This window comes from Amphibalanus amphitrite, unplaced genomic scaffold (genome assembly GCF_019059575.1).
Source record: "Amphibalanus amphitrite isolate SeventyFive unplaced genomic scaffold, NRLGWU_Aamphi_draft 000511F_arrow, whole genome shotgun sequence".
Classification (NCBI taxonomy): Eukaryota; Metazoa; Arthropoda; class Thecostraca; order Balanomorpha; family Balanidae; genus Amphibalanus; species Amphibalanus amphitrite.
The window spans coordinates 127,187-199,275 of NW_024882005.1; the positions used below are offsets into that span (position 1 = coordinate 127,187).

General features: G+C 47.9%; 2 protein-coding genes across 2 annotated transcripts; both read left to right on the plus strand.

Moving 5' to 3' along the window:
- The first annotated feature begins 17,705 nt into the window (after window positions 1–17,705).
- On the plus strand, window positions 17,706–19,963 carry LOC122393000 (coagulation factor X-like). Its single transcript, XM_043388459.1, has one exon. The coding sequence runs from the start codon at window positions 17,748–17,750 to the stop codon at window positions 19,575–19,577; it is 1,830 nt and encodes a 609-aa protein (XP_043244394.1). The 5' UTR covers window positions 17,706–17,747; the 3' UTR covers window positions 19,578–19,963.
- Window positions 19,964–34,203: 14,240 nt separating this feature from the next.
- On the plus strand, window positions 34,204–36,572 carry LOC122393001 (venom serine protease 34-like). Its single transcript, XM_043388460.1, has one exon. The coding sequence runs from the start codon at window positions 34,259–34,261 to the stop codon at window positions 35,951–35,953; it is 1,695 nt and encodes a 564-aa protein (XP_043244395.1). The 5' UTR covers window positions 34,204–34,258; the 3' UTR covers window positions 35,954–36,572.
- The last annotated feature ends 35,517 nt before the right edge of the window (window positions 36,573–72,089 follow it).

Here is a 72,089-nt window from a genome sequence, read left to right on the forward strand (position 1 = left end):
CCCGGCATAGTAAGCTCTTTTTCATTTTGATTACATACCATACGTGCTGTATAAAATGTTGATATCCTGTTAGCTAGCTAAGTTCATTGGCCGTGTTTTCCCAAAAATTCGGTTTCGTGGAATAAGTATAAGGTTTTCTTTGGAGCGCTCTTGCGAGGAACATTATGAATATTAGAGAGAGAAAATATATGAAAAATTGACCTCTCCTCGACATTTGAAATTATTTGAATAGCCAAATATTACTGTACCTATTGATATTTCGACCAACAGGTCTTCTTCAGAATAAGACAGTGTACACAAGTGTACGAGAATACAATCATTGATGCAGCAGACTTATTCCCGCGGTTTTCAAATTCAAAAATTAGCGCGGTTTATCTCGCGCTCATAAAACTGTGGTACAACCTTTTTAACAACTTCTTGTACCACTGGTTGTACCACTGTTTTATGAGCGCGAGATAAACCGCGCTAATTTTTGAATTTGAAAACCGCGGGAATAAGTCTGCTGCATCAATTATTGTATTCTCGTACACTTGTGTATCACTGTCTTATTCTGAAGAAGACCTGTTGGTCGAAATATCAATACAGTAATATTTGGCTATTCAAATAATTTTAAATGTCGAGGAGAGGTCAATTTTTCATATATTTTATCTCTCTAATAAGTATAAGGTTGAGAAAATCGAGTTTTAAAAAAGTGTTGATTTTTCTGGGGTAAGCCCGGCATAGGGGTAACGCCGGCCACCTACCCAGCGCTTTACAACGAGTTGATGAAACCATTATGTGTCTTCAAAATACTAACGGAAAGTGAAATACTAAGGTACTGATTAGCTCTGGACATCTTAGAGTTTATGTCACTACTGGTATTTTAGCTAGCGTCTACCACATATACAGTACAGGTCGATGAAAATCGTGATGCAAAATTGACAAAAATGTGTATTTCAAAATTCCTTAAAATTTATTTTTCTTTTTGCCTTAATGCATCATATTGCATATCATTCGACTCGGCTGATGAAGAAGAACACAACGACACCATTTTTGAAGCTCTAACTTCATTGTCTGTCGCGTTATCTGCAAAAACGTAGTTTGACCCTAGTTGACCTTAAGTGACATGACTGGCTTTGTCTATGATAACATGTTTATTTTCGAAATTTATCTTTGATCTAGGTGTAAACCAAACCTGCTCAGTACCTATTATCTCATGGAAAACAGTGGTTTAGTGGCATTGCTCTCGGTTGGGGGTAAGCTTGGCCACTCGCCCGGGGTTACCCCAATGTGCTAATTTTTATTTTAGAACTGCGATGTTCGAAAAAAATGTCATACTTAAGCCAGCCTGCCTCGTCACCCCTCACTACAAACACTTAAACGGTCCTTAACTCCTTACATAACATTCGTACAAATATTAGTACTGTATGGTATAACATTAACAGTGCAACATATCTCACTTTTTAGCTAAAAACCCTTAAAATATCATTTCTGCTCCATAACTTTAACAATATGCAATTTTTGTTAGCCTTAACTTTTTTACTGGCGTTACCTTAGCTGCCACACTGAAAGGACAAACAGTTGAGCATTTTATTGTGAATAATTTAGCCAGAAACGGGGTGGCCGGGCTTCCCCCGCGCCCGGGCTTCCCCCGGCTTCCACTATTATCCAGAGTCAAGTAAGAGTAGTCCTTTTCCGTTTTCAGCTTAAGCCACTAACAGGCAACCATGGTGAATCAACTCCCGTTCTCAACTTTGTAAACGGACTTTCGGCATGGTTTTTGCTGGAGAGCTTCAGCAGCTCATCTGCAAGCAGTTGGGATTGAGCAAAGCGCAATTATATCAGCTAACGAAGCGAGAGAGAGCAAGAGATACCTAAACCTGATTGACAAGGCTTGGGCTCGGCCAAAAAGGGCCATGCACCAGTTGTCAAACAGGTGGTTGCTTGTCATAGACAACAAACGTCACCGATCTAGCTAAAAACTAGTTAAGCAATAGATCAGGACATAGACCTCTGTACAGAGGTCTATGATCAGGATTATCTACAAAACATCAGCCTACCTTGCACCACTATCTTCGACAAAATTTTGGAAGTTGGGGTCCTTCGCCAGAAAAATATGCGAAAACTACGGGAAAAGCAGCGCAAATCACTACAATTCATCCCAAAAACATATCATATACAACAAAACAGTATATTGAAGCACACTTTGTGGTCTAACGAAGGTATTATGTCATTCGAACCGCCCGAAAAAGGCGTGTGTGGACGTCAGATGACTACAACGCCCCAACAGCAGAGACGGCCAGGCACCCGTCGAAAATCATATTGTGAGACATTTTGAGCCACCGTGCACTCATTGGGCTTGATATGATGGCCCAAAGACAACCGTTAGCACAGAGTACTACTGCGGTAATACTCTACCAGTACAAAAACTGGATGCCGTGAACCAAGTGGCCATGAACGGGTTTGTTTTGGAAACCAAATCTGTTGGAAGCCAAAGGTCGCGCCATGTTCAGACATGGAGCTTCTCCACTCCAGATGTAAAAAACGCAGCAAAAGTGGTGTAGGCAGAAATTTTTGTTTTGGGGGATAATACCTTATGGCCTGGGAACACTTTGATGTCAAGTTTATCTTTGATCGTAATATCCTCCGGCAAGAGGTCAAAGAAAACAGGCCTACACCCAGTTCCGGGATACCCGTAAAACAACTGAGACCAGCAATGGCTGGCATTTTCCATCATTGTCGGCTGATCTTGTAACAAGCGTATCTATTGCATGTGCTATTTGACAGCCACCCTAGTTGACTATATAGGACGGTAAAAAGAAAAAAGCGCAATCATGTTTGCCTTATTTTATACGCTAATTAACAATGTTCGGGTAATTCTGGGACACCCTGTATATATGGCCTTGATCGGTTCTAATGGGCCCCGCTGGCTTATGAGCGTCAGGTGCCGAGCTCTGATGGCCAATGCCAGCTTCTGGACCCACGTTGACCTCTGGTAGCCCACACTACAGGGTGTTCACTAAAAATTGAGACAAAGTTTAGCAGGCTGTATCTTCGGTAAAAATGTACCGATTTAAACAAACGAGGCATTGTTGTAATGCACATTGCATCTGCTGCAAACCGTAGAGCGTTAACAGATTTGCCTGATTCCCGTAGGTCATTTTTTGGACATTTTCTTGTAAGTGTTTTCACAAGGTCTGGCACCAGTGGACCGTGAATTTGGCCAATTCATGGCGGTAATGAGCAGCCAGTTAATATTTTGTATCAAATTTAAAGACACCAATATACGTAATAGCCTTCGGCAAATCACATTAGATACTCATTTGTTAATTTCAGTCGTGGCAAATGGCTTATCGGGCCTTGTTTAAATCATGCAATTTTTACATCGGCCGGAGCCCCCTAGGCGCCCCTTGATTAGTGTGCTGGCGCGAGGTCGGACCAGAAGATTACCTTCTGGTTACATATGTTGTTCTGCATGAACCTCTAGTGCTAAATAATACACTTGACTCAGAAAGTATCATATTGTTAAGGACCGGCCTGGAGGAATAAAGTCGAACTGATGATATGCTCTGAAATAACACACGTACCACGGCATCCAGCGTTAGCTTGGATGCTAAATGGACGTTAGCTCTTGTATCATTGATAACATCACTACAGAACACTCCATTGTCTAGTTAATTGTCGCCCTTTGGCAAAAACATGATTTTTCTTCCTTAACCCGCGCCCTGGTGTGGGTCTGAGCCACCTTCGCCCTGGTGGGGGGGGGCCAAAATGACCCCCCCGTCTAACTCGAAAACGAAGAGGGCTAGGAAGACGCGGAAAAAAGCAAACGAAAGCCCATAACAAGTACGTTCGAAAGTATTTCGGTCATTTTTTCGCTAAGGTCAATATTGAGGTCGCTAGAGGTCATCATAGGTCAAATTTCAGTGTTTTCGGTGTTGCCGGACATATTCCGCTGTAGCTCGGAAACTAGAAGAGCTAGAGAGCCGCGGAAAAAAGCAATCGATAGCTCTTTTCAAGCTCTTTCGCCAAGGTTCGTCAGATTTGACCTCAGCTCAACGGTTTGGCCTACAGAGGTCATGCAAGGTCAACTTGGCAAATTTCTTTGAAAATGTTTTTAACTATAGCATGCATTCACGAGAAAATAGAGAAACGATTCATGCACCATCGTGCTTGGCTCGTCGAGACGCGTCGAATGATATATAGTTTGACCTCGAAAGGTCATTTTGAAAATTTGACCTCAGGTCAAGGTCATGACCTTACCGAAATAGGTCATGCTGCATATCATTCGATCCGCATTGACGAGACAAACACGATAAACGTCGAACGGAGTCTCTATCTCTATTCAATAACAAGTAAGTGCAGAAAAACCGCTGGTGACCTCTGGTGACCAGGGAGATGACCTAGCGTGACCTCAGCGAGGTCACAAGCAAATGGTTTCACATGGGCTGTGATTTGCTGACCCAAGACACTTCAATAACGAAATATAGGAACAATCACGCCCGATTTAGCTGAAAAACAACTACTTTTCGATTCTCCCATTGACTTATAATGGGGAGCAGCGATGACCTGACCTGACCTTAGGTCACATTTATAAAAAATCCGAGATAGCCATTTTGTAGAGCTGGGTGACATCTTCAAGTACTGTAAATTTTACATCGATCGGATAAAAGCTGTGCCTTTGAGAGAGCTTTGAACTTTTTTAGAGGTGGTGTCAGTTTTGGTGACCTTGTGACCTGACCTGACCTGACCCGAACCCCCCAAAAAAGGACATGATGTAAAAATGTTGAATAAACAGCTATACAAAGTTTCAGGGCGCTAACTCAAGTGGTTTCTGAGTTATCGCTGAAAAACCACAGGGGGGGGCCAAAATGGCCCCCCCCCCCCCCCACCAGGGCGAAGGTTAAATAGATCGGTCTTTTTCTGCAATTTGTGACCCTTTCTTGACCATTGTTTATTTACTTCTCTTGCCTGATGTTGTTCCCAGTCCCTTCGAGAAATCATTTACGCCGGTTGTAACTCATCCTAGCCTCAGGTGTGATATATGTTCTTCGCTTAGGCACAATTAATACCTTACTGATCGGCAGCATTGCATCGTGAGGTGCCAAAAAGCCCCTCCACGTGCATTTTCGGGGCCCCGACCTTTCCTTTGGTCAGTATCTTCACATTTGCACCACTTCAGATTTTCTGACTCCCACACCCACTAGAACTTTCGTCCCACCATACGGTATGTAACTAATTTCGACATTTTAAGCTTTCATTAGGTATTTGTACGTGCCAGACTCTCCCATTGACGTACTATTTTGGGAAAGCGTGCCAATTGGCTTTCGGTGGTCCTTATTTAAAACGACCTCCAACGCGACTGTATTCATTACACCCATGAAATTTTATGTTCGGTATGATACAAAAATGTCCCTTTTATCTCCATGCTAAGTTGCATCGTAATAGCTTGCTTCACTTTTGATGTGCAGTCATTCAAAGTTTGTGTCAATTTTTAGTGAACACCCTATAGTCTTTCCTGTCCCCAGAGACAGACCACCAAGCTGAACTTACGATCACCCAGAATGGGAGCCTGCTTCATTACGATTAGGAGCTACTCTTGCCGCACACCGGTGACCGTTCAGCTAGAAGTTCGACGTCGCGTAGTGAGGCCGACGATGGGTAGAAGCAATAGATTGACGCCCCGTGGACAGAAACAACAGGAGAATACGTGAAAGATAATATGCGGGACACGGAGTTAGGTCGCCTGAAAACCCGAAATGTAACGTATTGCTGAGCAGTGAGCCAAGAAAAAAAACAATGCTATCAGGTAAACAAGATACCTAAACACGTGAAAACAGTGAGAGGTACTAATCGGGTATATCAATATGCTCACATTGCATCCATGTTTCGTTTACGCATTTGTTTTTATGCGCATCGACGCCTTGGAGTAAAAATTCGTTTGCCTTTTCGCTTTTGCCGCCCCCCCCCCCCGGTAGTGACATTTTTACCCTGACTGGGGGGGGGGGGGCAGGCCGGTGACTGCGGGGGTTTGCCCCCGCCCCCCAGTTAGCATGTTAGACGAGGCCCTGCTACGATGTAGATTGTAGGGGTTGACGGTAGGTAGCCGTACCAAGGTCAAACCAATTAAGGTATTGACATGAATAGCATCAGTCTCTATTAATTTATGTTTAAATCAAAGCGTCAACGTGTAGTCATCATCATTGCCTCAATGCTTTAATGTATCACCGACCGACCGATCTCCCTGATGCCATTTTCCCTTCCAAAACTGAGTCAATACTGGCGGTTCGAGTTAAGCTGGAAAGTAGAGACTTCTCTTAGATCATAATAATAATATAAGAATAACCAGTAACCTCATAATATAAATCAGAAATAGGAGCCAAAAAGTTATATCTAAAGTTATCGAATATTTCGCTCCTGAAGCTTCGTCAGCGATAATTGCAGAAAAAGATATGAGCTTTTTAAGAAGCTTCTCTTAGATCCCTAGATCTTCTGGTGAACCAGTCTTCGTAAAAAAACACAGTTTTGGGGTACCTCGTGCAACTTTAGTTAGCACTTGGGCGCCTATAACCCCACAATACCGTGGCCCTGGCCTTTTGAACAGGAACCAAGAGGGGCGAAAAGGAGGCACTGTCTTTCGCGCTTATGAGACCGTTTTGGGATTTAGGCGAGTGTTTCATCTCGATCATGAATTAGTCCACATGACCTTACTGGTGTCCTCAGCGCTCCGTTTTTTCAGCCTAAAGCATAGAGTAGGTAAGTCATAAGCATGTATTCCGTTTTTATATCATATGTATTCCGTTTTTTTTTTCGAAAAGTCAAAAGTTTTTGAAAAAGATAAAAATACAAATTTTGAATTTAAATATAAAAATTTTCAAAATTTTCAAAATTTTGAAAATTCGAGATGGCAGTTTGATAGCGCAGTCCATTCGGAGTCCTCTCATGCAAAGAAATTGGATCTAGCTCAAAAACTGAGCTCTTGGGACCGATTCCCGTGGTTCAATGTTTTGCGTCGAAATCGGCTGAACATGACGTCACTCTGACGTCATTTCCGGCCGACCTATGATGGATACGAAGTTCAAATTTTGACACAAGATGTCAAATTGATGCAGCCGAAGGTACTGAAAGTGTGGCGGCGATACATCAAGCGGTTTAGAAGTTATTGCAGTAGAAAAACGACAGGGGGCTATGAATATTGAATAGCCCCCCACCCCAGTGGGGCGCGGGTTAGTTTGCGAGTTACGCTGAACGTGTTGTAAAACAAGAGTACGCCTAAAAGTAAAATTTAGGTGAGAACGATCTTATGGGACACCCTGTACATGCCAACTTTCAGCGCAATCGGCCCGATATTGCAATTGTTACAAAACTGACACCTCTTCGTTTTGCAAGTAGCACGTGCATAAGGGGTCACCCACATTCATCAGGAATAATCCAATACTTGATAGAAGGAATGAAGCTTCTTTACTAATTACCGCATGTAAATCGGTCAAGTGGTTGCTGAGATATAAGCCTCGCAAAAGCGTGACCACCGATCTTTCCAAGTTTAAAAATCAAGCGTGGCATCGTGAGAAGCGTTAGGGTGGCCGCTTTGCCCCACTCTCCCCTTCAACAAATCTTTTAAACGTCGAGCCGATAGGCGAGACGTTTAAAAGATTTTTCTACCTACGAGCGGTTTAATAATTTTATCCCGTGCCGCCGACATATTTCATGTAATGTCTACTAGACGTTTAGACAGTTTGTTAATCGTCACAGTAGACGTTTAACAACTGTTACACGTCTAGAACCTGTTAAACAAATCATTTACTCAACATCTGATAATTTTCTCTCTTAGCACGTGAAGCAATTGAAAATACTGACTACGACGCGGGATAAATGACAGATATAAGATATACCGCTACAAACAAGCATTGTAAAATTCACAAAACGCACCGGCATGGTTTCTAATAAGGCTGAAACAGACTCTTTCCGCAGTCAGGAAATCGCATGCGAGAGCCTATTCAAATTGATTAAATCACGCTCGCATCAATCGTACGCACCTCCCGCATGCGTTTGATGCGGGAAGGATTGTAATGTATTTAAATAGGCTCTCGCAAGTCGCATGCGATTTCCTGACTGCGGAAAATCTGTTTCAGCCTTGACCATTTTATTTGCTTGCCACAATCCAGAAATGGCTATATTGTGATGCATTGTTGCTGATTGGGGTAAATAGATGACTAAGACATTGAAAACAGTATTTTTTTTGCAATGGGTGAATTTATTGAGCTAGGTAGCTTTGCTTGCAAATGCTGAAGTATTGTTTTTTTTTTAACGGTTCTCCATCCAATCATATACTCCCAAAGCACGTTACTGACGTTAATACGTTTCTGCTTACCTAAATAATAGAGTAGTACCGCCGAAACTGGAATATTAAATGCATTATCTATACAAACGGTCAACGGAACTCATACTCATAACCAGGTGACAACCAAAGTTGGGACGTTTTACCATACCTGTAATTTCACGATCACGAATATCGTGTTAGTTTTGATCAGAGATGATGTCTTTAAGCATTTAGACCAGGTCGGGTCAGGTCAGGTCAACCGGTAGGGGTTGTGACGGGTATTCGTAATACGTGTCAACCGCCTCTGACAGCTTCGTAACATGTTACGAAGGCACCAAAACTACTTCGTAAATGTTAAAATGATTGCTAAATTCGAATTCAGCTCCAAAAACTAGGCTAGAAACATGTAAAACTCGAAAAGGTGAACCGAGGTCACCCGAGGTCACCAAAGGTCAATGACCTGACCTGACCTTCAGGTGACCTTGACACCCACCCTAATGTATGGGAGCAACATCAAATCACATGTTTGAACGTTTGAAACCACGAAAAGCTTGCAAACGCGCGGCTAATGCGAGCCGACATACGCCGAATCGCGATTCCGGCCAAACATGGTCTCGGAAAAGAGGTCACAGGTCAAAGGTCATTTGGGTCAGGGTCATGAAATTTTCAGGGTAGGTGTAAAATTGATCAATGCGAGGGTACTGAAAGTTTCGTCGCGATCGGCCGCTTTTTACGCGAGTTATTCGCGAAAACCCTCATCAACCCCCCCCCCCCCCCCTGTGCCGGCGAAAGATCCGCAATCATAAAATATGGCTCACAGCAGGGCTGAAGCATGAAATACGCAAGCATGACCAGTTATTCAGGCTTGCTCAGCGCCACGACTTAGACAGACATTCAGTTCAGTTCGCCGCCGATGATGACAGCATGGTCGGGTGGTTCGTTCCGCGACAGGGTCCGGCTGCTTTGTGCGGCTCGGCGGGGCGGGAGGGGGGAGGCAGGCGACGCGTCCGACAGGCGACACTTGAGCGTCCCGGGAATCAGCTGTCACCGTGCGGCGCGGCGGGCCGTCCCTCCGACCCTTCCCATTGTTACCTGACTGGGCGCCGGCCGCCGGTCCTCCGGAAGGGTCACTTTGGTATGCGAACTCTTCACCGCACTTGCCCACTGTCAGAGAGTGTACTGAGGGACAGTAGTTTCTAACAGCTCGTTCGATTGGTCTGCCTGCTCAGCCAATCATATTCTGGCAACCTTGGACCTTGGGACCCAACGTCGCTATGGTACTTCCGTATAGCCTGAGGCACCTGGGTACTTATGAATCTTGGGTCCCGTTGGATTCTGGGTCCGACTGTACTTGGGTACATTTGATACACACCCAAACAAGCCAAGGGATCAAGGATTTCGAAACAGATGCGCTATAATAGCTACGCTACTTTAAACAGCTGATAAAAACGCTGCAAAAAAATATTTTAGCAATGCAAGGAACCGTTGATAAATTGGTATTAGGGGTATTAGGTATTCTTCATATTATTCATGATACAAAACGATGTTGAATTTTGTTCAAAATAGCGATGCGAGTAGAATCATATGAAAAAGTTTGAAAAGGTGGAAAGTTTGTTTCCAAACAGGAATTCTACTACAGAGCAAACGAATGTAGGGATTACGTCATCACTCGATCAGCTTACATCCCAGCGGCAATCTATTTATAGTCACCGTGCGGCACTCCTTTACGGCTACATCCTTTCCATGGAAACATCCTGCAAGAATATTAGAAACATCAACAAACTCGGCCGCTCGCATGGGCGCGGGAGCCCCGGGGGGGGGGGGGGGCGGGTAGTGGGGGCATTCTGCCCCCATTTCCACACATTCCACAACCCTGGGGCTGTGGTGTGGAGGCGCTCCCCCCACAACTTTTCATTGGACCAGGAACCGTCGGGGCAGTTTGTCCTCTCTGAATTAGCGCTTGTGGGTCACAGAAAACTGAATGGAATAAAACTTTTTAATTCTTTACCTGATTTGACAGCTTGTGTGGCAGAGGTAAACCTCTATTCCAGGTTACCAAAAAGGTAGCTCCTTGACTCAGCTGAGACGAAATATCTCACTTTTTGTAACTATTATTGTTTCATTCTTTTCGTTGGAAAAGCCAAGGGGTGAAAAACTACTGGCCTAAAACGGGTGAAAAGACTTGACTTGGCCTTGGGGGTACCCTTACCCTAGCCTAGGGTATACCCCCAAGGCCAAGTCAAGTCTTTTCACCCGTTTTATGCCACTAGTTTTTCACCCCTTGGCTTTTCCAACCTACCAACAACCAACCTAGGGTCCCTAGGTTCCGGGAAGCATCAGGTGTGCTCCCCCCCCCCCCCGGCCGAAGGGTAGTTCCCGCGCCACTGGACGCTCGCCACGCTGCGGAGCCTGGAGCGTGCAGAGGCGAATTCGTCTCAAACGCAGCAATTGCCTTTCCCCCTTCAGATGCCCCCGGATCCGCCCCGGCCCCGAACTTTATTCCCCCTCTCAACTTTTCCTGTAAAAGTAACACTGGATCAAAGCCAAGATCAGAAAACTGGAATCCACAAAAGTAACGAAAGATTTTGCATCATTTTCAAAAATCAAAATTGGGTATAAAAATGTAGCCCGTGTAAAGTTATAGCCGCGCATCGAAAACCCTTTACACGCAGGTCCAACTTCAAGATCAGATTCAAGGCCAAAGAACGGCTAATGACCGGTCTGTCACCTTTTTTCACTCTGTCACCTTCGGGATGATTGCTCACGATGGCAATAGCCAGCAATAGCCAGTGGCAGTGACAGGCGGTAGTGGGCAGCAGCAGCCAGCAGGGCTCGATGTTCCCGAGAGGGATCGACGGTAGTGTGGCAGCAGCAGGACTCGATATCCCCGAGAGGGCTCGAGCCATGCTGACGCCTGACGGCCAGATCTGCCCGGTCGTAGATAGAGGGCAACCGAATGACATCTGTGGTCGACTCAGTACGCAAACATGCGAGCGGCTCGATAAAGCGGCTGCCACTGTATAAACGAGAACTGATGAAAACAGTTCGCCAGATGTGTTTCACTTGGCCGCATCAGGTGTTCGCGAACGGGAGGCCGCCGTGGCGCGCACTGGGACTGAACTTTGACGGCGAACCGGGGACACAGTTAACCCGCGCATTACTGGGTTATTCTCCACAACACGGCTGACGTGCGGACGGTGGGGGGGGGGGGGGGCACCACAGAGCCCACCCTCTTAGCTCTGAAACGACTGGCCCGATTGTCAAAATTCAAACGGCGTCTGATAGCCCTGGAGAAACTCTCGAACGAAACCTAACTGTATTGACCTCAAGGTCCCCGGTGACGGCACAGGTCAGGTCAAAGTAAGAATAATCAACGTTTTGGCTTGTTCACAATTAGGGTTCGGGCCGCCGGCTGACAAGTCATATCAGGCTCATTTTGACATTGAAATTAAATTGACATCAAATAAAATGAAAATTTAATGCAAAAAAGCATTGGTCTCAAGGGAGTCTATGTCTCAAGCAATGAAATTAACCTAGAGATTAGTCAGAAAGAACGGATTCAAAGCGCAGCCACCATTGATGCACGTTTTGATGCTGAATAAAATATATTGAAGAATATTTCCCTCACGACTTCTTACACGAATTCACGTCCAGTGATCAAAACTCGTGGCAAAATGATCATTAGGAGCTTTAGCTCCGTTCTTTCTTAGGCTCACCACCAGACCGACCATAGTACACTCGGGGGCAGAATGATGTTCCACCACTCCCTACCTATCGGGCTCCCATGGCTCAGCACTGGCTGCTGCCAGTGGCAGCACTGGCAGCACTGGCACTGGCAGGCAGTGCTGACCAGTGCTGAGGACAGCTGCAACACTGGCAGCAGCCAGTGCTGGGCCATGGGAGCCCGATGGGTAGGGAGTGGTGGAACATCAATCTGCCCTCGAGTGTACCTAGCAGGCTCCTGACCACCCCTAATAGTGGCAAGGGGGGACTGTTTAGGACCTCCCTTGATGTCTCGAAATCTAACCGGCTGATTTTTACAATTCAAACGGAATTCGCTTGCACTCAACGTGATCTTCATCTCGAAAAAGGAAAGTTCCAGCGAAAAGGAATTAGGGGGGGGGGGGTAAAAACTTCAACGTGCAGATTTTTTTGCAACTGCACTTACCACGGCCATGTTTTATAACCAATTTGGACGCAACTACTGCTGATCGATGCAGAATAAGCCAGAGATTAACATGTGACATAGAAATAAGTTTTTTTTTTCGAAAATAATAGGTGGATACCTACCTAGGTACAGGTAATTTAATTTGGGAGGTACCTACCTAGTATGTAGGTACTTAGGTACCTAGGTACCTACTACACAAATGTATAATAAATCGTTTTTTTGTTGGTGTGTCATCAAAACGGGTTGACAAATGTCTTATTATGTTACAAAAATGTGTGATAATGACTAAAGATAGATTGATAATTCATAGGCGGCTTCAGGGCACCAAAATTGGGAGGTGAAATCGACCTCCCTTTCTTTTTCCTGGAACCGCCTATGATCCATCTCTTGTTCTTTTGTGAATATGTAATGCCTACAAATTATGTTAATTTCAATCGCTATTGCATTTGCTACTATACATACCGAACGTCATGATATAACCCGGCACCGCCTGGGCTATTTCCGTACCCACGACAGCCTGGGGGGTCGGATCCGACCCCCCCCCCCCCCCTGTTATCTCGAGAATCAATGGGCATATCGAGCCCCACGAGGCGGCGTTCGAAAGGTCTCTACGAGACCTTCCCAAAGCACTCTTAAGATTTTAAGATTGAGGTCAACTTTCAGGTCAAGGTCAGGTCAAAGGTCAAATTCTGGGGTTTTGCATGATTAGGCTTACGGACAGCGGAATCGATAGCTGCTGCTCGAAACTCACCAAACATGACCTCAAAGACCTAGTGAAGGTACCATGTGCGTATAGGGGTTATACTAAGTACGGGTCAAGGTCAGGTCAGGTCACGAAAGGTCACGGTTTTCACTTTCTGCTACATGGGCGTGCGACACATGTTTTATGGCTTATTTTTCACGCCGAATCCAATGGTTATGGTTATATGTGACCCCAAGTCACTGTGCTGGTGATAAGTGTGCATTGAAAGCATAAAAATCGTTTATACCATACATAACTAAATGAGGGCTAAGAAAAAAGGTCAATTTTTCAATTTTTTTATTTCTGACATAAAAATGCACTTTGCTAGACGACCTTTGTTCCAGGAATCTAGTGGTGCCATTTGTTTTCACATGCGATGTTCAGAAGTGCCTCTAATTTACAAAAACGCTTATGACGTCACCATGCCCTATGCATGTTGGAGCTATTTTTACAATTTGGGGGTCAAAAATCAAGATAGAAAGTTGAAATTTTGGACATCTACTGTTATAATAGAGCTCTATAACATATATTCCGTTTTTTTTGGAAATTCTCAAAATTTTGGATTTTATTAGCTGTTTTCCAAAAAAAAGAATATAGTTTTTTATTTTTAGGGGTAAAAAACGCATTTTATGGAAAATCCGAGATAGCCATTTTAAAGAACTCGTTGAGCTGCGTCTATTCATGTCCTTAAATTGAAATTTGCTTAAAACCTTGATTTTTGACGATTTTTCAAACATTTACCACTTTTTGACTGAAAAAGCCATGTAGTTACATCACTAAAATCGATACATCTAAAACAAAATTGGAAAAATCTTAAAAATTACACAGGAGACGTCAAATTGATGGGGGAGAAGCAGGGATGCGGAGCCGGAGCCGGAGCCGGAGCCGGAGCCGCCGGAGCCGGCATATTTTGCCCGGAGCCGGAGCCGGAGCCGGAGCCGTGAAACAATATAGCCCGGAGCCGGAGCCGGAGCCGGAGCCGTCAAAAAAGGGGGCGACTCCGGCTCCTTTTCTCAAGAGGAAACAATTATTTACCTAGTTCGGTTTGACAGTACAAGGCGTAAAACAATGTGGTATTCAAAATAGCCTTGTTATACAAATACAGAAGCAACGTGTACCAATCCCATCGCCTTTTTTCTTCCACCCGTATTTAATTGATCGCATAGGTGATGTACTGAGTAGAAGCCGGAGCCGGAGCCGCCGGAGCCGGAGCCGCCGGAGCCGGATCATTTTACTCGGAGCCGGAGCCGGAGCCGGAGCCGCCATGACATTTCACCCGGAGCCGGAGCTGAGTTCACGGGGTGAGTTCACAAATTATAACTTTGTCCTAATGCTCACAATCGACAGGCGTTTAATTGCGTGATAAACGGCACAACTAGCGCTCCAGTCAACTGATAGCTTCTGAGGAGTGGAACATCATTCTGTAGTCGACTATACACTTAAGGGAATTTTGATTCAATTTGACACGGTTGGACGTTGGTGTTATTACAGTTACCTTTCTTATTGATTGGTGTATGAATCGGAGGCGCGGAGCGCCGAGAAAATTTGCAAAAGCATTTGTCAAAACACTGCTCCAAATCACAAATTTTACAACTCTTTTAGTATGGTAGTACAAGCCTGAGTTCCTTCACACTCCACAGTACCTACACATATGAATTCCGATTCAATTTGACACGGTTGGTTGGTGTAATTACAGTCACGGTCTAGTATTGACTTGACCTACCTGTACGTACACAAATTTGCAAAAAAAAATCAAAACACAGAGGGACCTCCTCTCTAGAGAGGACCACCTCTCTACTGTGGGCCTCCTCTTTTCACAGGGCCTATCAACTACAGAAGGCCTCCTCTCTACAGAGGACTTCCTTTCTACTGAGGGTTTATCTCTTTCAGAGGGCACCCTTTCTTCAGAGGACCTCCTCTCTAGTCTCTACAGGGGACCTCCTCTCTACAGAGGACCTCATCTCTGCAAAGGGCCTCCGGCCTCCCCTCTACTGAGGGAGTCCTCTCTACAGACGGCATCCTCTCTTCAGAGGGCCTCCTCTCTACAGCGGGCCTCCTCTCTTCAGAGGGCCTTCTGCTTTCAGGCGGTCTCCTTTCTACAGAGGGCCTCCTCTCTACACAGGGCCTTCTTTCTACAGATGGTCTCTTCTCTACAGAGGGCCTCCTTTCTACAGAGGGCCTCCTCTCTAAAGGGGCCTCCTCTCTACAGAGGGGCCTCCTCTTACAGAGGGGCAGGGCCTCCTCTCTACTGAGGAGTCAGAGGGGCCTTAGCGGTCAGACACAGACACTAGCAGTTATTCACAGGAGGCCCCAGGAAGTAAGAAGGACCCTAGCTGTCAGGCTGGTCAGAGGCCCTGAATATCCTGACGTGATTTTTGGGATTCCCTTGAATTTCTTTCGCCTCCGACGTGATTTTGGTCCCCTTGGCCTTCGGCCCACGGGGCCTCCTGAAAACCCCGAGGGGGGTGGGGCACCCCGTCCATCTTGGGTACGTCCCTGAACAATTGTCCTCATCGTTCGTCCTACCGTCCGAGTTCCACCCACATGGCCGGCTTGCACGCACCCCTAAACAAACGAAACGAAGCCGTCAAGTGTCGTGCCTTTGTTTTGTTGCGTTTTTCTGCTTTCTGCGCCGCCTTAAGGCCGCCCCACACTGGAACTCGCATGCGGGTTGCGGGTTTGCGGGTTTTGAGTTTGCGAGCATAATACTAATTCATAGAGTGATTAGACCGCTACCTTATGGTAAATTCATGAATGCAGGGAAGCCGGTACACCTTCAGAAACTTACATATAGTCGCAATACCAGCGCAACGAACCAAAATTCGACTCCAACGAAAAACCCGCAAACCTCGCGGAACTCGCAGACCTCGCAGCGAGGAAAATCGAAAGTTGACTCAAAATCAACTTTTGGAATGCGATGCAAGGTCGCTTGCAAGCTAAAAACATGCAGACTCGCTTGTTAGATGGTAGTGTGGGTCACTCAGCTTAGATTGTATTATTTTATTTTGAAGAAACCCGAAAACCCAAAAACTCGCAACCCGCATGCGAGGTCCGGTGTGGGGCGGCCTTTAGCGTGCGTTCGGCATCCGGAAAATATCGTTTGGATATTCTCGGCCGGAAAATTATTGATGAGTGCCTATCTTCAACATGTCTCGTTATCGCGATACCGAACGTAATCCCCGATAATTATCGCTGATCCCGGATAATTTTCTCTGATCATCCGGATGCCGAACGCACGCATAGTAGTAACATGGCAAAGTTTTGTGCTGTATCGTCAGCTGATAATGTCTCCGATGGCGTCAAATTCCGTAAAAAGGATTTGGCTTTCTTCTGAAGGCGAGACATTAGAGATATCTTGGAAAAAAGATGAAAAAAACAGTTAAAAGTTAGTGAATGTGCAATTTTTTTCCACCAAATCCTTTTAAGATAATGCCAATTTATTTTTATTCATTATGACGTTATCATTTTAAAAATTTGACATAATCATAAACATAATCAGCTGACGATATTTAACCGGCCTTGATTTCACCTCTATTTTACTAGCCTTGTTACCAAAACGGTGTGGCAACGTTCGGGAGGTGAGATCTATAGATGGCCTTGGGGGAGATAACCCACATAAATATATAAAGATAACCGTTCTTGTAAAATACCGCAACCGAAGTTGCTTGGTGACGCCTGCTGTACTGGTGTCCTAACATGCTGACCAATTGATTATTTCAGGCTTGCTAAAACCACAGTTGATTTTTATGTGTACGTACCTTCCTGGTTTTGTTTTGCTAGTATGTTCTTTCAAATGACTCGAAAGTCATTTTATAAATTTGATTTACTCCCTCCATTGCAATGCACATTTTCAAAGCCCCCAGTTAGTTTTAAGGCCAAAATTGGGTAGTTAGTCGTAAAGCAGAGAGGCGCTTTACCCAGACTCCAGAGATGCTTTCTAATCGGACCAAACCTTACCAAACCTGACCTAAACTCACCTACAACCTACAACCAAAAACCTGCAACCTACAACCTAAAATCTAGCACCTAAAATCTAAAACCTACACCCTACAGTCTAACCTATAGCGCATCTCCTTGGTTGCAAAAAGAAGTGTGACGCCTGCTTTACTACTACCCAAAACTGTAACTTTGCCAAGTTGAGCTTTCTTTAATTTGTCCATATTTTATAATGTTGGGGGGGCTGCCTGGCAAGTTGGGGGGGCTGACCAGGAGGTCAGCCCCAACTGTATAGACCCCCAACTGTATAGGATCCTACGCCCCTGCTTCCTGCTAAGAGAATGAAATAATCCTACAAGTTGAAGAGAAAAGGGGGACGGGATGCAAGCTATCCCAGTGGTCGAGCACTATGCACAGTGCACACTACATAGATGCATAGGCACTTACATATAAATTTGTCGTTTCTAGGTCACAGGCAACAGATGTGATGAGTCACTGTGCGCATGCCTTTTTGCAGATGTTTTCTAGCGCACACCTATGTAGACAGTTCGTCGCAGTCATAACCAAAACACGAAGCCAGGATGGTTTAGACAGACGCATCTATGCGCCATTTTGAAGTGGTGGCGATGACATGCCCAGGCAGTATAAATAGGGTCTGCCCCGCGGTGCTGTCGTCCCAGTCAGCCCTGGCCGCTCGCCGAGGTCACAGGATGAAGACGTGTCAGCTGCTGCTGGTCCTCAGCTGCCTGCTGGCCGGCGCCCTGGCGCTGCCCAGCACACTCCAAGACAAGGAAGGTAGGTACAAAACCGGAAAGCTGTCGGCCGAGAAGCCCACGTTTGATGGTATGAAGCCGCACTTAGATGGTATGAAGAAGCCAGCGTCGGATGACAAAAAGACGGCCCTACTCGGCGACACTGGCACTCCCAGCGTGCGCTCCGGCGCGGTGAGCTGCGGATCTCACGTTATCACCGAGGGCTCGTCGGCGGTGATTGAGTCGCCAAACTACCCGTCCAACTACAACAGCTACGCGTACTGCGCCTATTCGTTCACCACCGACACCGGTAAGGAGCTCCAGATGAACTGCGAGACATTCGAGCTAGAGGGTGACGAGGGTGACCAGGGTGACGAGGACGAGGGTGACCAATGGTGCGAGTTCGACTGGCTGCGGGTTAACGACGTCATGTACTGCGGCACCAGAGGGCCGTCTGCCGTGGGCGGATCTCGTCTCGACATCGTCTTCTTCAGCGACGAAAGCGTCGTCGAAAAGGGCTACCGGTGCACGGTGACGCTGGCGGAGCCGACCGTGGTGCCGGCCGGCTCACAGCTCGGCTGCGGCACTAGCCGGCTGGCGCGTGGCAAGTACACCATCACCGACGGCGACGGCGACTACAGCAACAACATCGACTGCTACTACCAGCTGTACGCCGACCAGGCCGGCGACCAGCTGTCGGTGACGTGCTCGCAGTTCGACGTCGAGGACTCTTGGAAGTGTGGCGGTGACTGGCTGTCTCTGAACGGCATTAGATATTGCAGCACCAGCGGACCGAGTGACGTGGCTGCTATCGACCGCATGTCGTTCCACTGGCACACTGACTCCTCGGAGGTGCGGCCGGGCTTCGGGTGTACCGTCACCGTCGGAGAGACGCCGCCGCCCTCCGACGCCTGCGCCTGCGGCCAAGTCAACCGCGCCTCGCGCATCGTCGGCGGTGAGGAGACCGAGGCCAACGAGTACCCGTGGCAGGCGGCTATATATAGGATAGACCGAGATCTTACTTTCTGCGGCGGCACCGTCATCAACAGTCTCTACGTGCTAACGTCGGCCCGCTGCACGGCCAGATCGTCGGCCAGCGATATCCAGGTCCAACTTCGCAAGCACCTCACCGGCCAGGACGACAACGAGATCCGATTCAACGTCGCCCAGATCAAGGTGCACCCGAACAACGACTGGACGCACCAATACGACTTCGCCCTGCTGAAGCTGGCCACGGCTATCACCTTCCCCGCCGACAATAAGATCGCGCCCGCCTGCATGCCGACCGCCTCCAACGACTTTGTCGGCGCCGACGCCATCGTCACCGGCTTCGGCACCACCTCGCACGGCGGCCCCAAGCCCGACACGCTGCACGAGGTTACCGTCCCCATAATCAGCTACTCTGAATGCGCGTCGGCCTATGCTGACAAAAGAACCATCACCTCCAGCATGATTTGCACCGATAACGCCAACCGCAAGGGCTGGTGTAATGGAGACCAGGGCGGCCCGCTCGTCAGCCTGGAGAACGACCGCTACTCGCTCGTCGGCGTCGTCTCCCGGTCCATCGGCTGCGCGGCTGAAAAATACCCGGGCGTGTACGCCAGGGTCACCGACGCGCTCTCGTGGATTTGGACCAGCGCCGCTGACGGCGAGTACTGCCGCGACCCGGCCGCCAACTGAGGCTGACGGGTGACAGCGGTCGCCGGTCCCATGTCCCCAGGCGACGTCCCATGTCCGCAGGGGCCGTTCCATGTCCACAGGTGCCGTCCCATATCCACAGGGACCTTCCCATGTCTATAGGGATCATTTGATGGCCATATGACTATCCCATGACCACAGTGACTGTCCGATGTGTACAGGGGCCGACCGATAGGGCCAATAAGTCCACTGGGTGGGATATTGGGTCATTGGGGACACTATGGGGTCTGAGTGAGCTGTCCAGGGTCTTGCATTTTTAGACGAGCGTGCATTTTCTTATAGAAATTTATCGTTTTATTTGGTGTTTGCAATTTCCTTCACAGGGAACACGTCTCTAGCGTAATACCTTATTTATGATTAGAGCTGCTATTTAACTCATTAACGCCGAGTGGCAACTATAGTTGCCATCTACAAAAACCTACTGCTGAAGGCAAGTTAATGACGTCAGAACAGCATTTGTGGGATGCCTAATCAGCATAGTCCCTTCTCATCATGATCAGACGGTTTTAGTCACGTCCTGTGCGCAACATGCTTCACAAATCAAGAAATAGTCAGACGTTGCAGAGACGGCCGCCATATTGGCTTGACGGTCCCGAAGAAAACGACGCTGTTTTTCCAGAGTGTCCGGTATTTCCGAGCATTTTCGGCTTATTTTGATCCAGAAAGGATGTAGGCAGGCTACCAGTGTCTCAAAACTTGAAAGCACTCTACTCATTTGTAGTTATTTGTACTAGATTTGTACTTGGCAACTATAGTTGCCACTCGGCGTTGGCGTAGTCAAAAATATGAGCGGTTCATAGTTAAATAGTTGTATTTACGGATATACTGTAACGAAACATATGTTATTCAACCAGACTGTCCCCGTGTATACCTTGGGACATAGTTACATGGACTTTTGCAAATAAATTAACAATTAAGGCAGAAATTAATTAAAAAATACATGCATGTCTATACATTACCATAGTGAACCCTACCCCCATCCATTGTTTTCTTGGTCTATTCTCGACATTGTTAAATCTGTTTATGTTTATCATCTACTGAAGATATTTTTGTGGAATGGGATGCAATCTCGCTTTCTCTTTCCTCTCTCTCTCTCTCTCTCTCTCTCTCTCTCTCTCTCTCTCTCTCTCTCTCTCTCTCTCTCTCTCTCTCTCTCTCTCTCTCTCTCTCTCTCGCTCTCTCGCTCTCTTTCCCTGTTCCTCCACTGGCGGATGCAGGAAACATTACGGACATTCATAGCTCACAGAGTCCGACTTGCCCGATTTTGTTTCGTTTTCTTTGTAAAGAAAGAGAACTAAAACGGCATTTATACGATAAAGATTGCCTACGATTGCACAGTAATGCATTTATAACAAACCGAAATCCGAGAAGTTTAGGTACGAGAATTTTCAAACCCTGCTGCGTGTGATATCACCTATCACCTTTCTGGATAAACCAGAGTCGCTCTCGCTTTCTATGTCGAAGACTATGCTTTGCTGGTTTTTCCTAGCGTTCGTTAGTCGCGCCACTTGCAGTATGCATAACCAAACTCAGGCATGCTCATCTGCAGGCACCGTGCCATGATGCTAAATCGTGTGACCAGCTCGTGTTTCAATTTGGAGGGGCACGTAGGTATTAAGCCTATTTGCATCAACAAATTAAGTTTTTAGCATCGTAAAGACGCTGTATGACGTTTACAAACAGGGACCCATAAACGAAAGCTCCCCCACCTCTTCCGCTGAGCTCCCATTGACGCCGATTATGACCTTGACACAGTCGTGATACCGAATTGATTCCGATGAAGCTGCTTGCTATCTGAACTTTCACAGCAGATGCTGGTGATTCAGCTGAATGAGACGGTGGAGGCGGCTTTGTGCTTTGGGTTTCGTGCGAGGATAACAGCACACGAAACTTTAGGTTACGATCACGTAGCTGATGTTGTCTCATGGGACTGAATGAAAATTGTGAACCAAAGGCGAGACATCGCCTGACTTGGGGCAGTGCTGATTCCTGGCACTGCCAGCTGGAAACGAGGAAATGGGGATTCAGGTGGTAGAAAATATGTGGGCCTGTTCAGTTGTCCTAAACTAGATGAAATTGAACTATATTTTTATGACACGTGGAATGTGTTCAAGTGCAAGTAGTGGTGGTCGCCTTGTACTTACACCACTTTTACTCGTCAATCAACATATCCCCCTTCTTATTCTGAAGTACAACCGCCAGTGTGTGCTCGAGTCGTGATCACGAAAGGGATCCAATTTGTCCAGACTCTCGTCCGAACAGTCTAAAAAACATTCGAAGGCGAACGGATTTACTGGTTAGGTAAGGACAGCAGAAGTACGTACGTATGCGGGAATCAGAAATATACTATACAATTCCATGGCTCCGGTAGGCCTGTAATCAGCGTGCTCGCAAATAGGCATGAATAATCGAGTTGCTTTGTACCCCGAGTTTTTACAAATGTATCATACCCGGTAGAAAGTTTTGTGATAGGACGGTATACCTGCCATCAACCATGTACGAGTAAATAGGGATCTGGTGAGAACTACGTATGACATAATATGCATTCTTTGTTGAATTGTTTTCGAGCAGATTTTATTTATGCATGTCAAGATAAATGGTTAAAAAGGACTGGTAAAGAGCATCTGCTTTGGTACAGAAAACACTTATTGATGGATAAATGAACTGTGTTTCCTGGATACCAAGGACTGCAGCTGCTTTGGGCACAGGCTACAGGCTTATACCATAGGGCATAGTGTAGATTCCACTACTTAGACGTAATTATCTTATTAAAAATTAATATTGAAGTGGCGTAACCACTTTTTTCTGTTTGGAAATTGGATTAAGGCTCGTGGGGGATAAGTTGGGACATAAATAGATTCAATGCATCCCGGCGATTAGTATTTGTTTAATGAAAAGTTACGATAGCGGCAATTTTTGACTACGCCAACGCCGAGTGGCAACTATAGTTGCCAGTCCAGAAATATATGCTAAAAATATTTTTATTTTTCAATACACCGTATGTGCATTTCTAGTGCATGTAGAAGCACAGGCATCAAGAAAAACTGCCGAAATTTGCCCACGGAATTATCGTCGTTAATGAGTTAAAATCAGGCCATTTTATGTGTTGACGCCTGTATTTGAGTGATGCTTAAATAAAGATGCACTGGTGGGATATTCTTATGTGTATCAAAGTACTGGGCGAGTGTCTCGCGCTCGCTCCTGCGCCTGATCGGCTCCGGTGGGTTTGACGTGACCGTTGACCAGCAGAGGCCGGCGGTAGCCGCGGCTGGCTGCATCCCCACGGCGACGGGCGGGGTGCCAAATACATGTACTCCGGAACACGGCTACGGCTTTGAGATTTGGAAGTGAATTGGCATGGTCCGGGGGCAATTCCAACCTCTAGCGCCCGGGGTCGTTTATCGCTCCCCCTCCTGCCTGGCTACACTATGCGTTTTCTGCGTGCGTTTTTCGGCTTTTCGGGTCTGGGTAATATCGTTCTAGAAAAAAAGAACGTTATGACGTTTTTGTGATGCGTTTTATATTAACCCGCGCCCTGATGGGGGGGGGCCATTTTGGCCCCCCCCCCCCTGTGGTTTTTCTTAAATAGCGAGAAAACGGCGGCGCGCAGCGCCGCCAAATTTTGGGTACCTTACCGGACATCAATTTGACACCTTCACACAAAATTTCAAGTCACAGGTCACCTCAGGTCAGGAGTTATTGAGGTCAAACTGAGGTCATGTTCGAGTAAAAATGAGCAAAAAACATGACATCTTGAAACGCTCACCAATAGGGTTGGGACCTATCTGCATGCTCTGTATGTTTTGGTAAAATAAAAAAGCTCAGAATTTTTAATGATTTAATTTAAAATCACTTTGTTAAAAAAATGCCTAGTTAGTTCAGAAATTAATTATTTGTGGCTGAAAACAACTTGCTTCTGATTGGTCGGGCTAATCATGACGTCACATGTAGGTATATAACTGTCTGTATATTTGGCGCAGTTGAGACATACATTTTCTATGTATTTTCCTATGGTAAATCGGAGTGATTGGTCGTGTTTTCAGTGTCTCTTTATTTTGCGCTGGTATTGCGTGGCTAAGAAGTTTTATCAAGAATGACATATACTAAAATGTTCCTTTAATAATGGAGCTTCAATATCTGTGAGTTTTATTGGCAAGCGAAAACTGATTTCGCTGTTATTTTATCTGGAAATTACTCATTTTTTAAGGTCAATATTCAAAATATTTTACGGGAACAAGTTGGCACTTTTCTTGATTTTTGCACTCAAATCGCGTGCGATTCAACTGTATTGGAACTTGCAAAGAAGCTTGGTGATTAATTAACTGTGTTGTTATGGCACTGTTTGCAAAGCATGGATAATGAAACTCTGCCAAAGACTTAGCTACATAGCAATGCCTCAAGTAATACGCAGGAGGGACAGAATTCAGAGTCCGATCGAGAAGAATCGGTGCAAATGCTACGAAGACCAGGCAGCTCTGATACAATAGCTAGTCGTCTCACTACTCTCACTCCATTAGACCAGCTGATTCCTGACAGCACCGACTCGGATGCAAAGATGGAGCTCATCTTCCAAGCCAGAAACCAGTTCTTTGATGGATGATGTGGTGCTGCCTCTGTCTCTGCTTTGTTGGCCACTTTGGACGGGGCGGAGCTCCGCTCCTTGCGTGAGCGGTTATTCGCCTGTCATCCAGAAATAGTTCCTTCGTTTGCTGGCCGTTCCCTGATTAGGTGCAATACGGGGAGCTGTAACCAGGGAAGTAACTTTCCATATGAAAGGGGTGCAGGTGCACCCCCGTCCCCCATCCACTAGAAGTGCACCCCCATAGGCTAAGCGGCGCCCCACACGCCGCCCCACACGATTAGCTCTAGAGCAGATGGCGAGGGTGATTTCCCGGCTACATTCCATCTCGGCGTCGTGATGCTTGTGGGCTTGGAAAGCGTCCAGTCGTATGTAGGGTAGTGTAGGGGTAGGGTTGAGTTCAATAAGGTCCTTACATTTGAAAGGTTTGAACAACCCGCATTCAGCACAACATACCACAAGTTAAATACAAAACTACCAAACTCCGCCCAACTAATATTAATAAACATTACAGCCAAACTAATGGCCTAAATAAAAATATATCTCAAATCCTAACAGTTATCGCGGGTGATGGCGCCATGAGTTGCTATTATCCAAAACAGATGCAAATAAACATGTTTGTATGTCCTATGTATGTTTGTTTTAAAAACGTTGCAGCGGCGCTGGGAACTGCAGTCTTAGATCTGGGTATGTTTGGCATCTGCAACTCTTCATATACACATTAACCCTATTTCGGACGGGGAGGCCTTTCAGGATTTTCTTGTACAATTGCCAAACGCCGCGAGACATTCAGCTCATATTTGGTGACTTTTCCTAAATGCTCATTGCGCACATCTCAGCAAAAAAAAAAATGCCGGGTCAGGTCAGGTCAGGTAACCAGAGCGGGTTTGTTGACCCCACCTCAGAAAAGTTTGCAAACACGTCAGAGCTTGAGTTTTTCACGAAGTTATTTCCTCTCATCAAGTCTTCAAAACAGTACCTGCAGTATGTGTCGTTTGTATATCTCAGAATTTTTGATCTGTGACCTGAGGTTAGGTCAGAGTCGTAACCTTTATATTGCAAGCCTATGGAAAAGTATTGAAATGCGACCTGCACCTCGAGTAAACGAGTCAAAACCACCCAATTCTTTAAGAATTATGACAAATTATCTTATCTGTAATGATCCAGGTGCCATTTACTGACAGGGACACCGGGGAGGGTTATCTGAGCCGAGATCATGTGAGGTGATATCTACCATACATCAATGCTCACAATACTTACAATATTGACAATGCTTTTGCTTACAACACTTACAATACTTACGATTAGACCAGCAAGCACTCTGCCGTTACAGTTCTAACTTCTGTTTCGAAAACCGACGTTACACACATTCGCTGCCAGCATAACATGTATTGTTTGACAGTAACAAAATACAATTGACATCTGAACCCCAAACGGACCGCCATCCACTCAAATTGTATAACCCTGACCGGTCAGGGGGCGAATGGAGGTCATCTCCTGGGCATTACACTCAGCCCTTGCACAAAATATCTCACCTCACAGTGATCATTACAATAGCACCGACTTGATAGTGGATTTCAAAGTACTTGCATCAGCTCTTCCTGCTATTGCAGACGATCATCTCCTCAGGGTAATGTTGTTCGGGACATGAACGAAGATCGTTTTCGGAGTTTCATAAGTGCTACTGCAACAGCCTGGCACAAAACAGGACTTGTACGCTCTTCTCTGCACTTTGCCCTTCAGTATATCACAAAAGAATTGTTTAGAATCCATCTTACGCTTCTTTCACAGTCTCCCTTGCCACCGTAGGGCGTAGATAGATTGCTGTTGCTGGTAAGTTAAGGCACGGTAGATAGAAATTACCTCGGTTCTCAACGCCTTAAGTTATTTTCATAAAAAAGAACAAATAAATCAAGGCCAAATAAATGATCAATAAGATGACAGGAATGTAAACATTTTAATCGTAAAGTAGTCCAAATATTGGAATGAGCTTTTGCTTTTCAGCATCCTCCGATTCATCATCTTTATCATTTGAAAATTCGAGGTACATAAAATGTTTATCACGCGCTCAATGTTAAGTGGGAATATAGTACACGGCAGACACATCAATTTTTGACACTGAACATTTCATCCGTAAATGTTTTAGCATAATTTAAAGTTAAAAACAGCGCGAATGGCAGAGTGAAACAAACAACATCTTTCACCCATTGATATAACATGTAATCTGTGGTGCGCCAGATGCGCCATTATTTGTCAACCGCAGAAGGTGACATGTGACGTAACAGCATCAAGAGCATCTTTTTTCAAGAACTTTTCAAAACAAGTTTCCTATCTTTCTTCCCCCATTTCTCTCAGCATATTGATTTTATGAGGCAATGGTATGCACCATAAATTCTGTGAAAATAGTTTGATCATTTTCATGCATTCTTAAAAAATCGAGTTCCCAACCCCATTCTACAGTTAACAAGCAATTTTAAAGTTCTTTATGTGGTTGTGTAGAGAAAACACGGCGCTACAAAACTGCTATCTCGGATTTTCGTAATTTTTGGATTTTGACCCCCAAAAATCAAAAAAATTGATTTTTTTAGAAAAACTCAAAAAAATTCCAATTTTTTTTTTTTGAATTTCGAAAAACCGGAATACATGTGATAGTCCCTGCGCTCTTCGATATACATACCAAATTTTAGATCGATACCTCTTTTTTTGGCCAAGTTATAGCGAAAAAACTGTTCAAAATTGATGACGTCAAATTTTCAAACTCAATTTTTAGCAATTCTAGACCTCGTAGCGCAAAACGGAGACCACCATTGAACTCCCCGTGACGAGCTGCATCGAATCGATACCCATTTTATGCAAAAATATCAACTTTGAAATTTGACCTAATTTGACCTGACCTTGACCTGACCTTGACCTGACCTTGACCAAAACGTGACCTAAGCTGGCCCTAAAGTCTGTGTGACCCACATAATCGCATTTGTCATGTAAAATGGACCATAAAACATGTATCACACGACACTTTCATATTGTGACCCCCCAGTGACCTGACCTCTGTGACCTGACCTGGTATCAGTGACCTCAAATAGCAAAAAATGTGTTTGAAGAACATTTCCCCATCGATGATTTTCAATGAAATGCATTTTACACGATTTTACAACGCATTTCTTCAAATGCCTGTAAACGGTGAAAATTCGACCTTTGACCTGACCTGTGACGTCATCGGTTTGACCGAGGTCAATGAAATTGGGTCACAAGGTAGTTCCCCGTTGGGGCTATCCAGCACCGTTTACCGCTTGTCGCTATGTTGCGTGGTTCTCGAGATCTGAGGGGGGGGCCAAAATGGCCCCCCCCCCCATCAGACCGCGTTGCTCGGCAGACCCCATCTGGGCGCGGGTTAAATTATTAGTTAATACAAGAGTTATATTAACTTTTGTCTATAAGTAATGGAAAAAATTATCTTAGTTGCGAAAAACTTTAGGGTTGTGCAAGGGCGGATCCAGGAGGGGGGCCAAAGGGGCCATGGCCCCCCTTTGGCTCTGAAAGGGGGGCCAACATATCTGTTGCCCCCCCCTTTCATCCGTGCTGTTTTTCACAGCCGGCTAATTTTTCAGAATTATTTTCACCATCTCCATCGACGCTAAGGCCGAACATTAACTTTTTTGTTATTAATATGAACAGGGATTTACGCACGAACATTTTTTGGCGTGCTGGCAACCAGCTTATGCAGCACACTGCACAGACAGCTTGATTTTTGACTATGCCCGTTTGGCTGTAACTGCAAGGCGCCAAGGTTGGCCGCCGAATTCCATTTGTCTATGTCCTGCTGGAAGGTAGCCCAAAGATCCTCGCTCAGGATTAGGGTCCGGATGGTAGCCGGCTGTTTCTTCAGAACTCCGGCCGGCTCGATTGACACAACCACCTGGACCTTGGCAGAGCAATGAGCTGGCGCGCCGTCCTCCATGAAAATGCATGTTGACCTTCCATCGACCGTCGAGGCCATGCGTCGATTCAGAACTGAGCCGCTGGAGGCTATTGGACCTTTTGGATCTTTCCCAAAATATTTTTCCAAAATCTTTATCACTTATGGGTAGAAACGATTAGAAACCGGATAAGTGTTGCCCTAGGTAGAGGACAAAACTTTTGCCGGACCCTGCATAAAACCACCTTGCAGTTTCCCTTCAATCGGCTTTGATCCAGCGGAAATAGTCACGCATTAACCTCTCTCCTTAAAGGTAGTGTGCCACCTTTGAAAGATTTCCCATTTTATTTTTCCTAGGATAAGAAGCTTGTTTTTACCTAATATCGCAAAAAAATCAAAAATGGGCCTGGAATAGTGCCTTTTTCGCCTAAAAGTTTATCGGTTTTTCGATATGTATAACAACTGTAGTGGGCTGACCTGCAAACAGGCGTCGGCAACAATCGCGAATGCGGCGCACATGTGACAATAAGCAAAGGTCATTATAGAGTTACGACGTACGGGAATGAGTTATCAGCTGTCTAATCGTAGACAACACAATGTCGAATTTAAACTGTAAGCCTGTATTGGTATTGTTCCTTTAATTTGGCTGTCGAACATTAATTTATGGTTTGAAATATTATTTTATGTAAAATAATTGATATGAAACAGCCGTCTCTAAAGTTATGACCCCATCTCACCACATGAAAATGGCAGAAATGACAATGATCAGCTGACGCATTTTTCTTGGCCGAAGTCAGAGCGCGCGGCCCGACGCACCACCACCGCACCACAAAGTATGAGTAGACCGCGCCCAAAGCCAGGGCCCCGGTAACGTGAGGTAGCCGAGTCGGGGCAGCGTGCGCTGACCCAAGCCGGGGCCGCGGCTTTGGGCGCGGTCTACCGCATCCCCGCGGGCAGCCCCGGGCTATCACATGACACCGGGAGGACGCGCGGCCCCGGCTTGGGTCAGCGCACGCTGCCCCGACTCGGCTACCTCACGTTACCGGGGCCCTGGCTTTGGGCGCGGTCTACCGCACCACCTAACAGGCGTGTTCGAAACCGCAGGAGATGATGATGAACGGGTTTATCGAAACTTGATTGGATGAGCCTATCGGTAATAGCGATTTCAGTGTGTGCATTTATTGTTCATAGTGGTGTGAATGTGGTTGGGGTACGACCGACAACCCGTCGGGGCGAATTTCGCACTGGGGTACTCAAAATTTGAAGAATTTAAGACGTTTCCATGAGTTTTGAAGGTATGGATAAGTTCTAAAAATCTGGTTCTCCTTATCTGGGCCATTAACTCCATACGGTCCAGGAAAGCTGGCACACTACCTTTAACCCGCGCCAGGCCGGTCCTCGGTGCCAACCGCTCCGGGCCGGTGGGTGTCTGAACACCCCCTCTCCTTCTAAATCGGCTCCTTGGCCACGTAGCGACACGCGGCAAGCGGCATTCGAAAGACTTTCGAAAATCAAGACGAAAGCAGTCATTTTTTAGGTCTGGTCAAAGGTCTGGTCACCAGAGAACATCAAAAGAAAAATCTTGCTTATGTATGTCAACACATTTCGAAACTCCGGCGCATAACTCAAGAACCAATAGAGCTGCTGCAGCGCCGCAGAGAAACGCATTCGATAGCCCTTTCTCACGACTTCTTTATTCTTACACGAATTCACGTCCAGTGATCAAAACTCGTGGCAAAATGATTTAGGAGCTTTAGCTCCGTTCTTTCTAGGCTCACCACCAGACCGACCTTAGTGGCAGGCTCCTGGCCACCCCTAATAGTGTTTAGGACCTCCCTTGATATCTCTAAATCTAACCGGCCGATTTTTACAATTCAAACGGCATTCGCTTGCGCTCAACGTGATCTATACATCGTGAAAAAAGAAAGTTCGAGAAAAGTAATTAAGGAGGGGGAAAAAACTGCAAATTGCAGATGTTTTTTCGACTGCTTACCAAGGCCATGTTTTATAACCAATTTTGACGCAAATACTGCTGATCGATGCAGAATGAACCAGAGATTAACATTTGACATAAAAATAAGCTTTTCGAAAAATCATAGGCGAATAAAGGTAATCTAATTTGGGAGGTACCTAGTACCTACCTACTGGCTACTGCACAGATGTATAATAAATCGGGTTTTTGTTGGTGTGGTCATCAAAACGGGTTGACAATTGTCTTATGTTACAAAAATGTGTGATAAGATGACTAAAGATAGATTAATAATTCACAGGCGGCGTAGACAGCACCAAAGTTGGGAGGTGAAATCGGCCTCCCTTTCTTTGTCCTGGAACCGCCTATGATCCACCTCTTGTTCTTTTGTGAACATGTAATGCCTACAAATTTTGTTCATTTCAATCGCTATTGCATTTGCTACTATACATACCGAACGTCATGATCTAAGAAGCAAGCATTCGCTGTGTGTATTTGCTTACCAATGTTCAGCACCTGGATGCGCCCATGATTTTCGGATATATATAGCTGACAAGTGTTGAGGAACATATGATATGATGAATTCAGTAACCTCAGGGCAATCTAACTACCGATAAACCGCTCATCAAATGGTAGGTACGGTGTACCTAACCTATAGGGGAGAGAGGTCATATTGCGCCACCTTAAAGGGACCCTCCCACCTTCAAAAAAGTTAATGAATTGGCATGAAAGTGATGTCGCTCGGTTCAGAAAGAGCAAAAACGAATATCTACCAAATTTCATCGAAAAATATTAACCGGTTTTCAAGATATTAAAGGGAGATAATGACCTTTTTCCACAAAATCTGAGTTAGGATCATTTTCTGACAAAACACAACAAGTTATAATGTAAATTAAAACCATTTTGCTCAATGCGGTACCTTGCCGCAAATATCTCAACTTGAAGTCACGTTAGCGGGGAGCGCTGAAAATGACCGTTGAATAAGTACTTACATCACTTTTTGGTACTTGCATGTAATTTTGTAAAATGAGCGTATTCCTTACATTTGATCTTCATCACATCTAGTTAGTTAATGGTCGTCTATAGTGCCTTCAAAAGATATTCATGGTTTGGGGGTGGTTTATGTCTAAATTTACGCAACTATTTTTCCTGTTCATCATCTGAGGCCATATGCTGCTATTTTAGTAGCAACGACTCAATTTTGAATCGGTCCCGCCGACTGCACAATAAAAGAAGATAGATACAACACTTTTGCGGCATCACTGAAAACTTATGTGAGTACTGTTATCAAAATTCTCATAACACCGTTCGACAAACCTGAAGTCTTTTTGAAATAAATATGCTTGTATTTTTCGCTTCAGGCTCTGAGGCCAAAATAATGAATTTCGTAGTCGCAATCGCAAGATTTGGCTGCGTTTCTGGCGCATGCCGTTCATTTGTGGCGCAAAATAATACTTGGAAACAAAGAAGAGTAGGCACGTTTCTTATAGGTATCTTGGTAGGCACTATGTACGAATCTCAATCTAATTAATTCTAAACCGAATTAACTCCAATTCAAATTAGAATCCTTACAACCAAGCAACGACAAGGCGATAACATAAACAAAAACCCAAGCGTCGCTGTTTGAAACAAAAGCGCCATATACTGCGACTTTTTTATAGAGAAGGACAACGCATTTCGGTGGGTGTTACAAGTACTGCAAGTACTGCTTCTTTTTTGCAAAAATAAAAACCTTTTTCACATACGAAAATGTGCTAGGAAATTTTCATATTTGATAGAAACTACAGTAGAAATAGTATAGATGTCGAGTAATTTTTATTAAAGAAAAAAGAAAGCTCATTATCTCCCTTTAAGACTTTTACTTTTGTTTACTTTTTGGGATCTCCGCTGTTCCTAGCGACTTTATTTGAAAGTGCGGCATTTGTTGCGCGCAAAGCAGCATATACCACCGCGTGCTACAAAACGTTTTAGTCAAACATTTAAAAATCGTTAGATATCTGCGCTGACGTCACACATTCAGAGGGGTATTCCTATGCATTAGCCCCTCTGAATCAAAATGCTGCAATTTTGAAATTCAATATTTCCGATTTAAGGCATTTCTCGATGTTGTGAGTGCCGAAACCGGTAATTGTGAGCCGTGCGGACGCTTTTGCGAGGCCTATATCTCAGCAACCACTTGACCGATTTACACGCGGTAATTTTTGTAGGGTAGCTTCATTCCTTCTACCAAGTATTGGACTATTCCCGATGCATATAGGTGACCCCTTATGCACGTGCCACGTGCAAAATGAAGAGGTGTCAGTTTTGTAATTGTTGCAATATCTCGGTAACTACTTGGCCGATTGCGCTGAAAGTTGGCATGTAGGTAGACACCCACTAGGCACTGCATATCCATGTGCCAGAGTTGGGGTGCTGCTGCACGTGCGCACGTGCAGGAATCGTTTCCAGATCTCGAGAACGGCTGGACCGATGGCGCTCAAATTTGGTACACGGTTAGGGACCAGTTAGTAGGGTGCCGTGCACAAGTCAGTTGGGACCCATTTTGCACGTGCGCACGTGCAGGGTGCCGCTCCCAGATCTCGAGAACGGCTGGGCCGATTGTGCTCAAATTTGGCACATCGCTAGAAACCGGTCAGTAGGGTGCCGTGCACAAGTCAGTTGGAGGTACCCCCTCGAAGTTTCGCACGTGCAAGACTCACCCCCTCGCTCGCTCCGTTAGTCGCTTCAAAAGGCGCAGCTATACTGGTTATTAGTTGAATCACTATCTCTAAGATAAACCATGACACTAGCAAATGTCGAAATAGACTGTTCCGCGTAAGAAAATAGAGGAAATCACAAAAAAATGGTCTGGGAGAAAGCTGGGACACCTCACCTGCCCCCGTGGACCGGAATAAGAGCGAGTTATTGGTGGTGAAGTAAATGCACACATTCGAGTATTCGTTCGAATCGAATTTTTGGCAGGAGGAAGGTGTGGCGCATTTAAGAACATGGCGCAATATGACCTCTCATCCCCTATTTCCTAACTTGCATTTAAGAACATGGCACGGCAATATGACCTCTCTCCCCTATTTCCTAACTTGATGTCATATGCCTTCTGCCCGTCATTTGCAGCTTATAGAATTTAGAAAATATCAGCGAATGATTGCATTGCACTGTACTGTACATGCAGTGGCGGATCCGGGGGGGGCAAAATGGGCATTTGCCCCCCCCCCCCAAACGACATAATTTTAACATTACGCCTATGGACGATGCATGGAAAGAATCGATAAATTGTTATGGTTTGCCCCCCCCCCCCAAACCTCTGAGCTGGATCCGCCTCTGTGTACATGCAATGTGCATTACGCATTGCTGCAGCTCCTCGTGTGGCTCTTCTTTGGGCACTGTCGGACGAGACGCCACGCACAAATCTGCCGGCTTTCTGCACCGCCCAACCTCCCCCACTCTCCGCTGCAGCGCGAGTGACCACTCTCCGGCCCGAAACCGCCGCAGGCTAAGACCAAAGAGCCGGGGCTTAGAAGTGGCGTCACTTCGTATCACAGACTGACTTTGAATAATGATAGCCACTACACACTGCGTGAAAATCTCCTGAAAATTTTCATAACAAGTCAATGCGAAGTGCCTGAAATATTGAAATGAAGACAAAATTACCAGCATGTAAAAGTCACGGCAGTCTCGAAACGGCCAGTTACTAAATTTTGTCGCAATTATTTCACGTATTCAAAAGAAGCCGCGTAAAATTAGGGTCCCAAGTGGTTTTGCGTTAACAGTAAGAAATTCACTGGGCACGGCCATATTGAAAAGTCGCGGTAGGTACTTCCTGAAAAGAGAATGAAATAGGTAATCAAACAAGTTGAAGAGAAAAGGGGGACGGGATGCAAGCTATCCCAGTGGTCGAGCACTATGCACAGTGCACACTACATAGATGCATGGGCACTTACATATAAATTTGTCGTTTCTAGGTCACAGGCAACAGATGTGATGAGTCACTGTGCGCATGTCTTTTTGCAGATGTTTTCTAGCGCACACCTATGTAGACAGTTCGTCGCAGTCATAACCAAAACACGAAGCCAGGATGGTTTAGACAGATGCATCTAAGCGCCATTTTGAAGTGGTGGCGATGACATGCCCAGGCAGTATAAATAGGGTCTGCCCCGCGGTGCTGTCGTCCCAGTCAGCCCTCCGCTCGCCGAGGTCACAGGATGAAGGTGTGTCAGCTGCTGGTCCTCGGCTGCCTGCTGGCCGGCGCTCTGGCGCTGCCCAGCACACTCCAAGACAAGGAAGGTAGGTACAAAACCGGAAAGCTGTCGGCTGAGAAGCCTAAGTTTGATGGTATGCAGCCGAACTTAGATGGTATGAAGAAGCCAGCGTCGGATGACAAGAAGACGGCCCTACTCGGCGACACTGGCACTCCCAGCGTGCGCTCCGGCGCGGTGAGCTGCGGATCTCACGTTATCACCGAGGGCTCGTCGGCGGTGATTGAGTCGCCAAACTACCCGTCCAACTACAACAGTAACGCGTACTGCGCCTATTCGTTCACCACCGACACCGGTAAGGAGCTCCAGCTGAACTGCGAGACATTCGAGCTAGAGGGTGGCCAATGGTGCGAGTTCGACGGGCTGCGGGTTAACGACGTCATGTACTGCGGCACCAGAAGGCCGTCGGCCGTGGGCGGATCTAGTCTCGACATCGTCTTCTTCAGCGACGAAAGCGTCGTCAAAAAGGGCTACCGGTGCACGGTGACGGTGGTGGAGCCGACCGTGGTGCCGGCCGGCTCACAGCTCGGCTGCGGTACTAGCCGACTGGCGCGCGGCAAGTACACCATCACCGACGGCGACGGCGACTACAGCAACGACGTCGACTGCTACTACCAGCTGTACGCCGACCAGGCCGGCGACCAGCTGTCGGTGACGTGCTCGCAGTTCGACGTCGAGGACGACTCGAGCTGCTCGTTCGACTGGCTGTCTCTGAACGGCATTAGATATTGCAGCACCAGCGGACCGAGTGACGTGGCTGCTATCGACCGCATGTCGATCCACTGGCACACTGACTTCTCGGAGGTGCGGCCGGGCTTCGGGTGTACCGTCACCGTCGGAGAGACGCCGCCGCCCTCCGACGCCTGCGCCTGCGGCCAAGTCAACCGCGCCTCGCGCATCGTCGGCGGTGAGGAGACCGAGGCCAACGAGTACCCGTGGCAGGCGGCTATATATAGGATAGACCGAGAGCTTACTTTCTGCGGCGGCACCGTCATCAACAGTCTCTACGTGCTAACGTCGGCCCGCTGCACGGCCAGGTCGTCGGCCAGCGATATCAAGGTCCAACTGCGCAAGCACCTCACCGGCCAGGACGACAACGAGATCCGATTCAACGTCGCCCAGATCAAGGTGCACCCGCACTACGATCCTCATCCGGACACACACCACAACGACTTTGCCCTGCTGAGGCTGGCCACGGCCATCACCTTCCCCGCCGACAATAAGATCGCACCCGCCTGCATGCCGACCGCCTCCAACGACTTTGTCGGCGCCGACGCCATCGTCACCGGCTTCGGCACCACCTCGCAAGGCGGTCCCAAGCCCGACACGCTGCACGAGGTTACCGTCCCCATAATCAGCTACTCTGAATGCGCGTCGGCCTATGCTGACAAAAGAATCATCACCTCCAGCATGATTTGCACCGACAACGCCAACCACAAGGGCTGGTGTGATGGAGATCAGGGCGGCCCGCTCGTCAGCCTGGAGAACGACCGCTACTCGCTCGTCGGCGTCGTCTCCCGGTCCATCGGCTGCGCGACTGAAAAATACCCGGGCGTGTACGCCAGGGTCACCGACGCGCTCTCGTGGATTTGGACCAGCGCCGCTGACGGCGAGTACTGCCGCGACCCTGCCGCCAACTGAGGCTGACGGGTGACAACGGCCGCCGGCCCCATGTCCCCAGGCACCGTCCCATGTCTAAAGGGGCCGTTCCATGTCCACAGGTGCCATCCCATATCCACAGGGACCTTCCCATGTCTATAGGGATCATCTGATGGCCATATGACTATCCCATGTCCACAGTGACTGTCCGATGTCTTATACAGGGGCCGACGGATAGGGCCAATAAGTCCACTGGGTGGAATATTGGGTCATTGGGGGCACTATGGGGTCTGAGTGAGCTGTCCAGGGTCTTACATTTTTAGACGAGCGTGCATTTTCTTATATAAGTTTATCGTTTTATTTTGTGTTCGCAATTTCCTTCACAGGGAACACGTCTCTAGCGTAATACCTTATTTATTATAAGAGAGAGAGAGAGAGAGAGAGAGAGAGAGAGAGAGAGAGAGAGAGAGAGAGAGAGAGAGAGAGAGAGAGAGAGATACTTTATTTACAGACCCGTGGTCCACAAATGGGAATGAAGGGGATATTCACACTTCACACATGGGGTTATAAGAGCTGCTATTAAAAATCAAGCCATGTTATGTGTTGTCTGTTGACCGTCTGTATTTGAGTGATGATTAAATAAAGATGCATTGTTGGGATATTCTTATGTGTATCAAAGTACTCGCACTGGGCGAGTGTCTCACGCTCGGTCCTGCGCCTGATCGGCTCCGGTGGGTTTGACCGCTGACCAGCAGAGGCCGGCGGTATAAGCCGCGGCTGGCTGCATCCCCACGGCGACGGGCGGGGTGCCAAATACATGTACTCCGGAACACGGCTACGGCTTTGAGATATGGAAGTGAATTGGCATGGTCCGGGGGCAATTCCAACCACTAGTGCCCGGGGTCGTTTATCGCTCCCCCTCGCTGTCTTAACCCGCGCCCTGATGGGGGGCATTTTGGCCCCCCTGTGGTTTTTCTTAAATAGCGAGAAAACGGCGGCGCTCAGCGCCGCCAAATTTTGGGTACCTTACCGGGCATCAATTTGACACCTTAACACAAAATTTCAAGTCACAGGTCACCTCAGGTCAGGAGTTATTGAGGTCAAACTGAGGTCATGTTCGAGTAAAAATGAGCAAAAAGCATGACATCTTGAAACGCTCACCAATTCTACATACAGTTAACAAGCAATTTTAAAGTTCTTTATGTGGTTGTGTAGAGAAAAGACGGCGCTACAAAACTGCAATCTCGGATTTTCGAAATTTTGGGATTTTGACCCCAAAAAATAAAAAATTGATTTTTTTAGAAAAACTCAAAAAATTTCCCAAAAATTTTCGAATTTCGAAAAAAACGGATTATTTGTAATAGTCCCTGCGCTCTTCGATATACATACCAAATTTTAGATCGATACCTCTTTTTTTGGCCAAGTAATAGCGAAAAAAACCGTTAAAAATTGATGACGTTTAATTTTTGAACTCAATTTTTAGCGATTTTAGACCACGTAGGGAAAAACAAAGACCACCATTGAACTCCCCGTGATGAGCTGCATCGAATCGATTCCCATTTTATGCAAAAATATCAACTTTGAAAGTTGACCTAATTTGACCTGACCTTGCCCTGACCTTGACCTGGCCTTGACCAAAACGTGACCTAAGCTGGCGCAAAAACTATAAGTAATGAAAAAAATTATCTTAGTTGCGAAAACCTTAGGAGTTGCATCACCCCCCCCCCCCCCCCCTGTGCTGACTAGGCCAAAGATATAATCGGAGCAGGTGCAACCATTTTTCGTGTGCCCTCCCCCCGTCCACAGTACGTCAGCGACCCACGTGTTTGACTATTATATATATATATATATATATATATATATATATATATATATATATATATATATATATATATATATATAATATTATGGACACTGCAAAACCGTCACCAGCCCACCAGTGCCATCAACACACCCGTCACCGACCCACCAGTCCCATCAACACACCCGTCACCGACCCACTAGACCCATCAACACACCCGTCACCGACCCACCAGTCCCATCGACACACCCGTCACCGACCCACCAGTCCCATCAACACACCCGTCACCGACCCACCAGTCCCATTTGTTCCACGAGGCTAGTCCGCGACAAAAACGCCACGCTCGGCCAAAAAACTTCCGCAAGGAGCATGGATGTCATCATGGAACGAATGAGGGTCTGTTTGTAGCGTGTCCGGGCTGAATTGTAAGCAGGAATGACGAACAGTGTTAGCCTTCTTGCTCAGCCGAGGGATCGGATGTCTCTGTTCGCCCGATCCTCTCGCGACCAGAACTGCAGTAGGTTATCAGTACACAACACTACTCCCACTGGTCCTTGGCCATCCAACAATCGACAGAACAGGAACTGAGCGGGTAAGGGAGTTGATGCCCTCCGTATTTAATATTGATGGGATCGGAACACCCATCGCCTTAGGTGATGATAATTCAACGACCCTAGATACCAGCTCCGTGCAGAGTCTGAGTCGGGTACAAACAAAAACATGCGGGGGCAAGAAACACAGGCATACAGATTCAATCGCTGAACACTCGCTCTCTCTATATATGTACTACGATACTGGCCCTCGCCCTGACAGGGCATTTTTCATAACACGGCCTGGCAGGGGGGGGGTCGATGCGACCCCCCCTCGCGATTGGCTCCTATGGCACCTAGAAACACCAAATTTGGTAGGTAGGTGGGCCCCCTGGAGTTCTCGCCCCTGTGCAAATTTGGTTGCTCTAGGTCAATATTTAGGGGGGTTTTGGGGGGTATCAATGTAAAAATTTCGCTAAAAAAAGGTCAAAAGTTTTTCGCTTATAACTTTTGATCTAAATAAGATAGAGCAAAAAGAAAAGCACCAGTGAACTCAGCACGTCAAGGCGCGTCGAACGATATACTTTTTAGCTTGCGTAAGTGTACTTTAAGTTTTTCTTAAATTTTAAGTAAACTTAAAATATACATTAAGTTCAAGTTAACCAAATTGCATCATATCGCATATCATTCGATTCGGCTGATCACCAGGAACACAATGATACCATTTTTTAAGCTCTAGCGTCATTATGTGCCAAGTTATTGGCAAAAACGTCATTTGACCTCAGTTGACCTCATTTGACCTGACCCATGGATAAGTACACCAAACAACGAAGCGCCAAGTGACCTGCTGTTAATTACTATGGATTCAAAGCACAAAAGTGATAGAAAGAAGTAGATATCTCCAGTATTTTTGGAATTTAGTATTTTCCATAGGCTTAACATTACGACGTAATGACCTCTAACTGACCTCAGGTCAGTGACCTCAAAAAACCCGAACTATATGTTATACAACTCGGTGAACTTAGCACATCCTGAAAGTTTGAAGGAAATCAGTCCAAAACTGTGAGTTGGACAGGTGCAAAAAGAAAATTGAAATTTGACCATGACCTTGTACCGGTTTTTCTGACCTGGTGACCTGACCCAAGGTCACCCGGACCGGAAATTTTCAGGTTATATGTAAAAAGGTTGCCCCATAGGCTGTGCCAAATTTGGCGGCGCTGTGCGCCGCCGTTTTTACGCTTTCTTCGAAAAACCTTAGGGGGGGTCGCATCGACCCCCCCCCCCCTGCCAGGGCGAGGGCTGGAGAGTTGCGAGGAAAAATCGCTGATAATGCGATTTTACGAATGCCAGCTCTTTTAGTATGCTATTTTGACAACACCGATTACGACGATGATTCGCCCAACATAGGGTACAGGTCGCTTCTACGGACCGTTGTAGCCGACCAGGATCATTAGCTCGGATGCCAGCTCGAATTGCTTTCAGTCTGAGACCGTTCGGGAAACATGTCCATCCGGCATCCACTCCTGGCAGTGATCAGAGAACCGTTCACCTATCTCTTTCACGCCCTTCTCCGTCGCGCTGAGTGCACTCGGCCATCCTGAGGGGCAGTGCAGTCGGGGTCATCCTCAGGACTCACAGCCATGAAGATCAGCCGGATCGCGCGGCGGCCGGCGTCCCGCTCGGGTGGTCGTGGCGGCGCAGCAGATCGGTCTGATGAGCTGTTCCGCCGCAGCAGATCGGTCTGATGAGCTGTTCCGCGTGGCGCGGCGCGTTCCGGTCGCCGCCCCGCCGCCGGCCCACTTCCGCCGTCGGCAGTGAGCGATGAGACGGACCGGTGCACGCCGTCTGCGTCCGCGCCACGCCCGGTAGCTGGTAAACAAGTCCCGGTCCGCCGCGGCCCGGTCCCCGACTCCAGATCCCAGGCCTCAGGCCGTGGCTCGCCACATGCTCCGCACGATAGTATGGATTCCCGCCGTGAACAGAGCGCATTTGAAACCGACTAATGCTGCACACAACTCCGACACATATTTATTCGACAACTCAACAAATAACATCAACAGGCAGTACGACTACCAGCTGCTGTCTCAGAGCAGTTTTCTAGCAGCTGCTGCCCCTGAACAGATCTCTCAGCTGTGAGCTGGCATCCCTGAACTGTTTGTTCCCTGAGGAGCTGCCGTATTGGTATGGATGGCGCGGGGTCCCTCAGCTGCACTGCACGTATAGGGCCATCAGCGCAGAAGAGGGACTCCTGGGAGTTCATGTGGTCACACACAGAGAGGTACAGCCCGCCGACTCGTCACGGCCCATGTTTCCGCAGGCGATGTCGCCCACTGTCTCGTTACGCTCGGAAAACGTGGAGCGCAGGTCTGTCACCGACAGAGACGCGGAGGGCACCGAGGAACAGTCCAACGGTTTCCAAACACAATAGGTCTAATGCATCTCTGGGCGACCATTATCTGTAAACGGTCACTGAACGTCATGCAGTAGTCCTCTGCCCTCCTCCTATCGACCTGGCCAGAACTACAAATTCCTGTGTCTATTGCATGAGCTCACCCTCGATGTTCAAACAAATAGTCAGAATTCAGGGCGCAAGAACTTGAGGTCGAGACTAGCCGCGACCCGCGACTATATGGCCGATCCAGAGCTGGCTTACTATAGTTACTTAACACGCTGGGCAAACTAATGTTCATGCTAATGTAACGCTGGCGCGTTTCATTTTCCCTCCCCAAATCAACCCGTTCCAAAATTCATCCTTCATAACAGCAGCGCGCCGGCGACCAGACACCGCTGACCCGCCGACCATCTGGCCGACACCGGACGGCAGGACAAACACGGATCTGAGACTGCGCCGCCAAACGCCATTATCCTGCGGCCCTTACAGAGCCGTCTCACCGCCGCTGACCGTGGAAGGGTCCAGCAATGGGTCCCAACCCCGGTCAAGGGGGGCCGGGGGGACGGATGGACGCAGGCCCCCAGGCACGCAGCCTCCTACGCGCGGCGAACGGACACCGTCAGTCTGGGAAACAGGACACGACAGCGCCGCTGCGGCAGCGGGAGGCCGGGGCGCCCGGGACCAAATTGACCACCGGTATCACACTTCAAAGGCAATTTCTTCAAAACACGGCTCGAAATAGCACATTTCCAGGATGTGCCGAGACTGGCGCCGACAATCAGCATCGTGAAACTGGGACAGCCGACGGAGTGACAATATCCAAATTCCAGCATGGCACGGCACATCCGCATTCCCGGGCCCATCTTCCCACGCTGGCAAACCTGGCCGGAGGCTACGCATCGCCAGGGGCAGAAGATTCGAATTCACCTATCGGCGCCAGAATATTTGAAGGGAGGAGGAGCACCCAGAGAGGATAGCAGTCACCATGGAAACGGCACGCCGGAGGCTGCACAGCGGAAAAACGCATACGTTTCGGCCCAACATGACGTTAAATTTAATAGAAATCTCACCCTTTCGGCAACCAGACTCAGCAGAAAATACAGAAGACTGGTTAGACGGACAGAAGACCTGGAAAATTGACCCTTACTAGAAATTGAGAGAGCAGCAGAACTCGGAAGAAAGAGGCGGAGCGAAGACAGCAACTCTAGAGACAGCCCGAGGCAGATGGAGCTCCAGCAAAACTTTGAGGATTTTGAGGAGAGTTCAGTTGGAGAGTCGGAGGCGTTGGGGACCCTCACAGGCGGCAGTTCAGTTGGAGTTGGAGAGCTGGGAAGTGGAGTTCGGAGGTGGGCGAGACAGTCAGTTTGTAGCGGCAGGATGGAGAAGGACAGGCGATGGAGGGAGTGAGTTCGAGCGGAGAGGAGAGTTTGAGAGGAGGAGTCGGCGGTGATAGTTCTGGAGGAGGAGGATGGAGGACTGCCTGCCACTGGAGGACTCTGCGCCGCTCCGCCGTTCTGCCGCCCGCCACCACCGCTCCGCGGGCTGCCGCCAACTCTGCCACCCGTCCGTCGTCGCTGTGCCGCCCGCCGCCAAATCTGCTGCCTGCCCTGCCGTCAGCCCTGTCGTCCACAGCCAACAGCTAAGCGGTAGGTCGGCACTGGAGGTCATAAAGCTGCTTTCCTATCATAATCCTTCCCCAATGTGCCCCGCCTGCTGCCCCGGTTTTTCTCTCGCCCCGGGGATGTAATTTTATTTAGGCCCGTTTGGGGGGGGGGGGAGATCTGTACGTATGCGTGAGCGTGTGAACTTGTATGATTGAGCGGCCTTGCGCCTTGATCTGGAGATCAAAAATGGGGGTGGCTGGGACATGTTATGTACGTATGTGTGAGCGTGTAATTGTTGAATGAGTTAACGGCATTGCGCCTTGCTGTATAGGGTATCGAAAGGGGGTGGTTGGGATTATGTATCATTTTGTCACTTAAATCAAATTGGCAAACTTGTCAAAAGCGGGGTATGACTGGTCTTGAATGTGTGCGTGCGTGAGTGTAAATGTGAGCGCCTGGGCGCATCAGAGTGACGGACCATTGGGACGAAATTTGACCTTCATTACGCAAAAGGCGGTAAAACTTTCTTCAAAATGCGTGTGATGTTCAGCTACGTTCGTCTCGGTTACTCCAGCCGGTTGTCTAATATTCAGTTGCAGGGTCGAAGGACGGCACTTTATGTAGTAGCTATTTTAGTTTAAAGTTGACATAGGTAATCTGGCACTCTGTTTTGGGGATCGGCTCAGTTCTTTATGGTTTATGGCTAGTTTAAGTCTAGATTTTGCTTATCTTTGAAAACTCGGTCGTTTCACTGCTAGTTTCTCTTCCTTCGTTTTGGTTGAATATATCTTGGAAAAGTACTCACATCTGTTGGGGCTATTTGGGAGGGAAACATGAATGGATTAACTTGACGAGATGAAAGTGCTGAAGGAGAGAATGAGAGAATTCGGACTTCGGAGAGAATGGGAGGGCCGAGTAGAACACCGTTTCTGACACCGTTCACACGTCGGCATGTTTTTTTTTTTGGAACACAGGCACCGGTGGGAGGTCACACTACATCATACTGGGTTGCTGTTGTCCTCGTGGTTGTTGTTTGATAGAGCTCTGATTCGAGACCGTCAAAGTAAACAGGCATTTGCGTCAGTAGTACTGTCAGGTTTTTCGTAATTATGTGGCCGGATGTATTATTTAATTATTCAGCACGATTTAGTATTCATCACGAAATTTTATTATTTATTATTTAGCACGATGGGATTCAATTAATTTTGATGCAGTGCAAATCGACGTGCGTTGCAGCATATACTCGATCGCTTCAATGTCTGGTAAACGTTGTTTATTTCTCACTAGCTGCAAATTAATGTAACGTCATGTTTTGAGTGTTTAGTCGCGAAACTCCGTGCGTATACCTCAATTCGGTATAAAGCGTAATTCAGCACTGAACGGTTCGTGTCAATTCTGGGTCTCATGCAAGGTTGACATGTGAAACAAAGCCCATCAAAGCCCTTACCTTGTTGACGATAAACAATTTGTCAATTCCGGCGGGTTGAGTGCCCGAGCTCGAGCAAAAGCCAGTCAAATTTGATGTAAATTAATGTAAGCCCGAGATGAGCTTAGTAACTTGACGAATCAGTTGTGATTTGAATTATACTTTAGTGGCCGGCATTTTTCCGCTCCACTTTCATTTAATCGCAATGTGACCTACATGTGAAATTAACGTGCTCTGCTTAACAGTTAACGTTACGTGGTCTGTAATTCCGTTAATCGTATCCCACAATCATCATTTAATTTCACGATTCTGATCGAGTGTAGTCAGAACGATTTTTCTAAGTTGAACTTTAAAATTTGCCCGAACGCCGCTCATTATCTCCGACAATTAACGACGATATCAATACCGTTTATAACCGATTTAAATGTCCCTGCCCGCGCCGTCTGGACCCATCAGCCGGCTGCGGCGGCCGACCCGGCTAATCCCCAGGAATGAGTGTGAAGGAGGGGGTGTCCCGCCCGTGGGGAGGGGTTACCTGGCGGCTGGTCAGACGGTGACGCCGGCGGTGGGGGGCCGGCGCCGGTCGAGAGAAGCGGCCATCTTTGGGCACCCGGTCGGTCTCGGCCGCCGGTCCTGCGGCGGCTAGAGCAATTAACGCGTGCCACTGGCCGTCCAGCGCGGGTTCACAGGGAAACTGGGATGGGGCGCTTATAGGTCCGACGGCGGCACACGATCACTCGACGCGGTGGTAGAGCACCGACTGAAGACGGATCATGAATGCGACGCGTGTAAGAATGTGATCTATCGACATTCCACCTTTCCTATCAGTCTTCTCCGAGTGATCGTTAATGCAGTTTCTGAGTGTCAGCCAGTCGCTCTGTCGGCTTGTCGGCCTGTCAGTCCGTCAGTTTGCCGTTCACGGTCTGATGGTCTGTTGGTTTGATGGTACGTCGGTCTGTCAGTAGGGCAGTCTGTCTGTCTGTCTGTCTGTCTGTCTGTCTGTATGTATGTCTTTCTCTCTTCTCTCTCTTCCCTCTCCATCTCACTTTCTTTCTCTCTCTCTCTCTCTCTCTCTCTCTCTCTCTCTCTCTTTCTCTCTCCCTCTCTCTCTCTATCTCCCTCTCTCTCTCTCTCTCTCTCTCTCTCTCTCTCTCCCTCTCTCTCCCATTCATGGACCCCAACACGCGTTTCATGTCGTCAGTCGGTATCCGAGATTGTGTCGTCGGGTCTACTGCGAGTGCGTATATGACGTCACGGAGGAGGTGCTGTCTCGGGACGCGTGAGGACGGACCCCAACCCGCGGGCGCGGCGACGCCCGGGCCGGACGGGCTCGGCCGTGCTAATGATCAGGGGATCGGCGGGTGACCCTCGCTGCTCGCACCGCGCTGGGGTGCGGGATAACAATGGCTGAGCCGAACCCGCAGTCAGAGGTGACCTGTGGCCCACTGAGAGCGGCTATCACTGCACGGACCGTCGAGTCATTAACAATTATACCCGGATTGACATAAACATTACCGATGATTGAACTAGGGACAGGCATCGATTGCAACCTCCAACTGTTTGAGCCGGACAATGTTTTTTTTTACAAATGGGGTGAGGTAATGCTTTATCAGAGTTATATGGTTTGTCGAAATTAGAACACGGTCTTTTATCGCACTACAAATTGCTTATCGGTAAAACTCGAGGAAAGGAAGTTTAGATAAATCGTATCTAAGTAAGAGGTACTATATTAGGGAATAATTCGGGGCTGCGAGGCCAGTCTATGCGTGTCGTACCCCCGTGTACGTTGTGTTCACCGACACGGTTATCTACACTTACGAGTGATGGGAAACAGGGACGGGTTATTGTCTGGGTTGATCGATTGAATGTGCAATTATGATTGATCTGATAGCGTTTGGGCCGAAGTTCACTTTAAACGTACAAATAGGATTATTGGTTAAAGCATCAGTGGCAGGGGGTTTAACGTTGGTGATTTAGAGGTGCTTAATTTTAGCGATTGGTTTGTTCCGGAACGGTAGGTTAAAACGGCTGGGTTACAGGGGGAATACTGCTTTCTGAATAGGTTAGGTCGGAGAAGGATCTGGTATTGGATCTGGTGATCTGGAAACTGGCCTGATGCGGTAAATAAGGGGCAAGGGAAATAAGTATGTATGGAGGTCGGTTCAGGGGAACCAGGTCATTGTACGGTTACTGGGAGCGGGCTCCAGTTGAAGTAGACGCTAGGGCTATGTTGATAGGTGGTTTGTAGCTCAAAGGATCGTTAGGCGATGAAGATGCTACGAAATTCGGGATTAGATAGGTTTTGCTTTAGGTTCTCTATAAAAATTGATAAATCGACGGCTCAACAATGGTGATCGCGGGCGACGCGCGCAACATGTTTTGCTCTTGCATGGTCGTTCTCGTTCGATGTCTCGGGCGGTTTCTACGGCGTAAGACGGGCAAAATAAATAGCCGTGTCGCGGTCACGGCTAAGGCTCAAGGGAGAGGGGAAGAGAGTTGGACTCTACAAAGCAGGGAAAATCCGGCCTGGCATTAGATTCTCCCTTGATGTTAGGTTTTAGGCCTCCGCTGTCGTTTTTTTACTAGCTTGAGTCGGAGACGGGATAGATTAGACAAGTCAGATCATGCCTGCGATCGTTAAACTTATGTCGCCACTGAACGAGACGTTGTTGAAATTGTAAGGATAGATTAGGATCAGTGCTGGTATTTAGGAATTATTTGGGAAGGGGAGGTTATGACCATTTTTTTTTTTATTTTGGGAGCAGGCTGCTCATGTGTTCTATCTTGGCGGCAGGGTGATCCGCAGCCTAATACACCAGCTACGTTTTTACATGGGCAGGGAAACGACATCTAACAAGCTTGCATTAACTTGTCACTGTGCACCACTGGGGGGGAGTTAGGTAAAGAGGGAGGGAGCGGACTGATAGTCTGGCGTTTTTCGTGTGTGTGAGATGTGTGTTTGAGTGCATGATTATGCTACGTTAGGTTATGTTTTTAGGTTAGGTAGGTTAGGTTAGGCTAGGTTAGAGTGAGTCGAAGTGTGAATGTGGTATATCCAGTGGGAGGTACCCCTCCGTGCAGTGGCCGGGATGTGACTGTGATGTGAAGTGTCGTTTCTTCTGTTTCAAGTAAACGTATTTAAAGGGGGGTCCCAACCGGGTTGAGAGAGAGCCTCGGGCAGCCAGCCTGATTAAATTATCCTCTTTGAATGCCCATAACCCAATGACCCATCACCGTACAGTTGTAGCAGCCTATATGCCCCAGTGACTGACCAGCCTCGCAAATCTCTAACAAATAAAATATCTTGCAGCCGAGCCCCGCTACAAGAAATTTGGCGCCCAACGTGGGGGATGGCCATGTCCTGGAGGCACGAAGTCGGTGGGCTGACACGCATAGCCGAACCGAAAAGTTGCAGGTCAAAAGTTCGACTGGATTGACCGTAAAAGGTAATTTTTATAAGTAACACAATCTTCTGCAACTTGGGGCTGCAACGGGAACCATGAGTGACAGTTTGAACGGCGGATGACGATGTTGAAGGAATGAGCATGGTTATCTCGAAGATGTTGAAAGTGGACCTCAATCTCAAAGGCGGATGTTTTGCAGTAAAAAGATAGATTTTTATGTTGTCGGGGCACATGTTTCATAGTATCATTGGCTGGCTAAGGGCGACTGATGATATGAAGATGTTGTAGTATTGAGCAGTAATATCTTGAAAGATGTTGTAGGCCTGAACGTTTTACCCAGGAGGAGGTGGAAAGCTGAACTGAATCACCTAAGAAGGCTTTTAGCAGTTGTATCGTAAAGATGGGCGGTTTTATGTTTGGTAATATTAGTATTGAAAACTGTCTGGCTGAGGAGATATGAAGATGTTGTAGGATTGAGTATTATATCCAGGAAGATGTTGAAAGGCAGAACTCAATCACCGGAGGCAACGGCGGCAACAGAAGCAGGGCGGCGGAGATGGACGGGAGACAGCGGACAACCTCTGGCTTTCGAAAACGGGTGGCTGGTCCATTCAGTGGCCCGCAAACGTTGGCCACGGAGTCGAAGCTAAAATGTTCCGGCTCTGTCAGCAGGGATCCGTCGGGCTGACGTCATCCCGCAGCAGCTATCGAGAGGAAGGAGAAAGGAGAAGACACGAAACCGGACCTGACGGAGAGGGAGTGTGAGGAGCTGAGACAACTGGAGCGGACTGAAGGGAGCTGATGACGTCGAAGATGCAAGAGGGGGCGTCAACCGGTTCCAGTCCGGACGGAGGCGAGACCATTACGGAGGCGAGGACGCAGCAGAATGACATCAATCGGCTGCACCGTCATCACCGGGCTGCTTTCCGGCGCCACCCCTTTCCCGTTTCTCTACTGCAGGGCTGCTGAGCATGCTGATGCTGTCATCAGGACGGAGCTGGAGCCGGCGAAGGTGACAGCCGGGGTGCGCCGCCCACCGCATGGGCGGTACTGCGGCGCGCTCAACCGACTACAGGAGGCGGTGGAAGGAAGGCGGAGCTGGCGGAAACAGCTTCAGGGGCAGTGATCACCTGTCCCTGATCAGCTGCACAGCCGGCTCTACTGACTGCACGAATGGGGCGCCCAACGGACGGAGCAGGTGTTGGAGGTGACCGAAGCAAGGCCCTATGTGACCAAAGGCTACTACAGCATTAGAGCCTAGGCCTGGTCGTCGGGGCCAGCAACCTGGCCCGCCATTAGAAGGGCAGTAACGAAACAAGGAACTAAAGAGCCAATGTAAAATTCCAATGTGTGCTACTAGCGTGTAACATGATGCTGTGTGTTTTGTGCTGATGTTCTTAGGGGCAACCACGTCAGCTGAGTTCGTTGTCGCTAGCTGCTAAATGAAAAAGGGATAGGCAAACATAAAATCGTTGTCGACGAATGTTATGTAACTGCGTGTGTGTTTCATGTGTATGATAGGTAGCAAACAAGCTGCAATGGTGCACCCCGAGGTGAGTGAGGAGACCAGCGGGCAGGGGTAAGTCCTCGTCCTGCCACATCCTTCTGTTGACGCTAATTCACCACCCACCTCATCTAACCATACGTCTCTCAGGTTTCATCATCTCCCCTCAAGGTCTTTGCAGCCGGCTCCAACCCCGAGTCGCGGGGGCGCGACTCAAAGAAGATGGTTATGAAAATGTAACGCTGGCGCGTTTCATTTTCCCTCCCCAAATCAACCCGTTCCAAAATTCATCCTTCATAACAGCAGCGCGCCGGCGACCGGACACCGCTGACCCGCCGACCATCTGGCCGACACCGGACGGCAGGACAAACACGGATCTGAGACTGCGCCGCCAAACGCCATTATCCTGCGGCCCTTACAGAGCCGTCTCACCGCCGCTGACCGTGGAAGGGTCCAGCAATGGGTCCCAACCCCGGTCAAGGGGGGCCGGGGGGACGGATGGACGCAGGCCCCCAGGCACGCAGCCTCCTACGCGCGGCGAACGGACACCGTCAGTCTGGGAAACAGGACACGACAGCGCCGCTGCGGCAGCGGGAGGCCGGGGCGCCCGGGACCAAATTGACCACCGGTATCACACTTCAAAGGCAATTTCTTCAAAACACGGCTCGAAATAGCACATTTCCAGGATGTGCCGAGACTGGCGCCGACAATCAGCATCGTGAAACTGGGACAGCCGACGGAGTGACAATATCCAAATTCCAGCATGGCACGGCACATCCGCATTCCCGGGCCCATCTTCCCACGCTGGCAAACCTGGCCGGAGGCTACGCATCGCCAGGGGCAGAAGATTCGAATTCACCTATCGGCGCCAGAATATTTGAAGGGAGGAGGAGCACCCAGAGAGGATAGCAGTCACCATGGAAACGGCACGCCGGAGGCTGCACAGCGGAAAAACGCATACGTTTCGGCCCAACATGACGTTAAATTTAATAGAAATCTCACCCTTTCGGCAACCAGACTCAGCAGAAAATACAGAAGACTGGTTAGACGGACAGAAGACCTGGAAAATTGACCCTTACTAGAAATTGAGAGAGCAGCAGAACTCGGAAGAAAGAGGCGGAGCGAAGACAGCAACTCTAGAGACAGCCCGAGGCAGATGGAGCTCCAGCAAAACTTTGAGGATTTTGAGGAGAGTTCAGTTGGAGAGTCGGAGGCGTTGGGGACCCTCACAGGCGGCAGTTCAGTTGGAGTTGGAGAGCTGGGAAGTGGAGTTCGGAGGTGGGCGAGACAGTCAGTTTGTAGCGGCAGGATGGAGAAGGACAGGCGATGGAGGGAGTGAGTTCGAGCGGAGAGGAGAGTTTGAGAGGAGGAGTCGGCGGTGATAGTTCTGGAGGAGGAGGATGGAGGACTGCCTGCCACTGGAGGACTCTGCGCCGCTCCGCCGTTCTGCCGCCCGCCACCACCGCTCCGCGGGCTGCCGCCAACTCTGCCACCCGTCCGTCGTCGCTGTGCCGCCCGCCGCCAAATCTGCTGCCTGCCCTGCCGTCAGCCCTGTCGTCCACAGCCAACAGCTAAGCGGTAGGTCGGCACTGGAGGTCATAAAGCTGCTTTCCTATCATAATCCTTCCCCAATGTGCCCCGCCTGCTGCCCCGGTTTTTCTCTCGCCCCGGGGATGTAATTTTATTTAGGCCCGTTTGGGGGGGGGGGAGATCTGTACGTATGCGTGAGCGTGTGAACTTGTATGATTGAGCGGCCTTGCGCCTTGATCTGGAGATCAAAAATGGGGGTGGCTGGGACATGTTATGTACGTATGTGTGAGCGTGTAATTGTTGAATGAGTTAACGGCATTGCGCCTTGCTGTATAGGGTATCGAAAGGGGGTGGTTGGGATTATGTATCATTTTGTCACTTAAATCAAATTGGCAAACTTGTCAAAAGCGGGGTATGACTGGTCTTGAATGTGTGCGTGCGTGAGTGTAAATGTGAGCGCCTGGGCGCATCAGAGTGACGGACCATTGGGACGAAATTTGACCTTCATTACGCAAAAGGCGGTAAAACTTTCTTCAAAATGCGTGTGATGTTCAGCTACGTTCGTCTCGGTTACTCCAGCCGGTTGTCTAATATTCAGTTGCAGGGTCGAAGGACGGCACTTTATGTAGTAGCTATTTTAGTTTAAAGTTGACATAGGTAATCTGGCACTCTGTTTTGGGGATCGGCTCAGTTCTTTATGGTTTATGGCTAGTTTAAGTCTAGATTTTGCTTATCTTTGAAAACTCGGTCGTTTCACTGCTAGTTTCTCTTCCTTCGTTTTGGTTGAATATATCTTGGAAAAGTACTCACATCTGTTGGGGCTATTTGGGAGGGAAACATGAATGGATTAACTTGACGAGATGAAAGTGCTGAAGGAGAGAATGAGAGAATTCGGACTTCGGAGAGAATGGGAGGGCCGAGTAGAACACCGTTTCTGACACCGTTCACACGTCGGCATGTTTTTTTTTTGGAACACAGGCACCGGTGGGAGGTCACACTACATCATACTGGGTTGCTGTTGTCCTCGTGGTTGTTGTTTGATAGAGCTCTGATTCGAGACCGTCAAAGTAAACAGGCATTTGCGTCAGTAGTACTGTCAGGTTTTTCGTAATTATGTGGCCGGATGTATTATTTAATTATTCAGCACGATTTAGTATTCATCACGAAATTTTATTATTTATTATTTAGCACGATGGGATTCAATTAATTTTGATGCAGTGCAAATCGACGTGCGTTGCAGCATATACTCGATCGCTTCAATGTCTGGTAAACGTTGTTTATTTCTCACTAGCTGCAAATTAATGTAACGTCATGTTTTGAGTGTTTAGTCGCGAAACTCCGTGCGTATACCTCAATTCGGTATAAAGCGTAATTCAGCACTGAACGGTTCGTGTCAATTCTGGGTCTCATGCAAGGTTGACATGTGAAACAAAGCCCATCAAAGCCCTTACCTTGTTGACGATAAACAATTTGTCAATTCCGGCGGGTTGAGTGCCCGAGCTCGAGCAAAAGCCAGTCAAATTTGATGTAAATTAATGTAAGCCCGAGATGAGCTTAGTAACTTGACGAATCAGTTGTGATTTGAATTATACTTTAGTGGCCGGCATTTTTCCGCTCCACTTTCATTTAATCGCAATGTGACCTACATGTGAAATTAACGTGCTCTGCTTAACAGTTAACGTTACGTGGTCTGTAATTCCGTTAATCGTATCCCACAATCATCATTTAATTTCACGATTCTGATCGAGTGTAGTCAGAACGATTTTTCTAAGTTGAACTTTAAAATTTGCCCGAACGCCGCTCATTATCTCCGACAATTAACGACGATATCAATACCGTTTATAACCGATTTAAATGTCCCTGCCCGCGCCGTCTGGACCCATCAGCCGGCTGCGGCGGCCGACCCGGCTAATCCCCAGGAATGAGTGTGAAGGAGGGGGTGTCCCGCCCGTGGGGAGGGGTTACCTGGCGGCTGGTCAGACGGTGACGCCGGCGGTGGGGGGCCGGCGCCGGTCGAGAGAAGCGGCCATCTTTGGGCACCCGGTCGGTCTCGGCCGCCGGTCCTGCGGCGGCTAGAGCAATTAACGCGTGCCACTGGCCGTCCAGCGCGGGTTCACAGGGAAACTGGGATGGGGCGCTTATAGGTCCGACGGCGGCACACGATCACTCGACGCGGTGGTAGAGCACCGACTGAAGACGGATCATGAATGCGACGCGTGTAAGAATGTGATCTATCGACATTCCACCTTTCCTATCAGTCTTCTCCGAGTGATCGTTAATGCAGTTTCTGAGTGTCAGCCAGTCGCTCTGTCGGCTTGTCGGCCTGTCAGTCCGTCAGTTTGCCGTTCACGGTCTGATGGTCTGTTGGTTTGATGGTACGTCGGTCTGTCAGTAGGGCAGTCTGTCTGTCTGTCTGTCTGTCTGTCTGTCTGTATGTATGTCTTTCTCTCTTCTCTCTCTTCCCTCTCCATCTCACTTTCTTTCTCTCTCTCTCTCTCTCTCTCTCTCTCTCTCTCTCTCTCTCTCTCTCTTTCTCTCTCCCTCTCTCTCTCTCTATCTCCCTCTCTCTCTCTCTCTCTCTCTCTCTCTCTCTCTCTCTCTCTCTCTCTCTCTCTCTCTCCCTCTCTCTCCCATTCATGGACCCCAACACGCGTTTCATGTCGTCAGTCGGTATCCGAGATTGTGTCGTCGGGTCTACTGCGAGTGCGTATATGACGTCACGGAGGAGGTGCTGTCTCGGGACGCGTGAGGACGGACCCCAACCCGCGGGCGCGGCGACGCCCGGGCCGGACGGGCTCGGCCGTGCTAATGATCAGGGGATCGGCGGGTGACCCTCGCTGCTCGCACCGCGCTGGGGTGCGGGATAACAATGGCTGAGCCGAACCCGCAGTCAGAGGTGACCTGTGGCCCACTGAGAGCGGCTATCACTGCACGGACCGTCGAGTCATTAACAATTATACCCGGATTGACATAAACATTACCGATGATTGAACTAGGGACAGGCATCGATTGCAACCTCCAACTGTTTGAGCCGGACAATGTTTTTTTTTTACAAATGGGGTGAGGTAATGCTTTATCAGAGTTATATGGTTTGTCGAAATTAGAACACGGTCTTTTATCGCACTACAAATTGCTTATCGGTAAAACTCGAGGAAAGGAAGTTTAGATAAATCGTATCTAAGTAAGAGGTACTATATTAGGGAATAATTCGGGGCTGCGAGGCCAGTCTATGCGTGTCGTACCCCCGTGTACGTTGTGTTCACCGACACGGTTATCTACACTTACGAGTGATGGGAAACAGGGACGGGTTATTGTCTGGGTTGATCGATTGAATGTGCAATTATGATTGATCTGATAGCGTTTGGGCCGAAGTTCACTTTAAACGTACAAATAGGATTATTGGTTAAAGCATCAGTGGCAGGGGGTTTAACGTTGGTGATTTAGAGGTGCTTAATTTTAGCGATTGGTTTGTTCCGGAACGGTAGGTTAAAACGGCTGGGTTACAGGGGGAATACTGCTTTCTGAATAGGTTAGGTCGGAGAAGGATCTGGTATTGGATCTGGTGATCTGGAAACTGGCCTGATGCGGTAAATAAGGGGCAAGGGAAATAAGTATGTATGGAGGTCGGTTCAGGGGAACCAGGTCATTGTACGGTTACTGGGAGCGGGCTCCAGTTGAAGTAGACGCTAGGGCTATGTTGATAGGTGGTTTGTAGCTCAAAGGATCGTTAGGCGATGAAGATGCTACGAAATTCGGGATTAGATAGGTTTTGCTTTAGGTTCTCTATAAAAATTGATAAATCGACGGCTCAACAATGGTGATCGCGGGCGACGCGCGCAACATGTTTTGCTCTTGCATGGTCGTTCTCGTTCGATGTCTCGGGCGGTTTCTACGGCGTAAGACGGGCAAAATAAATAGCCGTGTCGCGGTCACGGCTAAGGCTCAAGGGAGAGGGGAAGAGAGTTGGACTCTACAAAGCAGGGAAAATCCGGCCTGGCATTAGATTCTCCCTTGATGTTAGGTTTTAGGCCTCCGCTGTCGTTTTTTTACTAGCTTGAGTCGGAGACGGGATAGATTAGACAAGTCAGATCATGCCTGCGATCGTTAAACTTATGTCGCCACTGAACGAGACGTTGTTGAAATTGTAAGGATAGATTAGGATCAGTGCTGGTATTTAGGAATTATTTGGGAAGGGGAGGTTATGACCATTTTTTTTTTTATTTTGGGAGCAGGCTGCTCATGTGTTCTATCTTGGCGGCAGGGTGATCCGCAGCCTAATACACCAGCTACGTTTTTACATGGGCAGGGAAACGACATCTAACAAGCTTGCATTAACTTGTCACTGTGCACCACTGGGGGGGAGTTAGGTAAAGAGGGAGGGAGCGGACTGATAGTCTGGCGTTTTTCGTGTGTGTGAGATGTGTGTTTGAGTGCATGATTATGCTACGTTAGGTTATGTTTTTAGGTTAGGTAGGTTAGGTTAGGCTAGGTTAGAGTGAGTCGAAGTGTGAATGTGGTATATCCAGTGGGAGGTACCCCTCCGTGCAGTGGCCGGGATGTGACTGTGATGTGAAGTGTCGTTTCTTCTGTTTCAAGTAAACGTATTTAAAGGGGGGTCCCAACCGGGTTGAGAGAGAGCCTCGGGCAGCCAGCCTGATTAAATTATCCTCTTTGAATGCCCATAACCCAATGACCCATCACCGTACAGTTGTAGCAGCCTATATGCCCCAGTGACTGACCAGCCTCGCAAATCTCTAACAAATAAAATATCTTGCAGCCGAGCCCCGCTACACTTGCCAGCTGTGTTGAGCTGTCAGTCTCTTTTTTTGTAGTGTCTGCAATTTAACCCTCGCCCGCACATGCCATTTTCCCATCCTAGAACGCACATGGGGGGAGGGGTTGCCACCCCCCCCCGCGCCATTTCGTTCCTGTTGGAGATAGAGCTTAGCGGTAAAGACCACAAAGATTCTTTGGGAAGAGACAAATCCAATGATACCCAGTTTTACCTTCTCAGGTCAGTCATTGACCTTCCAGGTCAGGTCAAACTAAAAAATGTTGCTGTTTTGGGTCACCGTTGGATATCAAGTGCGCTGCTTATCATATACCGATGACGATGCCGTTTTCTGGTGCCAAGCCAGCTAGAACCTCTTTGTCACACTACCCGACTAGATTTTTTGCTGCTGAGGTCATTTCAGGTCAAGTTAGGTCAAGGTCAATTATATGTGTTTGTATGTCTGTGTGTGTCTGTGCGTATACTGATGTGTGCACCGATTGTTTATGTGTCCATATTACATGAAATCATGATCTGAGAAGCTTTTACCAAAAATGCAGTCAAAAAACTTCACAAAAAGTAAATTCCGCTTGCCTAAAACGCAATTATTTTAGATGACCTAGGTTGACCTTGACCCTGACCTTGACATCTGTACATCGTCGAACAACATGTTCCATGATAGGTGGGAGGTAAGACTGGCAAAAAAGGCCGAAATCAAGGTGTCAAAAGCTCACAAGGCCCATAGTCAACGCAAGATGTTGAGAATTGGCCATTTGGCTCATGACATGACCTGAAAAACAAGGTCATATCTCCGAAACCAAAAACCACAGAAGCTTGAAATTTTCAGTGGACATCAAAAAAGGATAGAGGAGCAGCTATACGAAAAATCAGCCTTCTAGCTCTAAAATGTTGAGTGCAGAGCAGAAAGACTACCTGGGGGGGTGGCAACCTCCCCCCTCCCCCCATGTGCGGGCGAGGGTTAAATGGACCCTCCCACCTTAACATTAGTTTTGAGTTGAGATAGCCAAATTGGTGGCCATGGCCTGAAAATACCGGTTTGGGCACTCACAACATCGAAAAATGCTTTAATTCGGAGATATGGAATTTCAAACGTGCAGTTTTCGGATTCTAAGGGGCCAATGCATTGGTGTGCCCCCTTAGAATTTGTGACGTCAGCGGAGATCTAACGATTTTTAAATCTTTTACTAAAACGTTTGGTAGCACGCGGTGGTATATGCTGCTTTGCGCGCAACAAATGCCGCACTTTCAAATAAAGCGCTAGGAACAGCGGAGATCCCAAAAAGTAAACAATTGTAAAAGTTTAATATCTTGAAAACCGGTGAATATTTTTCGATGAAATTTGGTAGCTATTCGTTTTCGCTCTTTCTGAACCGAGCGACATCACTTTCATGCCAATTCATTAACATTTTTGAAGGTGGGAGGGTCCCTTTAACAAGTCTGAACTGTACGATGAATATACACTTAAGATCTTTACAGGTATACTCTGATGTGTTATGAGCCAGCTATGTGGAACGCTGCAGAGATGTGCATCGATTGCAAAAGTGGGGTGGATGGTGGGCATTGGTCAGTCAGCAATGACTCTTCGCTTTGCTATTGTTTGGCGTCCGAGCAAAACGGCCGACAACAATGAAATAGTTAAATGCGATAAAGAGAAATTCGCTGATTTTCCTAATAAAAAGGCACAGAAGAAATATTGATGCGTTGTAACTACCATGAGTTTTAATTAACGCTGCCAACGAGCGTTGTTATTCCGTCACATGGTAAAAATGGAACGGCATCAAATGAAAATTATTTTAGCTTAGTAGAAGGGAGCCACGATGAAGCCACTACCCAACTAGAACCTGGTAAGCATAGTACAGATTGCAAGTGCAGACCTCTTTTTCGGACAAATGCGGCAGACAGCTCCGAGCCTTTGTGGTATGCCTAAGGCCAAAGCGACAGTTACGCAGCCAGATTTCGGGAGCGTCAGTAGCAGTTGCCATATGTCAGCACTCAGCAGCGTCAAGTAGACTGCCCGCCGCCAAATGAGACACTTGGCCGGACAAGACAGTTTCATGGTCCATCCAGCCCTGACCAGCGACCCGTGACAAGACGGAAGTGGCCATCCAAGTTGAAGCCGTTCTCGGAATCTCACAGGCGGCTAAGCCCTTCGAGTACCCTAAGCCCTCGGTGACGGCCCGGATACAGGACGGTGACATCAGCTGTCGGGAGCGCGCCTATTCGATAGCGTATCGGTCGGCTGATTGGTCCCCCGGGTCGACCACGGGGCGTGGGGTACCGTCGGGTGTCGGACAGACAGCGGCCCCCTCTGCAGTTCACGGTGAATTTTTAAAGGCTTTTGTAAGTTGTAACTAACTGCCTTCAGCCTTGTTCCTGATTCGTGTGCAATTAGAAGCTGGCCTGAACTGATGTATGAGTGTTTTCTATAACCATCTTTTTCCCAACTGACCATGCCTGCACCAAGTGGGCAGCAGCGAAGTGGATATATTATTAGCATGTCAGCGCTATGATAGCCATCGACCAGTGAATTTTCTGTGATGATAGCCCCGGAGATCAACTTAACCCTAGCCCTGGCAGGGCATTTTTCATAACACGGCCTGGCAGGGGGGGTAAATTTTACCCCCCCTCGCGAATTTTTGCAATATCACAAAAACGGCGGCGCGCAGCGCCGCCAAACGTTCACACTCAGAAAACACTTTGAGAACATTTTTGAATAAGGGCTCATATGAGTGCCAAAACAGGGCTCAAATCTGTATGATTTTAAAATCGGGATCAGTTAGGCGCCCTTTTCGGGCTCAAAGTACATTAGCCCCGAAAGCGGCATCAGTTCGTCTTCCTTTTCGGGCTCAATTCGAGCTGCGTTTTAGGGCTCCATACGACATTCCGCCATTCCGTCTTTTGCTGTTTTCAGTGCCATGTGTTGGTGTACCTACCGCCGTGATTTCAAAATGAATGGTAAGTTATTAGTTATCAGTTATCGCTATCTTTTAGAAAAAATCAAGATGTTGATGCTCATGCCATTTTAATCCCTTATCAATTAAAATTGTGGTGGCATTTGTTCAGAAAAGGTCTGATCTACAATTGTGGCGCCGTTGATACGAATACGCACGGGTTTGATTATTCGTTTTTCTTGTATTTGCGCCACATGAAAGCATCATATCTGGATTCAGGATGTCAAATAGTGTAGGAATGTGCAAAATTTTTGTCTGGTTCTTCGTGGTGATGTGATTGAAGCAATACTTTCAAGGGTAGGTAAGGATTTTGTTACTTGTTCGTAATGGTTATCTTGATGCTCAACTAAAATTAATCCTAACCTTGCCTACTAACCTATTAAGCTAAACTTAGTACCAATACCTACCAACCTACAACCTATTTGGATCTTTCATATACTTATAACATGCTGCTGCTTCTGCTAACATGCTGCGGAATGCTGGTTGACATGATGGAATGCTGGTATGACAGTGTTCCATGTTTCAGAATTTTAGGTGAATAACCACACATGATGGGGAAAATATTTTCATCCTAAAAATATGACAAGTGGCTTTATTTCATCTTTGCAAAAAAAAAAATATGTCAAAAGTTGGATTCAACAGTCAGCTGCCAGGTTACGCATGACTTGACAATTGATGCATCTACTCTACATCATTTCATTTCAGATCCTTTGAAGGTTCTGACAAAATCTGAGGTAAAAATGGCATTATGCAGTTTTGCGGAAAGACTAAATCTATCTCATTTTGTCTTCAGATTTTTTTTTTATTGGGACACCCAATTGAAATCCAATTTTAGAACACTGTGACACCATGCCTGTGTGCCAAGTAAGAGGAAGGGTCTACAAGTATACATCAAGATAACCAATTATGGACAAGTTGAGACTTGAGTCATTTGTGGTTACAATACCTTCAACTGCATGATTTTGCACAACTTCCATACAGGCATCCAGACTGGAAAAGGTTCAAGTCCATACTTATTCTGGTGCTTGAATATGGCAGTTCAAAGATGGAAGGCATATGATGCTACAAAATGAAAAAAATAATTCAACTTACAAAAAATAGGTATTCATATCTATCCTAAACTAAACTAACCTAAACTTACCTAACCTAATCCAACCCAACCCAACCACCCCAACCAGCCCAGCCCAGCCCAACCCAGCCCAGCCCAGCCCAGCCCAGCCCAGCCCAGCCCAACCCAACCCAAAACCTACAGTCTAAAACCTAGAGCTAAAACCTGCAGCCCAAACTGGAAAACATCCATATAAACATCCATATCCATATTCCATATGGTACGCCGGACGCCCGTGAAGCCGTCATGCGCCGAAGTTCGGCGCAAGCTATTTTGCAATTTGCGCTGAAATTTCTGCATTATTTGCGCCGAAGGTTAGTGCCCTTTTGCGTCAAAATTAAGCCACTTATACAAAAAGCACGTTTACATCTGCTGGCCAAGGTTTTATAAACCAGACAGAACGCTCTGGGCCTTAACCACTCCTGACTCCCATGTTTGAGCGTCCAAATTAGTTGATGTTTCCATGGAAGCTGAATACCACAATACGTGTAGCGCACTGTAGCATCGTGCCGTGAAATAAGGCTCGGGACGGAAGTTCCGGGGTCACAAAAATTGGTGTGGCGGTGTTGTCGCGGCTGGCGGGCTCCAGCAAGGGGTTTAAGTTTACGACACCACTCTTGTTTCAGGAGAGGTGTCAGCGATTCGAGACTACTTGGGCATGCGGGCAGCGGGGTCGGCGTGGCTGCCTGCGGCTGCGGCCACACATCTTGGCGTCCTGGAGGCGGAGATGCTGATGGTGGCATGAGTCATCACTGGCTGCCCGATTTCCATGCTCCAAGACTCGCCGTGAGGGCCGAGGCGGGCGTCGTGCCGATGGAGAGATGAGGAGGGATGCGCTGGCATCGCGCCTACTGGCGAAGGCGCTCTCCCTCCCGTCGGAGGACCCGCCGCGTCGTGGCGGAAGCCCCCCCCCCAACCGTGACTGAAGTCAGTGACCGGCTGGAGAGAGCGCGGGGGAGCGGTGTGGGACCACTGGAGTGGCGCTGCCCGCCGAGGCGCGCTTATCCACGAGACTGCCCCCGTAGACGCCAACAGACGGCGTCACGGTCCACCTGGACCTGCTGCCGATCGGGGCGTCCGCGACAGCGAGGAGGAGTGCTGCGGAGGCGTGACTGGGAGCGCTCCCCCAGCGTGCGACGTGGGCCTGGGTCGACGGGTCTGCGACCGGGGGAGTAATAGGAAGGCGGCGCTGGGGTCCTCACCGAGCACCCAGACAGTACAACATTGGTACTGCGGGAGGCGGCGGGGAGGATTTGCTCCATTTACCGATCTGAGATGGTGGCGCCCAAAACGGCAAAGCAACATCTCCTGAAGCACCCGTCCTTCGAGGAAGACCCCATAATCATTTGCTCCGACTCGCAGGCGTCGCTGGCGACGCCACGAGGTGGACAAGTGGCCCAGACACCCCCCCCCCTCATCCCCTAGGTGCCGCCATCTGGGAGTATATGATGGCCCTAGTGGCTGTAGGGGGCCGAAGAATCCACCATAGAAGGAGGGCGGCGATAGCCCGATTAAGCTGGGCGTCCAGTGGAGCCTCGGCTCTATCATGGGCATTGGGCAAGGACTCTGCGAGCACCCCCGTCTCCTCCATCTTCGACGGCACTCCAGTCAGAAAGCTGTCCCCACCCGAGTTTCCCAGCAGCATGGGCCACATGAAACCGAACAGCGCCGAGCCGCTCGACGCTGAGGACCAGGCGAGAGTAACAGTGAAAAGGTGAAACGCTCGAAACGGCGCGCGCCGCCGGCCGAGGGCGCCGAGCCGGCCCAGGCCGGCTGCGGGTCAAACAGAAGCCGTCTCCGCGGCGGCCGCCCAGTGACAGCGACTCGGACTGACGTCGAGGCACCGCTGCCGCCTCCGCCGACCAACCCGCCGCCCAGCAAGGGCAGTTTGAAGGCGGCTGCGCCGGTGAAGGTGGCGCGGCCTGGCAGTGGCCGCGGCCGGCCCACTCCCAGCTACCCGTCCCGCGAGGTGCTCAGTACCACCGACTCGTCCGATTCTGAGGCAGCGCCGTCGGCGGGCCGCCGCCAGCAGTGACGACGACCGGCTGGCGGCGTTCGCGCGGGACTTGTCCGACTCCTGGTACTCGGACTTGCCGCCCAAACTGGACGCCGCCGGCGTGAGCACCAGCAACGCCAATAAAAAGTCCACCTTCATCCGGCTCTTCTCGCACCGTGTCAAAAGGACTACGCCGCGCGGCCGGCCGGCCAACTCGAATGAGCGCAGCGAAGGGCACACGTCCCCGACGGCGGCACTGGCGCCTCCCGCCGCGCCGCTGCCGGCGTTGCTGGCAACGCCGATCCAGGCCCATCGATTTCTACTGTTTTGTTGCCTACGTGCCGCTGCCGCCGCTCAGCCAGCACAATGGCGTGCCGGTGTTGCGCTGTCGGATCGAAAAGCGGCTCGTGCAGCGGACGGACGGGTGCGGCCCGCGCGATGAGCCGCCGCCGCACACCGAGCTGCGCCGCGCGGACGTGAAGGTGGAGCTGGCAGCGGCCTGCTCAGTCCCCTCAACGGCGTCGACCGGCTCTCCGGCGATTTGCGGTCAGAAACGCCGCCGCTTCTGGGACCAAGGTGTCAGAGCGCGGCGCTGCCCGTGAGACGTTAAGTTAGCACAGGCAATGTCGTCTGCACTCCTTGCAGTTCATGTTGAATACACAACCATGTTGCGAAGTAATAGGCGCCGGGTTTTTCAGTTCATAGAACTTTTTCCCTGGCTATTACACCCCACAACCGAACACTGACACCTTGCACAAGTATATGACTGTGTGTATGAATGTTAATAAATACATGAACCAATGTTGTGTTTTCGGTTCCAGTACCTTCTTTGGGCACCTCGGCAACAAGTAAGTAATCCGTTAGCTTTGCCACACCTAAGATAGGCTCCCACGTTGTTATTTGCTCCCGGGTTAACATAAACCGGTTTAACGTAACTTTTGCATCCCGGCCAAAATTGCCGGTTAACTGTCCCACCGCTCGAGACTGGCGCTAGGCTGGCCGAGCAAAAAAAAAGTTTGTCCGCGGCTTCGTCTTATTCGCAGCTGCTGGACACGGGGGAGGGGGGGAGGAGGGGCTGCATCGGACGAAAAGCGGGCTCTGGTATTAACTGGATTTTTTGCCAGCTGGCGCCGTATGGTGGCGCTAGCAGAGCTTCTTACATATCAATGCTAGATATAAAAGAATGAATATTTACCAATCAATTTTTCATTTAAAGCCATTTGAAATATTTATGTCAATCCTACTACCGCGCTTAGGTATATCTAAAATTAAATACCTTTCGTGCGTCGCCAGCTGGCCAGCCAGCTGACGCAATCCAGCTTTTACCAAAGCCCCGAAAAGCGCGATGACGTGAGCCCTAATATTGGCTTCACCACACAATTTGTGCCCTCAAACTGGAATCAGGTGAGCTCGAAAATGGGGATCAGGCTGAAAACTGGTATCATAGTGAGACTAGTTTTAGAGCTTGACACCGATAATGGGTACTGACTGAGCTCTGTTTCTGCGATCAATGATACCGATTTAAGGGATCGTATGAGCCCATGTGGCGCTAGCTCAGAAAGTATTCTCGAAATGTGCTGTCTGTTTTGAATATGGTACATTAGCCCGAAAACTGGTCTCTGAGCCCGAAAATCGGGACACTGTTTTCTCAGTGCAGTACCTTTTCATACATCAATTTGACACGTTCCCTGAAAATTTGAGCGAAATCCGTCGGAATTTTTTTGAGAAAATGACGTTTTAGTGACGTCATGTTCGCCATTTTCGCCTCAAAAACGGCAAAATTTCAAACGCCACTAACATCTTCATTTTTAAGGGAATCAAGACGTAACAAAAAAGGTTATACGTGATTCTACTTTGTCTATCAAATGGCTATCTCGGTTTTTTGAAAATGTTTGCTTTTGGCCCAAATTTTTTTCAAAAAAACTGACTTTTTTGGGAAAATAATTATAAAATCCAAAATATTGCGTGTATAGAAAAAAACCGGAATATATGTCAGAGAAGTGGTATATGTGCACCTATCATACTAATTTTTAGAAGAATCGGTTCAAAAATGTGGAAGTTATTCAAAATTTTATGACGTCGCGACAAACATTTTTTTAAATGATTTTTTGGAAGTTCTAGACCTCGTACGGAAACAAAAATAGCACCATTCGATTCTCCGTGAAAAACTGCATCAGATAAACACCTTTTTAGGCCTTAACCCGCGCCCCACTTGGGTCTGCGTATAACACGCCCTACGGGGGGGGGGGCTATTCATAGCCCCCCCCCCTCCTAACTCCGAAACTACTGGGCCGATCGTCAAAATTCAAACGGCGTCTGATAGCCCCGGAAAAACTGTCGAGCGAAACCTAATTTCATTGACCTCGAGGTCACTGATGACGTCACAGGTCAGGTCAAAGTAAAAATTATTAGCATTTTGGCTTCTTCACGTTTTGGGCTCTGGCCGCCGTCTTACAAGTCAGATCAGGCTCATTTTTGGTTCACACACTCGTGAACAGATGCTCTAGATACTCTTAGGGTACCAAACTTGTACTTTGATTTTCAGGTCAAGGTCAGGTCATCACAGGTCACGAAAATATTATATCATCCGTCGGTCACGTGACACATGTTTTATGGTCCATTTAGGCCAAACATTTCGAATTTGATGTCGTCTGTGTCATTCGAGGTCATTTTGAGTCAAATTTAGCTTAGGTCAGGTCACTTTCAGGTAAAAAAAGGTCAAATTTTGAAGTTAAAATTTTTCAACAAAAAAGGTGTCTATTCGATGCAGTTTGAGCTCAGGAACACGATGGTGCTATTTATATTGGCGTACGATGTCAAATTCGTGCTGAAAAAAATTGATTTGAAAAATTAAAAATTGTTAATTTTTTGCAATAATGCGTATAACTTGGCCATTTTTGAATATATTTAGCTAACACTTGCTAGAGGTAGTCATAATAATGCGTTCTATCACATATATTCCGGTTTTTGCGAAAAGTAAAAAAAATGAAAAAAATGTAAAATATAAATTTTGAATTTTATTATATAAAATTTTCGACATTTTCAAAATTTCGAAAATCCGAGATAGCAGTTTGATAGCGCAGTCTATTCTGAGTCCTCTCATGCAAAGAAATTGGATCTAGCTTAAAAACTGAGCTCTTGGGAGCGATTGCCGTGGTTCAATGTTTTGCGTCGAAATCGGCCGAACATGACGTCACTCTGACGTCATTTCCGGCCGACCTATGGTAGGTACGAAGTTCAAATTTTGACACAAGGTGTCAAATTGATGCAGCCGAAGGTACTGAAAGTTTGGCGTCGATACGTCAAGCGATTTGGAAGTTATTGCAGAAAAACGGGAGGGGGGCTATAAATAGCCCCCCCCCCCAGTGGGGCGCGGGTTAACAACCAACTTCAAAATTTGACCTCATTTGACCTGACCTTGACCTGACCTCGACCTGAAATTCATCAAGATGTGGTCCATATCACCTATTGAGTGTGACTATTGAATTCTATGAATAAAATGACATATAAAACATGTGTCGCACATGCCCTTTTCTATTTTTTGTTTTTGGTGACCTGACCTGACCTGACCTGACCTGACCTTGAACTTGACCTCTGAATGATATTGTATGCAAGGAATATTGTCTTGGTAGCCTAAGAACACGTTTTGGGCAATCAGTCTCAGTCCATGACTCCATTCTTCGGCAACTACGATGCAAGGCTGATACTGTAGAAACTTTCAATTTGTACCCTTGACCTGACTTTGACCTTGACCTCAAACTTTAAATTAAGTACATGTTTTTAGTTGTTCGTGATGAGATCTTTCGATTGGCGTTTGAATTTTCCAAATCGGACCATTAGTTCGGGAGATAACAGGGGGGGGGGGTAAAATTTACCCCCCCAGCCCCGCGCGGGTTATGTGTACTTAAAGTTTTTCTTGATTTTTAAGTAAACTTAAATTAATTAATTAAGTTCAAGTTAACCAAATTGCATCATATCGCATATCATTCGATTCGGCTGATAACCAGGAACACAATGACACCATTTTTAAAGCTCTAGCGTCATTATGTGCCAAGTTATTGGCAAAAACGTCATTTGACCTCAGTTGACCTCATTTGACCTGACCCATGGATAAGTACATCAAACAAAGGAGCACCAAGTGACCTGATGTTAATTACTATGGTTTCAAAGCACAAAAGTGATAAAACGAAGCGGTTATCTCCAGTATTTTCCGAATTTAGTATTTTCCCATAAGCTCAACATTACCGACGTAATGACCTTTTATTGACCTCAAAAAACCCGAACTATGTATATGTTATACAACTCGGTGAATTTAGCACATCCTGAAAGTTTGAAGGAAATCAGTCCAAAACTGTGAGTTGTACAGGTGCAAAAAGAAAATTGAAATTTGACCATGACCTTGTACGGGTTTGTCTGACCTGGTGACCTGACCCAAGGTCACCCGGACTTGAAATTTTTAAGTCATATGTAAAAAGGTTGCCCAATAGGCTGTGCCAATTTTGGCGGCGCTGCGCGCCGCCGTTTCTACGCTATCTTCGAAAAACCTTAGGGGGGGGGGTTGCATCAACCCCCCTGCCAGGGCGAGGGTTAAGACTGCTCAGCTCATCAGCTGCTCAGGCCAGATATTAGGGGGAGGATGTTCAGTGGTCACGGTCGTAATTAGTTTTGCTTCTCTGCTGCCCGCTCACTACAGCTGGAATGTATTTACCTGGGATCCGGGATGGAAAATTCTTCTCAAACCATGATGCACATCTTGCATCCGTCATATCATGCATGCTTTCAACCTGCAATCCGGTGAACGATACGAATGTGCTCTCCCTCTCATCTCCCTCAGTCCCATCTTTTCCCAGTGAGCCCAGGGACGTTCAGCCAAGCCGACATGCAGTCTCGCGAGCACTAGATAACGGCATCAAGTGCAGAGCACCCCCTTCCCTCCCAATTTTCGAGCACGTGGCACGTGGGAGGGTTTTGGGTATCGGTCCACGCAATGCGGCACCGCGCTACATCAGCCGCCCGTCGGTGCACGGCCTTCGACCACAGACCATGGACATTGAACAATGGACAGCACATGAGACGAGGCAGTGGCGTGGGCTGCGGGCGGGGTGCAAAGGTGACTCGGTCGCCCTTAAAGGCTTGGATACCTATCAAAGGGCCGTTAATTCTCCGTCAATATACACTCGTGCTCGCGTGCATGTACTCGTGCTGCGTGCATTTCCCACAAATATCATCACTTAGCGATTTTCTGTTGTGTGCTTGCCAATGCATAGAATCGCAGTTACTGTTAGCTTGTCTACTGTCCATGTCTGTCTGTCTGTCTGTCTGTCTGTCTGTCTGTCTGTCTGCCTGCCTGCCTGTCTGCTTGTCTGTCTGCCTGCCTGCCTGTCTGCCTGTCTGCCTGTCTGCCTGCCTGTCTGCCTGCCTGCCTGCCTGCCTGCCTGCCTGCCTGCCTGCCTGCCTGCCTGCCTGCCTGCCTGCCTGCCTGCCTGCCTGCCTGCCTGTTTGTATGTCTGTCTATTTGTGCCTGCTTGCCTGTATGCCTGCCTGTCCGGTGTCTGTATGCCTGCCTGCCTGCCTGCCAGCCTACCTGCCTGCCTGCCTGCCTGTCTGCCTGTCTGTCTGTCTGTCTGTCTGTCTGTCTGTCTGCCTGCCTGCCCGTCTGTCTGTCTGTCTGTATGTCTGTCTGTTTGTGTGTCACGCTCCAATCCGTTCTGTCACTGGACTGTATCGGACATTCCCGACCGGCTGTCGGTCTGCAGTGTGGCTCAGTAACCAGACACATCGATCGCACACCCAGCCACTGACCAGAAGTCAGACGGCTGGCGGCTGGTGGTTGCACTGTGGGCGTGGCGACCAGCCTCGGCTACCGTCGCACTGGGGACACTGGACGCAGACGTGCTGGAAAGTGTTCCGCTATGGCCGGCACATAAACACAATCACCCATGCACAATGATTTGTGCAGGCATCCACATTATTGCTTTGTGCAGGATGCATGATTGGTTTATCAGCTTTGCCTTCATCGGGGAGACGAATCCACAGCCCAAGGGAATATCTTTGCGTATTTAGCAATATCGATATGAAATGTGTAGTTTTTAAGTGCTTGTTTGCATGTGGCTAAATGGGTCATAGGTGGATATAATTTATCACTTACGGCTTAAAGTATCAAACGTGCATACCTATTGGTACACTTATGACCATTGATGGCAAGATTTACTATGGCATGCTATCTGATTGCGACAGTACATACAATGACCACTGACTACTGATCTCTGAGGCTTACGAGTGAGCCATTTGATTGGCCACTTTTAGCGTGCAAGATATTATTGTGGACACATCCATTGACCCTCACTCCGGTTCATATCAATCGAACTTGCTTCTACAAGAATTGGTGACTCGGATTTCGATAACAGTGGAATTACAATTTACAAGTGCAGTTCAGTGGAAACTTTGTCTTCTCTTCCACTGGCCAAGCCTGACCGGATCTGAACTCAAGATAAACCCGTATTAAACTCAGTGACACAAGCTCACCGCAGTAAACGACTGCGTAAAACTAAACGGAGAATAATGTCACTTACTCATGGATTGGATACTCATATGCTGATAGAAACATGGATAACTTCAAAAATAGTTACCTAAATCTTGACTTCTTTCAGCGCTTGTCGACACCTTATGTCGCATCCCACGGTGCCACGGCCCAAAAAATGGTCTTGTTGAACTGGCAGTCTAGCCTCTCCCCCCCCCCAAAAAAAACGGGAACCTAGTCGTTGGATCCAAAACGACAGGGGCGCGGGAACTGCTTTCAGCCCGGGGGGAGGGGGGGGGGCACACCATAATAGAGAAACCTAGGGTACACCCGAATCTAGTTTTCTCACCGGTTTTAGGCCAGTTATTTTTCAACCCTTGGCATTTTCAACATAAAAGAAAACATTTGCAAAAAAGTGCGTATTCCGTCTCAATGTTGTGGGAGCACCGCCCCCACGGCCCCAGAGTTGGGGGGTGGGGCAAGCTGCCCCACTGCCCCCCCCCGTTCCCACGCCTATGCCAAACGGCAATATGATAGGCATATGTATGTATGTATATTCGTATACTGATTTAGAAATGCACGTCGTTGTATGTCATTGCTTAGTACCTAATAGAGATGTCAATCGGATACCAACTTTTTGGTATACCGATACCAAACCGATACCAACTTGGTATTTGGTATTTCAATCTTAATGCACTTGGTATTTTGTTGGTATTATGAGCCCTCACTAATGTATAAGACGGCTGAGAAATTGGTAAAAAGTCGGTATTTCCCTCATGTTATGAAGTTGGTTCGGTATCGGTATTTCCTTACGATTTATGTTGGGATTTGGTTTGGTATCGGTAGTCAGATGTTCTGTAATTGACATCACTAGTACCTAACCTTCTTAGTTCTTAGCACATGCACTATGCAGTTTCACGAAAATTCTTACAGCAGTTACATAGGTAAAGCTCCCTTGCAATAGGTCCATTGTCCATGACATCCATGGTCAAACAGTAGCGGCGGAACACCTTCAATTAAGGGGGGCACTGACGTCTGACGACTTTTGGTCCCATTCTTTCCATGCAACGCCCATAGGCCGGGGCCGGGCTAATGTTAAAATGTCAAAATCAATGGGGGGCACGGTGCCCCGGTGCCCTCCCCGTTCCGCCGCCTATGTGGTCAAATGCAAGTCAAATGAGAGAGGGAGCACTGCGGTGCCCAAAATTATTGCCGTCGCTCGTTTAAGCCATCGGTGATCATTGATCAAGCGGTGACGCACCCTCGGGACAGGTGGACCGCAGTGACACAGCTGTGGTCCGATTGGACCGGGGCCCGCAGCTATGGTCCGATTGGACCGCGGTACCCACAGCTGTGGTCCAGCTGGTCTACACGCGGATCGTCAGGCCGGTCCGCCCGGCACGAACCTGACTGCGCCACCAGGCCCAGAGTGGCCGAATTTAATCGCACGGGACCGGGCCACTCACATAGCGGTGCTCCCTGGGCGGCTATCACTCTATGACAAATAGATAATGAACATCCATGGAGCACTGGATAACTTGTATCATGGATTACTTATAGTTATCCATGCTTGTATCAACACCCACCATTGGTTTTCTTGTTCTGCATCACAGCAACGGCCAAAACTGTCATGGAAAACTGGTCCTAAAATCCGCCGGATCTCGCAGTACTGCTGCGGCGGCATGGTCCCCCCCCCCCCCCCGCTCGCTCCGGTTCCCCAGCTGGCCACGTGTGCTGGTGAGCCGGAGCGCTGCCTGGTCCGGTCCGACAGTCGGGCAGCGGGAGGGGGAGGTTAGAGGGGGAAGAGGGGAGGAGGAGGGGAGACAGGGAAGAGGGCATGGACTGGATCACCGGCTGGGAAACGTCAGGGAGGGGAGGGGGAGGGGATGGAGGACGGCACCACGGTCCAGGCCACTCGCCATGGGCATTGGGTAGCCGACTAGCCGTGCACTCAGAGGGGAAATGGGGTGTAGAACGGAGCGTCATCTCACTGGCCGAATCACCCGCAGTGAATAATATGCTGACTAGAAGTTGGCTTTTACGTTCCGATTATGCACCCTTTTGTTTTCAATTGTACCACGTTCATCGTATTTGATTGATTAGTATGATGCCGATTTGGGAACTTCACTTGGAAAATTATAGGCTGCATCTAATTACATGATAAGTCAGAGTCCATAACAATAAAATGTCTATAACTAATGTTAGGTAACTTTATCAAATATAATAGTTGTAACTAAAGAAATACTAAAGAAGTGTACCTACCTATTGAGTTATGAGGAAAAGGTTATTATTCATTCTTATTACAATAATTATCATAATCACGCTGGACGAAAACGTTTCCAGCCAACCAAACTTACCCAGGATCACTAAAATAAGGGGTGGTGAGGATGTTCCAACCCGCACATCCCCAGATGTTTTCGAAAAGTCCTCTCCTACACATAAATACCTAATACGGAAACAAAAATGTGAAAAAATAATAGTCAGCTTTATCTGATGTTTCGTCACAAAAATTATCCGCATCTGATGTGAGAAGTTCTGCCATAAGACATACGGGAAACTTTTTTTACTTCTCCTTCTTTTCTCGACTTGAAGAAAAACGTTCAATCGAGTGCAAGGGCCGAACGATGGCATTTGAACTTCGATAATCATCAGAGAACGAAAATATCCGCATCAAATTAGGTCCAGAACACAAGAATACCTAAAAAGATAAATGAACGAATAGTATGTCACTGGGCTGCATGGAAATTCGACATCTGTTATATTCTGGCTCACGGTATCTGCACGGCATAGCGAAATAATCGTCTGTACGTGTGACGGATGCCCTCCGGTACCCTGGCACGGCCGTGCCGTGCCGATGGCAGCTGCCGCGGTACCCGTGCCATCTCCCCCTGTGTCGCGTGATGAGAGCAGCACGGGTAACGAGACGGGGGCGTGTGCCGCGGCCAGGGGGCCGGCCGGCGGCTCGGCTTTATCGGTGTCTCTATGGTTACCATCGACATTGCCCCCTGAGCAGCCAGATAAAACTGGCGTTGCTATGGCAACCAGCCGGCACAGGGAGTCACCAACAGTGACGCACGTTCGTCAGTACCCATGGTGCAGCCACGGTGACTATAAAAGTGCAGCCAAGGATGACAAATTTATGACATAACGCGAACAAATGTCGAATTTGGAACTATACGCACTGTTGTAAAACTTGTCCTTGTTCTACCTTTGATTTTTGCTAATGTATTCCGGAGAGACCCTTATGAGAAACGGTTTCAACAAATTTTATATTTTTAAGCAGTATACTCAAGAACTTTGGAAGCTTTATTGTTGCCGAAGGATTTAAGAACCTTAGGGTCGAAGACCATCCTAAGAATGGTGCTTACACTGCTGGCCTTATACCGAGTTAGTACGAAATTGTCCAGCTCAATTGCATGATTTCTCCCAATTGCAATAAGCATAGGGTATATCAAAACATATTACAAAGAAGCCCGAATAAATGCCAACATAATTCAGGGACCCTTTCCACTCTCACCGGTCACAATTCAAAGTAAGATAATTTTTAATAGGCATCTGACATCACATGCTGGACACGTTTTGGTAGGATAATGATTCGTTTTAAGAGTGATAAGCAGGGCTGCGGAGTCGATGGATTTTCGGCGACTCCGACTCCGACTCCCACTCCGGCTTTCAAAAACCAGCTCCGACTCCGACTCCGACTCCGGGCAGAATTGTCGACTCCGACCGACTCCAACTCCCGACTCCGACTCCGCAGACCTAGCAGGGCTGCGGAGTCGACAGATTTTCGGTGACTCCGACTCCGACTCCGGCTCGGGTTTCTAAAATCGACTCCGACTCCGACTCCGACTCCGGTCACAACTGTCGACTCCGACCGACTCCGAATCCGACTCCGACTCCGACTCCGCAGCCCTGGTGATAAGTGCCAACAATGAAAATGCTTTAATTCCTTAACGAATTTGAGTTCCTTCTGCACACCACTCGACAGATGTTTTCCTAAATATTATCACTGGTGAATGCTGAATGATTTTAAACGCTCAAAAGTCGCTACATGGTTTTTTTTAGAAGGGAATAACACAACTATTGGAATAACCAAGCGGAATTGAACGTAAAAATTCATAACACCCTTGTAGCTGATTGAAATTCCTCTACACCGTGCCAAAAAGATCAAATGTAGGTATGATTTCTCGCTGATGTTTCATCGAACAGCGAACGTAAAAGGGTTTCCTACCTATTTTTGCTATTCGTCCTTATTATAATCCCACATATACCTAATCCAACATATCATATGCAACTCAATGACATTGATAATCTAACAAGGTCTCGTGTTTGGTACCTCCTGTTACTCATGCCAGCAAATGGAGAACACTACACTACCTCATACCTGATTAATTACAAAGTTTGTTTATGCAGTGTTCGAGTGGCAAACTGATCGACTACCACTGAGCATGTCAGCATTGCCTATCCCTGTCCAAGCCTCGAACGTGTAGCTATGCGGCGGTCAGACAGGTTTCCATTGAGTACCTTCTGATCATCATGCAGACCGGTCTCTGTCTGGCTGCATGCCGTTCAGGTGGTCAGCAGCGGGTCGCGAACTGCCGCGTCAGCATACCACTCGTG

What these genes read in the sequence shown, in the direction of transcription:
- LOC122393001 (XM_043388460.1), top strand. Translation starts at nt 34,259, where the DNA reads ATGAAGGTGTGTCAGCTGCTGGTCCTCGGCTGCCTGCTGGCCGGCGCT.
- LOC122393000 (XM_043388459.1), top strand. Translation starts at nt 17,748, where the DNA reads ATGCGCCATTTTGAAGTGGTGGCGATGACATGCCCAGGCAGTATAAAT.